General features: G+C 42.6%; 2 protein-coding genes across 2 annotated transcripts; both read left to right on the forward strand.

Annotated features, from left to right (window-relative positions):
- Nucleotides 1–30,330: 30,330 nt before the first annotated feature.
- On the forward strand, nt 30,331–31,239 carry LOC308377696 (coxsackievirus and adenovirus receptor homolog; the record flags this gene model as incomplete). The annotated part of the gene is made up of 1 exon (XM_080854435.1): nt 30,331–31,239. One exon carries the CDS (start codon nt 30,331–30,333, stop codon nt 31,237–31,239), a length of 909 nt encoding a protein of 302 aa, XP_080710561.1.
- Nucleotides 31,240–38,571: 7,332 nt separating this feature from the next.
- On the forward strand, nt 38,572–60,522 carry LOC308377697 (tripartite motif-containing protein 16-like; the record flags this gene model as incomplete). Its single annotated transcript, XM_080854436.1, has 8 exons — nt 38,572–38,892; nt 44,121–44,216; nt 44,335–44,568; nt 44,806–44,971; nt 45,077–45,109; nt 45,595–45,654; nt 57,464–57,520; nt 60,002–60,522. The coding sequence occupies 8 exons, from the start codon at nt 38,572–38,574 to the stop codon at nt 60,520–60,522; spliced, it is 1,488 nt and encodes a 495-aa protein (XP_080710562.1).
- Between the last annotated feature and the right edge of the window lie 2,644 nt (nt 60,523–63,166).

Genomic DNA, 63,166 nt, shown 5'->3' on the forward strand with positions numbered 1-63,166 from the left:
TAACCCTAACCCTAACCCTAACCCTAACCCTAACCCTAACCCTAACCCTAACCCTAACCCTAACCCTAACCCTAACCCTAACCCTAACCCTAACCCTAACCCTAACCCTAACCCTAACCCTAACCCTAACCCTAACCCTAACCCTAACCCTAACCCTAACCCTAACCCTAACCCTAACCCTAACCCTAACCCTAACCCTAACCCTAACCCTAACCCTAACCCTAACCCTAACCCTAACCCTAACCCTAACCCTAACCCTAACCCTAACCCTAACCCTAACCCTAACCCTAACCCTAACCCTAACCCTAACCCTAACCCTAACCCTAACCCTAACCCTAACCCTAACCCTAACCCTAACCCTAACCCTAACCCTAACCCTAACCCTAACCCTAACCCTAACCCTAACCCTAACCCTAACCCTAACCCTAACCCTAACCCTAACCCTAACCCTAACCCTAACCCTAACCCTAACCCTAACCCTAACCCTAACCCTAACCCTAACCCTAACCCTAACCCTAACCCTAACCCTAACCCTAACCCTAACCCTAACCCTAACCCTAACCCTAACCCTAACCCTAACCCTAACCCTAACCCTAACCCTAACCCTAACCCTAACCCTAACCCTAACCCTAACCCTAACCCTAACCCTAACCCTAACCCTAACCCTAACCCTAACCCTAACCCTAACCCTAACCCTAACCCTAACCCTAACCCTAACCCTAACCCTAACCCTAACCCTAACCCTAACCCTAACCCTAACCCTAACCCTAACCCTAACCCTAACCCTAACCCTAACCCTAACCCTAACCCTAACCCTAACCCTAACCCTAACCCTAACCCTAACCCTAACCCTAACCCTAACCCTAACCCTAACCCTAACCCTAACCCTAACCCTAACCCTAACCCTAACCCTAACCCTAACCCTAACCCTAACCCTAACCCTAACCCTAACCCTAACCCTAACCCTAACCCTAACCCTAACCCTAACCCTAACCCTAACCCTAACCCTAACCCTAACCCTAACCCTAACCCTAACCCTAACCCTAACCCTAACCCTAACCCTAACCCTAACCCTAACCCTAACCCTAACCCTAACCCTAACCCTAACCCTAACCCTAACCCTAACCCTAACCCTAACCCTAACCCTAACCCTAACCCTAACCCTAACCCTAACCCTTGCTTGACTTGGGTTGACTTGACTTGGGTTGACTTGACTTGACTTGGGTTGATTTGACTTGAAAAAAAATGTACCAAAAAAGGGTGTCCAATATATTCCCCAGGGTCTGAAACGTGCTTCTGACAACTTTTCCCAGGAAGCATTAAAAAAAACCACTAGGGTTGGACTTAAAGAAAAAAAAAAAAAAATCCTATTGAAGTCAATGGGGGAAACACATTTTGCTCTTTAACTCCGGAAGTGAAAGTCTGAGAGACTCATAACCTTGATCCACAGTGCCAAAGTTGGGGTCGGCGAAGACGACAGTGAGGAATCAACTTGCTCAGACTTCAGGTTTCGGAGATACAGCAAAAAAAAATCTTATTTTTGGAATAACTTTTGAACGGTAAGTCCGATCGACAAAATTTCAACTTAGGCGTGTCTGCCGTCGAAAGGCACATCTGGAGTGTGTCCTCTATTTTTCTCTACGACCCTTCCTTCATGGAGTAAAGTTGAAAAAAGAGCCTGATACGCGTATCAAGGTACGCTTTCATCCTATACTCTAACCCTAACCCTAACCCTAACCCTAACCCTAACCCTAACCCTAACCCTAACCCTTGCTTGACTTGGGTTGACTTGACTTGGGTTGACTTGACTTGACTTGGGTTGATTTGACTTGAAAAAAAATGTACCAAAAAAGGGTGTCCAATATATTCCCCAGGGTCTGAAACGTGCTTCTGACAACTTTTCCCAGGAAGCATTAAAAAAAACCACTAGGGTTGGACTTAAAGAAAAAAAAAAAAAAATCCTATTGAAGTCAATGGGGGAAACACATTTTGCTCTTTAACTCCGGAAGTGAAAGTCTGAGAGACTCATAACCTTGATCCACAGTGCCAAAGTTGGGGTCGGCGAAGACGACAGTGAGGAATCAACTTGCTCAGACTTCAGGTTTCGGAGATACAGCAAAAAAAAATCTTATTTTTGGAATAACTTTTGAACGGTAAGTCCGATCGACAAAATTTCAACTTAGGCGTGTCTGCCGTCGAAAGGCACATCTGGAGTGTGTCCTCTATTTTTCTCTACGACCCTTCCTTCATGGAGTAAAGTTGAAAAAAGAGCCTGATACGCGTATCAAGGTACGCTTTCATCCTATACTCTAACCCTAACCCTAACCCTAACCCTAACCCTAACCCTAACCCTAACCCTAACCCTAACCCTAACCCTAACCCTAACCCTAACCCTAACCCTAACCCTAACCCTAACCCTAACCCTAACCCTAACCCTAACCCTAACCCTAACCCTAACCCTTGCTTGACTTGGGTTGACTTGACTTGGGTTGACTTGACTTGACTTGGGTTGATTTGACTTGAAAAAAAATGTACCAAAAAAGGGTGTCCAATATATTCCCCAGGGTCTGAAACGTGCTTCTGACAACTTTTCCCAGGAAGCATTAAAAAAAACCACTAGGGTTGGACTTAAAGAAAAAAAAAAAAAAATCCTATTGAAGTCAATGGGGGAAACACATTTTGCTCTTTAACTCCGGAAGTGAAAGTCTGAGAGACTCATAACCTTGATCCACAGTGCCAAAGTTGGGGTCGGCGAAGACGACAGTGAGGAATCAACTTGCTCAGACTTCAGGTTTCGGAGATACAGCAAAAAAAAATCTTATTTTTGGAATAACTTTTGAACGGTAAGTCCGATCGACAAAATTTCAACTTAGGCGTGTCTGCCGTCGAAAGGCACATCTGGAGTGTGTCCTCTATTTTTCTCTACGACCCTTCCTTCATGGAGTAAAGTTGAAAAAAGAGCCTGATACGCGTATCAAGGTACGCTTTCATCCTATACTCTAACCCTAACCCTAACCCTAACCCTAACCCTAACCCTAACCCTAACCCTAACCCTTGCTTGACTTGGGTTGACTTGACTTGGGTTGACTTGACTTGACTTGGGTTGATTTGACTTGAAAAAAAATGTACCAAAAAAGGGTGTCCAATATATTCCCCAGGGTCTGAAACGTGCTTCTGACAACTTTTCCCAGGAAGCATTAAAAAAAACCACTAGGGTTGGACTTAAAGAAAAAAAAAAAAAAATCCTATTGAAGTCAATGGGGGAAACACATTTTGCTCTTTAACTCCGGAAGTGAAAGTCTGAGAGACTCATAACCTTGATCCACAGTGCCAAAGTTGGGGTCGGCGAAGACGACAGTGAGGAATCAACTTGCTCAGACTTCAGGTTTCGGAGATACAGCAAAAAAAAATCTTATTTTTGGAATAACTTTTGAACGGTAAGTCCGATCGACAAAATTTCAACTTAGGCGTGTCTGCCGTCGAAAGGCACATCTGGAGTGTGTCCTCTATTTTTCTCTACGACCCTTCCTTCATGGAGTAAAGTTGAAAAAAGAGCCTGATACGCGTATCAAGGTACGCTTTCATCCTATACTCTAACCCTAACCCTAACCCTAACCCTAACCCTAACCCTAACCCTAACCCTAACCCTAACCCTAACCCTAACCCTAACCCTAACCCTAACCCTAACCCTAACCCTAACCCTAACCCTAACCCTAACCCTAACCCTAACCCTAACCCTAACCCTAACCCTAACCCTAACCCTAACCCTAACCCTAACCCTAACCCTAACCCTAACCCTAACCCTAACCCTAACCCTAACCCTAACCCTAACCCTAACCCTAACCCTAACCCTAACCCTAACCCTAACCCTAACCCTAACCCTAACCCTAACCCTAACCCTAACCCTAACCCTAACCCTAACCCTAACCCTAACCCTAACCCTAACCCTAACCCTAACCCTAACCCTAACCCTAACCCTAACCCTAACCCTAACCCTAACCCTAACCCTAACCCTAACCCTAACCCTAACCCTAACCCTAACCCTAACCCTAACCCTAACCCTAACCCTAACCCTAACCCTAACCCTAACCCTAACCCTAACCCTAACCCTAACCCTAACCCTAACCCTAACCCTAACCCTAACCCTAACCCTAACCCTAACCCTAACCCTAACCCTAACCCTAACCCTAACCCTAACCCTAACCCTAACCCTAACCCTAACCCTAACCCTAACCCTAACCCTAACCCTAACCCTAACCCTAACCCTAACCCTAACCCTAACCCTAACCCTAACCCTAACCCTAACCCTAACCCTAACCCTAACCCTAACCCTAACCCTAACCCTAACCCTAACCCTAACCCTAACCCTAACCCTAACCCTAACCCTAACCCTAACCCTAACCCTAACCCTAACCCTAACCCTAACCCTAACCCTAACCCTTGCTTGACTTGGGTTGACTTGACTTGGGTTGACTTGACTACTTGGGTTGACTTGACTTGACTTGGGTTGATTTGACTTGAAAAAAAATGTACCAAAAAAGGGTGTCCAATATATTCCCCAGGGTCTGAAACGTGCTTCTGACAACTTTTCCCAGGAAGCATTAAAAAAAACCACTAGGGTTGGACTTAAAGAAAAAAAAAAAAAAATCCTATTGAAGTCAATGGGGGAAACACATTTTGCTCTTTAACTCCGGAAGTGAAAGTCTGAGAGACTCATAACCTTGATCCACAGTGCCAAAGTTGGGGTCGGCGAAGACGACAGTGAGGAATCAACTTGCTCAGACTTCAGGTTTCGGAGATACAGCAAAAAAAAATCTTATTTTTGGAATAACTTTTGAACGGTAAGTCCGATCGACAAAATTTCAACTTAGGCGTGTCTGCCGTCGAAAGGCACATCTGGAGTGTGTCCTCTATTTTTCTCTACGACCCTTCCTTCATGGAGTAAAGTTGAAAAAAGAGCCTGATACGCGTATCAAGGTACGCTTTCATCCTATACTCTAACCCTAACCCTAACCCTAACCCTAACCCTAACCCTAACCCTAACCCTAACCCTTGCTTGACTTGGGTTGACTTGACTTGGGTTGACTTGACTTGACTTGGGTTGATTTGACTTGAAAAAAAATGTACCAAAAAAGGGTGTCCAATATATTCCCCAGGGTCTGAAACGTGCTTCTGACAACTTTTCCCAGGAAGCATTAAAAAAAACCACTAGGGTTGGACTTAAAGAAAAAAAAAAAAAAATCCTATTGAAGTCAATGGGGGAAACACATTTTGCTCTTTAACTCCGGAAGTGAAAGTCTGAGAGACTCATAACCTTGATCCACAGTGCCAAAGTTGGGGTCGGCGAAGACGACAGTGAGGAATCAACTTGCTCAGACTTCAGGTTTCGGAGATACAGCAAAAAAAAATCTTATTTTTGGAATAACTTTTGAACGGTAAGTCCGATCGACAAAATTTCAACTTAGGCGTGTCTGCCGTCGAAAGGCACATCTGGAGTGTGTCCTCTATTTTTCTCTACGACCCTTCCTTCATGGAGTAAAGTTGAAAAAAGAGCCTGATACGCGTATCAAGGTACGCTTTCATCCTATACTCTAACCCTAACCCTAACCCTAACCCTAACCCTAACCCTAACCCTAACCCTAACCCTAACCCTAACCCTAACCCTAACCCTAACCCTAACCCTAACCCTAACCCTAACCCTAACCCTAACCCTAACCCTAACCCTAACCCTAACCCTAACCCTTGCTTGACTTGGGTTGACTTGACTTGGGTTGACTTGACTTGACTTGGGTTGATTTGACTTGAAAAAAAATGTACCAAAAAAGGGTGTCCAATATATTCCCCAGGGTCTGAAACGTGCTTCTGACAACTTTTCCCAGGAAGCATTAAAAAAAACCACTAGGGTTGGACTTAAAGAAAAAAAAAAAAAAATCCTATTGAAGTCAATGGGGGAAACACATTTTGCTCTTTAACTCCGGAAGTGAAAGTCTGAGAGACTCATAACCTTGATCCACAGTGCCAAAGTTGGGGTCGGCGAAGACGACAGTGAGGAATCAACTTGCTCAGACTTCAGGTTTCGGAGATACAGCAAAAAAAAATCTTATTTTTGGAATAACTTTTGAACGGTAAGTCCGATCGACAAAATTTCAACTTAGGCGTGTCTGCCGTCGAAAGGCACATCTGGAGTGTGTCCTCTATTTTTCTCTACGACCCTTCCTTCATGGAGTAAAGTTGAAAAAAGAGCCTGATACGCGTATCAAGGTACGCTTTCATCCTATACTCTAACCCTAACCCTAACCCTAACCCTAACCCTAACCCTAACCCTAACCCTAACCCTTGCTTGACTTGGGTTGACTTGACTTGGGTTGACTTGACTTGACTTGGGTTGATTTGACTTGAAAAAAAATGTACCAAAAAAGGGTGTCCAATATATTCCCCAGGGTCTGAAACGTGCTTCTGACAACTTTTCCCAGGAAGCATTAAAAAAAACCACTAGGGTTGGACTTAAAGAAAAAAAAAAAAAAATCCTATTGAAGTCAATGGGGGAAACACATTTTGCTCTTTAACTCCGGAAGTGAAAGTCTGAGAGACTCATAACCTTGATCCACAGTGCCAAAGTTGGGGTCGGCGAAGACGACAGTGAGGAATCAACTTGCTCAGACTTCAGGTTTCGGAGATACAGCAAAAAAAAATCTTATTTTTGGAATAACTTTTGAACGGTAAGTCCGATCGACAAAATTTCAACTTAGGCGTGTCTGCCGTCGAAAGGCACATCTGGAGTGTGTCCTCTATTTTTCTCTACGACCCTTCCTTCATGGAGTAAAGTTGAAAAAAGAGCCTGATACGCGTATCAAGGTACGCTTTCATCCTATACTCTAACCCTAACCCTAACCCTAACCCTAACCCTAACCCTAACCCTAACCCTAACCCTAATTAGGATCAGCTAGCACAAATTTATAATCGGCAAGGTAGATATGATGGAAGAATTCCAAGTTTTGGGGGAGCATTTTTGGAATTAATAAAAACTTCAATATATCCAAATATAAAGCAAAATGCCTTGATATTATGGTTTTATATCTTTCTTTTGACATAACAGATAATTTCACAATGAACAAAACTCTGAAGTTATTTATATTTTTTCAGAAAATTGCTTAATTAAACTATCTCAAACTGCAATGATTTATTTCACCACTGGATGGCAGAAGCGCTCCATCTTAAAACTTTGTGTTGTTTTCTACATATTGGGATGAGGATATTCTGGAACTTCCACCTTTTTGACATTGATACTGGCAGGGACCCTCTAATAAATGTCTGCGGGGAAATAAGCACCCAAAGTGGGGTAGGCAGCCAGGTGCTATTCACGAATTGCCACCTTAACTTCCATTTTCTTTTACTTAAATATAGGCAGGAACTCTCTACTGAATGTGTACGGGGAAATGAGTACCTAATGTCGGGTAAGCAGCCAGGTGATATTATGGAAGTTGGCCTTCAACTTCCAACTTTTTGACATCGATCCAGGCAGGGACCTTCTACTGATTGTCTGCGGGGAAATAAGCACCCAAAGTCGGGTAGGCAGCCGGGTGCTAGCCCGGAATTGCTATCTTAACTTCCATTGGCTGTTGTGGGCAACAAACTGGACTGCCTCACAACGGTGTTGGAGAGAAGGACCCTGAATAGGTTGCTGTCTATCTTGGACAATGTCCACCACCCACTACACAGTACCCTCAACAGACAGAACAGCATATTCAGTGGAAGACTCCTCTCACTGTCATGCTCATCGGACAGGCTGAGGAAGTACTTTGTCCCCAGGGCCATTCAGCTACATAATGCCACGCCGAAGGGGAGGGGGAGGGAGATGGACTCTGCATGAGTCTACCTCACTCTGCCCTTCTCTTCTCATCTCTTCTATTAATTACCTCCCAATGACTCAATACAATACACAGGGCAGTGCTAGGAGCTCTGTGTGTGTCTGTGTGACCCTCAGTGACCTTTAATAGACAGCAGGCAAATGAGGCCTAAGTGGGGAGGTGTCTGTAGCTCTGGGCCTCCCAGTGACTCAATACAATACACAGGACAGTGTTTGGTGGTCTCTCTGTGTCTGTATGACCCTCAGTGACCTTTAATAGACTGCAGGCTTTTGGGACATGTGAGTGCATTTGGGCCTCCCAGTGACTTAACAACTTATATCTCTTTGCACCATCAACACACACACACACACACGCAAGCTCGAGAACTTTGCACTATGATACAAGCACGTGTATATGATTTATGTTTGTATGTCTGTGAGGTAGTGTATAAGCCCTATGTGTATGTGATTTATGTATGTTTGCCTGTGAGAAAGTGTATAGGCCCTATGTGTATGTGATTTATGTATGTATGCCTGTGAGGTAGTGTATAAGTCCTATGTGTATGTGCTTTATGAATGTATGTCTGTGAGGAAGTGTATGAGCCCTATGTGTATGTGATTTATGTATGTATGCCTGTGAGTAAGTGTATTAGCTACTATGGATAACCTAAATTTCCCTCAGGATAAATAAAGTATCCATCTATCTATATATCTATCTCTTTCACGTAGATCCAGGCAGGGACCTTCTACTGATTGTCTGCGGGGAAATAAGCACCCAAAGTGGGGTAGGCAGCCAGGTGATACTTGGGAGTTAGACTTCAACTTCTATCTCCTTTACTTATATCCAGGCAGGGACCCTCTACTGATTGTCAGCGGGGAAATAAGCACCCAAAGTGGGGTAGGCAGCCAGGTGCTACTTGGGAGTTAGACTTCAACTTCTATCTCCTTTACTTTTATACAGGCAGGGACCCTTTACTGATTGTCTGCAGGGAAATAAGCACCCAAGGAGGGGTAGAAAGCCAGGTACTATTTTGAAATTGCTACCTTAACTTCCATCTCATTGACTTAGATCCAGGCAGGGACCCTTTACTGATTGTCTGCGGGGAATTAAGCACCCAAAGAGGGGTAGAAAGCCAGGTACTATTCCGGAATTGCTATCTTAACTTCATTCTCATTGACTTAGATCAAGGGAGGGACCCTCTACTGATTATCTGCGGGGAAATAAGCACGCAAAGTGGGGTAGAAAGCCAGGTGCTTTTCTGGAATTGCTACCTTAACTTCCATCTCTTTGACTTAGATCCAGGCAGGGACCTTCTACTGATTGTCTGCGGGGAAATAAGCACCCAAAGTGGGGTAGAAAGCCAGGTGCTTTTCTGGAATTGCTACCTTAACTTCCATCTCTTTGACTTAGATCCAGGCAGGGACCTTCTACTGATTTTCTGCAGGGAAATAAGCACTCAAAGTGGGGTAAAAAGCCAGGTGCTATTCCGGAATCGCTACCTTAACTTCAATCTCATCGACTTAGATCCAGGGAGGGACACTCTACTGATTGTCTGCGGGGAAATAAGCACCCAAAGTGGGGTAGAAAGCCAGGTGCTATTCCGGAATCGCTACCTTAACTTCCATCTCTTTGACTTAGATCCAGGCAGGGACCTTCTACTGATTGTCTGCGGGGAAATAAGCACCCAAAGTGGGGTAGAAAGCCAGGTGCTATTCCGTAATTGCTACCTTAACTTCCATCTCTTTGACTTAGATCCAGGCAGGGACCTTCTACTGATTGTCTGCGGGGAAAGAAGCACCAAAAGTGGGGTAGAAAGCCAGGTACTATTCCGTAATTGCTACCTTAACTTCCATCTCTTTGACTTAGATCCAGGCAGGGACCTTCTACTGATTGCCTGCGGGGAAATAAGCACTCAAAGTGGGGTAGGCAGCCAGGTGCTATTCCGGAATTGCTACCTTAACTTCCATCACATTGACTTAGATCCAGGGAGGGACACTCTACTGATTGTCTGCGGGGAAATAAGCACTCAAAGTGGGGTAGAAAGCCAGGTACTATTCCAGAATTGCTACCTTAACTTCCATCTCATTGACTTAGATCAAGGGAGGGACCTTCTACTGATTGTCTGCGGAGAAATAAGCAGTCAAAGTGGGGTAGAAAGCCAGGTGCTATTCCGGAATCGCTACCTTAACTTCCATCTCAGTGACTTAGATCCAGGGAGGGACACTCTGCTGATTGTCTGCGGGGAAATAAGCAGTCAAAGTGGGGTAGAAAGCCAGGTGCTATTCCGTAATTGCTACCTTAACTTCTGTTTCATTGACTTAGATCCAGGGAGGGACACTCTTTTGATTGTCTGCGGGGAAATAAGCACTCAAAGTGGGGTAGAAAACCAGGTACTATTCCGGAATCGCTACCTTAACTTCCGTCTCATTGACTTAGATCCAGGGAGGGACACTCTGCTGATTGTCTGCGGGGAAATAAGCAGTCAAAGTGGGGTAGAAAGCCAGGTACTATTCCGTAATTGCTACCTTAACTTCCATCTCATTGACTTAGATCTAGGGAGGGACACTCTGCTGATTGTCTGCGGGGAAATAAGCAGTCAAAGTGGGGTAGAAAGCCAGGTACTATTCCGTAATTGCTACCTTAACTTCCATCTCATTGACTTAGATCTAGGGAGGGACGCTGTACTGATTGTCTGGGGGGAAATAAGCACCCAAAGTCGGGTAGACAGTGAGAAGATACTTGGGAGTTAGACTTCAACTTCTATCTCCTGTACTTAGATCCAGGCAGGGACCCTCTACTGATTGTGTGCGGGGAAATAAGCACCCAAAGTCGGGTAGGCAGCCAGGTGCTATTCCGGAATTGCTTACTTAACTTCCAATTATATTACCTTACTTCCACATGTACTACCTCACACACAGGCATGGACCCTTTACTGATTGTCTGCGGGGAAAGAAGCACCCAAAGTGGGGTAGAAAACCAGGTACTATTCCGGAATTGCTACCTTAACTTCCATCACATTGACTTAGATCCAGGCAGGGACCTTCTACTGTTTGTCAGCGGGGAAATAAGGACCCAAAGTCGGGTAGGCAGCCAGGTGCTATTCCGGAATTGCTTACTTAACTTCCATTTATATTACCTTACTTCCACATGTACTACCTCACACACTGGCATGGACCCTTTACTGATTGTCTGCGGGGAAATAAGCACTCAAAGTGGGGTAGAAAGCCAGGTACTATTCCAGAATTGCTGCCTTAACTTCCATCTCTTTGACTTAGATCCAGGGAGGGACACTCTACTGATTGTCTGCGGGGAAATAAGCACCCAAAGTGGGATAGAAAGCCAGGTGCTATTCCGTAATTGCTACCTTAACTTCCATCTCTTTGACTTAGATCCAGGGAGGGACACTCTGCTGATTGTCTGAGGGGAAATAAGCAGTCAAAGTGGGGTAGAAAGCCAGGTGCTATTCCGTAATTGCTACCTTAACTTCCATCTCTTTGACTTAGATCCAGGCAGGGACCTTCTACTGATTGTCTGCGGGGAAATAAGCACCCAAAGTGGGGTAGAAAGCCAGGTACTATTCCAGAATTGCTACCTTAACTTCCATCTCATTGACTTAGATCCAGGGAGGGACCCTCTACTGATTGTCTGCGGGGAAATAAGCACCCAAAGTGGGGTAGGCAGCCAGGTACTAGTCCAGAATTGCTACCTTAACTTCCATCTCATTGACTTAGATCCAGGGAGGGACCTTCTACTGATTGTCTGCGGGGAAATAAGCACCCAAAGTGGGGTAGGCAGCCAGGTGCTTTTCTGGAATTGCTACCTTAACTTTCATCTCTTTGACTTAGATCCAGGCAGGGATATTCTACTGATTAACTGCGGGGAAATAAGCACTCAAAGTGGGGTAGAAAGCCAGGTACTATTCCAGAATTGCTACCTTAACTTCCATCTCATTGACTTAGATCTAGGGAGGGACGCTGTACTGATTGTCTGGGGGGAAATAAGCACCCAAAGTCGGGTAGACAGTGAGAAGATACTTGGGAGTTAGACTTCAACTTCTATCTCCTGTACTTAGATCCAGGCAGGGACCCTCTACTGATTGTCTGCGGGGAAATAAGCACCCAAAGTCGGGTAGGCAGCCAGGTGCTATTCCGGAATTGCTTGCTTAACTTCCAATTATATTACCTTACCTCCACATGTACTACCTCACACACAGGCATGGACCCTTTACTGATTGTCTGCGGGGAAATAAGCACCCAAAGTGGGGTAGAAAACCAGGTACTATTCCGGAATTGCTACCTTAACTTCCATCACATTGACTTAGATCCAGGCAGGGACCTTCTACTGTTTGTCAGCGGGGAAATAAGGACCCAAAGTCGGGTAGGCAGCCAGGTGCTATTCCGGAATTGCTTACTTAACTTCCATTTATATTACCTTACTTCCACATGTACTACCTCACACACAGGCATGGACCCTTTACTGATTGTCTGCGGGGAAATAAGCACTCAAAGTGGGGTAGAAAGCCAGGTACTATTTCAGAATTGCTGCCTTAACTTCCATCTCTTTGACTTAGATCCAGGGAGGGACACTCTACTGATTGTCTGCGGGGAAATAAGCACCCAAAGTGGGATAGAAAGCCAGGTGCTATTCCGTAATTGCTACCTTAACTTCCATCTCTTTGACTTAGATCCAGGGAGGGACACTCTGCTGATTGTCTGCGGGGAAATAAGCAGTCAAAGTGGGGTAGAAAGCCAGGTGCTATTCCGTAATTGCTACCTTAACTTCCATCTCTTTGACTTAGATCCAGGCAGGGACCTTCTACTGTTTGTCAGCGGGGAAATAAGCACCCAAAGTCGGGTAGGCAGCCAGGTGCTATTCCGGAATTGCTTACTTAACTTCCATTTATATTACCTTACTTCCACATGTACTACCTCACACACAAGCATGGACCCTTTACTGATTGTCTGCGGGGAAATAAGCACTCAAAGTGGGGTAGAAAGCCAGGTACTATTCCAGAATTGCTGCCTTAACTTCCATCTCTTTGACTTAGATCCAGGGAGGGACACTCTACTGATTGTCTGCGGGGAAATAAGCACCCAAAGTGGGGTAGAAAGCCAGGTGCTATTCCGTAATTGCTACCTTAACTTCCATCTCTTTGACTTAGATCCAGGCAGGGACCTTCTACTGATTGTCTGCGGGGAAATAAGCACTCAAAGTGGGGAAGGCAGCCAGGTAATATTCCACAATTGCTACCTTAACTTCCATCTCTTTGACTTAGATCCAGGGAGGGACACTCTGCTGATTGTCTGCGGGGAAATAAGCAGTCAAAGTGGGGTAAAAAGCCAGGTACTATTCCGGAATTGCTACCTTAACTTCCATCTCATTGACTTAGATCCAGGGAGGGACACTCTGCCGATTGTCTGCGGGGAAAGAAGCACCCAAAGTCAGTTAGAAAGCCAGGTACTATTCCGGAATTGCTACCTTAACTTCCATCTCATTGACTTAGATCCAGGCAGGGACCTTCTACTGATTGTCTGTGGGGAAATAAGCACCCAAAGTGGGGTAGAAAGCCAGGTACTATTCCAGAATTGCTACCTTAACTTCCATCTCATTGACTTAGATCCAGGGAGGGACCCTCTACTGATTGTCTGCGGGGAAATAAGCACCCAAAGTGGGGTAGGCAGCCAGGTACTAGTCCAGAATTGCTACCTTAACTTCCATCTCATTGACTTAGATCCAGGGAGGGACCTTCTACTGATTGTCTGCGGGGAAATAAGCACCCAAAGTGGGGTAGGCAGCCAGGTGCTTTTCTGGAATTGCTACCTTAACTTTCATCTCTTTGACTTAGATCCAGGCAGGGATATTCTACTGATTAACTGCGGGGAAATAAGCACTCAAAGTGGGGTAGAAAGCCAGGTACTATTCCAGAATTGCTACCTTAACTTCCATCTCATTGACTTAGATCTAGGGAGGGACGCTGTACTGATTGTCTGGGGGGAAATAAGCACCCAAAGTCGGGTAGACAGTGAGAAGATACTTGGGAGTTAGACTTCAACTTCTATCTCCTGTACTTAGATCCAGGCAGGGACCCTCTACTGATTGTCTGCGGGGAAATAAGCACCCAAAGTCGGGTAGGCAGCCAGGTGCTATTCCGGAATTGCTTGCTTAACTTCCAATTATATTACCTTACTTCCACATGTACTACCTCACACACAGGCATGGACCCTTTACTGATTGTCTGCGGGGAAATAAGCACCCAAAGTGGGGTAGAAAACCAGGTACTATTCCGGAATTGCTACCTTAACTTCCATCACATTGACTTAGATCCAGGCAGGGACCTTCTACTGTTTGTCAGCGGGGAAATAAGCACCCAAAGTCGGGTAGGCAGCCAGGTGCTATTCCGGAATTGCTTACTTAACTTCCATTTATATTACCTTACTTCCACATGTACTACCTCACACACAAGCATGGACCCTTTACTGATTGTCTGCGGGGAAATAAGCACTCAAAGTGGGGTAGAAAGCCAGGTACTATTCCAGAATTGCTACCTTAACTTCCATCTCATTGACTTAGATCTAGGGAGGGACGCTGTACTGATTGTCTGGGGGGAAATAAGCACCCAAAGTCGGGTAGACAGTGAGAAGATACTTGGGAGTTAGACTTCAACTTCTATCTCCTGTACTTAGATCCAGGCAGGGACCCTCTACTGATTGTCTGCGGGGAAATAAGCACCCAAAGTCGGGTAGGCAGCCAGGTGCTATTCCGGAATTGCTTGCTTAACTTCCAATTATATTACCTTTCTTCCACATGTACTACCTCACACACAGGCATGGACCCTTTACTGATTGTCTGCGGGGAAATAAGCACCCAAAGTGGGGTAGAAAACCAGGTACTATTCCGGAATTGCTACCTTAACTTCCATCACATTGACTTAGATCCAGGCAGGGACCTTCTACTGTTTGTCAGCGGGGAAATAAGCACCCAAAGTCGGGTAGGCAGCCAGGTGCTATTCCGGAATTGCTTACTTAACTTCCATTTATATTACCTTACTTCCACATGTACTACCTCACACACAGGCATGGACCCTTTACTGATTGTCTGCGGGGAAATAAGCACTCAAAGTGGGGTAGAAAGCCAGGTACTATTCCAGAATTGCTGCCTTAACTTCCATCTCTTTGACTTAGATCCAGGGAGGGACACTCTACTGATTGTCTGCGGGGAAATAAGCACCCAAAGTGGGGTAGAAAGCCAGGTGCTATTCCGTAATTGCTACCTTAACTTCCATCTCTTTGACTTAGATCCAGGGAGGGACACTCTGCTGATTGTCTGCGGGGAAATAAGCAGTCAAAGTGGGGTAGAAAGCCAGGTGCTATTCCGTAATTGCTACCTTAACTTCCATCTCTTTGACTTAGATCCAGGCAGGGACCTTCTACTGTTTGTCAGCGGGGAAATAAGCACCCAAAGTCGGGTAGGCAGCCAGGTGCTATTCCGGAATTGCTTACTTAACTTCCATTTATATTACCTTACTTCCACATGTACTACCTCACACACAAGCATGGACCCTTTACTGATTGTCTGCGGGGAAATAAGCACTCAAAGTGGGGTAAAAAGCCAGGTACTATTCCGGAATTGCTACCTTAACTTCCATCTCATTGACTTAGATCCAGGGAGGGACACTCTGCCGATTGTCTGCGGGGAAAGAAGCACCCAAAGTCAGGTAGAAAGCCAGGTACTATTCCGGAATTGCTACCTTAACTTCCATCTCATTGACTTAGATCCAGGCAGGGACCTTCTACTGATTGTCTGCGGGAAATGGAGCACCCAAAGTCGGGTAGGCAGCCAGGTGCTATTCCAGAATTGCTACCAAAACTTCCATCTCTTTTACTTTGATCCCCGACCCCCCAGAGGTGGCTGACAGGTGCCTGACCAGAGTGCACCTTCGGCGGGGATATCCCTGGGAAGTTAGCCTGGGACCCCCTCCAGGGGACACGCCCCCCTCCAAAAAATCAGACTTAATCACCGGTCCACCCTTAAGACCGTTACCAGCCTTAAACACCTTATACGAGGATTCAGGTGATGTTGCGCGGCCTACGGATCCACGGCCCATGGTTAACCAAAAAGAAAATTCCACCCATGGTTAACCAAAAAGAAATTCCACCCATGGTTAACCAAAAAAAAAAAATCACCCATGGTTAACCAAAAAGGAATTTTGGTTCACCATGGGCTGGCAGTCCCATGGCCGTGTGCCCCAACCATGAAGCCTAGGGGAGAGTGCATAAGTCGGGCAAGACATGGAAGTTGGCAGAGTGCTTAAGGCTGGGTGTCAGGTAGTAAATGTGGAAGTTAGGTCACACATATGGAAGTTCAGGTTGCCCTTCCGGAGTATTAACTGGATGTTTACCCGACTTTGGGTGCTCGTTTCCCCGCAGACAATCAGTAGAGGGTCCCTGCATGGGTGTGAGGTAGTAAATGTGGAAGTTAGGTCATACATATGGAAGTTCAGGTTACCCTTCCGGAGTATTAACTGGATGTTTACCCGACTTTAGGTGGTAATTTCCCCGCAGATATTCAGCATAGAGTCCCTGACTGGATCTAAGTTAAAGAGATGGAAGTTGAAGTCTAAGTTCCCAAACAACACCTGGCTGCGAACCCGACTTTGGGTGCTCATATCCCCGCAGACAATCAGTAGAGGGTCCCTGCATTGGTGTCAGGTAGTAAATGTGGAAGTTAGGTCATACATATGGAAGTTCAGGTTGCCCTTCCGGAGTATTAACTGGATGTTTACCCGACTTTGGGTGCTCGTTTCCCCGCAGACAATCAGTAGAGGGTCCCTGCATGGGTGTGAGGTAGTAAATGTGGAAGTTAGGTCAAACATATGGAAGTTCAGGTTGCCCTTCCGGAGTATTAACTGATTGTTTACCCGACTTTGGGTGCTCGTTTCCCCGCAGACAATCAGTAGAGGGTCCCTGCATGGGTGTCAGGTAGTAAATGTGGAAGTTAGGTCATACATATGGAAGTTCAGGTTGCCCTTCCGGAGTATTAACTGATTGTTTACCCGACTTTGGGTGCTCGTTTCCCCGCAGACAATCAGTAGAGGGTCCCTGCATGGGTGTCAGGTAGTAAATGTGGAAGTTAGGTCATACATATGGAAGTTCAGGTTACCCTTCCGGAGTATTAACTGGATGTTTACCCGACTTTAGGTGGTAATTTCCCCGCAGATATTCAGCAGAGAGTCCCTGACTGGATCTAAGTTAAAGAGATGGAAGTTGAAGTCTAAGTTCCCAAACAACACCTGGCTGCTAACCCGACTTTGGGTGCTCATTTCCCCGCAGACAATCAGTAGAGGGTCCCTGCATGGGTGTCAGGTAGTAAATGTGAAAGTTAGGTCACACATATGGAAGTTCAGGTTGCCCTTCTGGAGTATTAACTGGATGTTTACCCGACTTTGGGTGCTCATTTCCCCGCAGACAATCAGTAGAGGGTCCCTGCATGGGTGTCAGGTAGTAAATCTGGAAGTCTAGGTTGCCCTTCTGGAGTGTCAACTGGATATTTACCCGACTTTAGGTCCTAATTCCCCCGCAGACACTAAGTGGAGGGTCCCTGCCTGGGTGTCAGGTAGTAAATCTGGAAGTTAGGTCAAATATATGGAAGTTCAGGTTGCCCTTCCAGAGTGTCAACTGGATGTTTACCCGACTTTAGGTGGTAATTTCCCCGCAGATATTCAGCATAGAGTCCCTGACTGGATCTAAGTTAAAGAGATGGAAGTTGAAGTCTAAGTTCCCAAACAACACCTGGCTTCAAACCCGACTTTGGTTGCTCATATCCCCGCAGACAATCAGTAGAAGGTCCCTGCATGGGTGTGAAGTAGTAAATGTGGAAGTTAGGTCATACATATGGAAGTTCAGGTTGCCCTTCCGGAGTATTAACTGGATGTTTACCCGACTTTAGGTGCTCATTTCCCCGTAGATATTCAGTAGAGAGTCCCTAACTGAATCTAAGTTCCCAAACAACACCTGGCTGCCAACCCGACTTTTGGTGCTCATATCCCCGCAGACAATCAGTAGAGGGTCCCTGCATGGGTGTCAGGTAGTAAATCTGGAAGTCCAGGTTGCCCTTCTGGAGTATTAACTGGATGTTTACCCGACTTTAGGTCCTAATTCCCCCGCAGACACTAAGTGGAGGGTCCCTACCTGGGTATAAGGTAGTAAATGTGGAAGTTAAGTCATACATATGGAAGTTCAGGTTGCCCTTTCGGAGTATTAACTGGATGTTTACCCGACTTTAGGTGGTAATTTCCCCGCAGACACTAAGTGGAGGATCCCTGCCTGGGTGTGAGGTAGTAAATGTGGAAGTTAGGTCAAATATATGGAAGTTCAGGTTGACCTTCCAGAGTGTGAACTGGATGTTTACCCGACTTTAGGTGGTAATTTCCCCGCAGCTTTTCAGCAGAGAGTCCCTGACTGGATCTAAGTTAAAGAGATGGAAGTTGAAGTCTAAATTCCCAAACAACACCTGGCTGCTAAACCGACTTTGGTTGCTCATAACCCCGCAGACAATCAGTAGAGGGTCCCTGCATGGGTGTGAGGTAGTAAATGTGGAAGTTAGGTCATACATATGGAAGTTCAGGTTGCCTTTCTGGAGTATTAACTGGATGTTTACCCGACTTTGGGTGCTCATTTCCCCGCAGACAATCAGTAGAGGGTCCCTGCATGGGTGTGAGGTAGTAAATGTGGAAGTTAGGTCAAATATATGGAAGTTCAGGTTGACCTTCCAGAGTGTGAACTGGATGTTTACCCGACTTTAGGTGGTAATTTCCCCGCAGCTTTTCAGCAGAGAGTCCCTGACTGGATCTAAGTTAAAGAGATGGAAGTTGAAGTCTAAATTCCCAAACAACACCTGGCTGCTAAACCGACTTTGGTTGCTCATAACCCCGCAGACAATCAGTAGAGGGTCCCTGCATGGGTGTGAGGTAGTAAATGTGGAAGTTAGGTCATACATATGGAAGTTCAGGTTGCCTTTCTGGAGTATTAACTGGATGTTTACCCGACTTTGGGTGCTCATTTCCCCGCAGACAATCAGTAGAGGGTCCCTGCATGGGTGTGAGGTAGTAAATGTGGAAGTTAGGTCATACATATGGAAGTTCAGGTTACCCTTCCGGAGTATTAAGTGGATGTTTACCCGACTTTAGGTGGTAATTTCCCCGCAGATATTCAGCATAGAGTCCTTGACTGGATCTAAGTTAAAGAGATGGAAGTTGAAGTCTAAGTTCCCAAACAACACCTGGTTGCCAACCCGTCTTTTGGTGCTCATATCCCCGCAGACAATCAGTAGAGGGTCCCTGCATGGGTGTCAGGTAGTAAATCTGGAAGTCCAGGTTGCCCTTCTGGAGTGTCAACTGGATATTTACCCGACTTTAGGTCCTAATTCCCCCGCAGACACTAAGTGGAGGGTCCCTGCCTGGGTGTGAGGTAGTAAATGTGGAAGTTAGGTCAAATATATGGAAGTTCAGGTTGCCCTTCCAGAGTGTCAACTGGATGTTTACCCGACTTTAGGTGGTAATTTCCCCGCAGACAATCAGTAGAGGGTCCCTGCATGGGTGTGAGGTAGTAAATGTGGAAGTTAGGTCAAATATATGGAAGTTCAGGTTGACCGCCCAGAGTGTGAACTGGATGTTTACCCGACTTTAGGTGGTAATTTCCCCGCAGCTTTTCAGCAGAGAGTCCCTGACTGGATCTAAGTTAAAGAGATGGAAGTTGAAGTCTAAATTCCCAAACAACACCTGGCTGCTAAACCGACTTTGGTTGCTCATAACCCCGCAGACAATCAGTAGAGGGTCCCTGCATGGGTGTGAGGTAGTAAATGTGGAAGTTAGGTCATACATATGGAAGTTCAGGTTGCCTTTCTGGAGTATTAACTGGATGTTTACCCGACTTTGGGTGCTCATTTCCCCGCAGACAATCAGTAGAGGGTCCCTGCATGGGTGTGAGGTAGTAAATGTGGAAGTTAGGTCATACATATGGAAGTTCAGGTTACCCTTCCGGAGTATTAAGTGGATGTTTACCCGACTTTAGGTGGTAATTTCCCCGCAGATATTCAGCATAGAGTCCCTGACTGGATCTAAGTTAAAGAGATGGAAGTTGAAGTCTAAGTTCCCAAACAACACCTGGTTGCCAACCCGACTTTTGGTGCTCATATCCCCGCAGACAATCAGTAGAGGGTCCCTGCATGGGTGTCAGGTAGTAAATCTGGAAGTCCAGGTTGCCCTTCTGGAGTGTCAACTGGATATTTACCCGACTTTAGGTCCTAATTCCCCCGCAGACACTAAGTGGAGGGTCCCTGCCTGGGTGTGAGGTAGTAAATGTGGAAGTTAGGTCAAATATATGGAAGTTCAGGTTGCCCTTCCAGAGTGTCAACTGGATGTTTACCCGACTTTAGGTGGTAATTTCCCCGCAGACAATCAGTAGAGGGTCCCTGCATGGGTGTGAGGTAGTAAATGTGGAAGTTAGGTCATACATATGGAAGTTCAGGTTGCCCTTCCAGAGTATTAACTGGATGTTTACCCGACTTTAGGTGCTCATTTCCCCGCAGATATTCAGTAGAGAGTCCCTGACTGGATCTAAGTTAAAGAGATGGAAGTTGAAGTCTAAGTTCCCAAACAACACCTGGCTGCTAAACCGACTTTGGTTGCTCATAACCCCGCAGACAATCAGTAGAGGGTCCCTGCATGGGTGTGAGGTAGTAAATGTGGAAGTTAGGTCATACATATGGAAGTTCAGGTTGCCCTTTTGGAGTATTAACTGGATGTTTACCCGACTTTGGGTGCTCGTTTCCCCGCAGACAATCAGTAGAGGGTCCCTGCATGGGTGTCAGGTAGTAAATGTGGAAGTTAGGTCATACATATGGAAGTTCAGGTTACCCTTCCGGAGTATTAACTGGATGTTTACCCGACTTTAGTTGCTCATTTCCCCGCAGACATTCAGTAGAGAGTCCCTGACTGGATCTAAGTTAAAGAGATGGAAGTTGAAGTCTAAGTTCCCAAACAACACCTGGCTGCTAAACCGACTTTGGTTGCTCATAACCCCGCAGACAATCAGTAGAGGGTCCCTGCATGGGTGTGAGGTAGTAAATGTGGAAGTTAGGTCATACATATGGAAGTTCAGGTTGCCCTTTTGGAGTATTAACTGGATGTTTACCCGACTTTAGGTGGTAATTTCCCCGCAGAAAATCAGTAGAAGGTCCCTGCATGGGTGTGAGGTAGTAAATGTGGAAGTTAGGTCATACATATGGAAGTTCAGGTTGCCCTGCCGGAGTATTAACTGGATGTTTACCCGACTTTAGGTGCTCATTTCCCCGCAGATATTCAGTAGAGAGTCCCTGACTGGATCTAAGTTAAAGAGATGGAAGTTGAAGTCTAAGTTCCCAAACAACACCTGGCTGCTAAACCGACTTTGGTTGCTCATAACCCCGCAGACAATCAGTAGAGGGTCCCTGCATGGGTGTGAGGTAGTAAATGTGGAAGTTAGGTCATACATATGGAAGTTCAGGTTGCCCTTTTGGAGTATTAACTGGATGTTTACCCGACTTTAGGTGGTAATTTCCCCGCAGAAAATCAGTAGAAGGTCCCTGCATGGGTGTGAGGTAGTAAATGTGGAAGTTAGGTCATACATATGGAAGTTCAGGTTGCCCTTCCGGAGTATTAACTGATTGTTTACCCGACTTTGGGTGCTCGTTTCCCCGCAGACAATCAGTAGAGGGTCCCTGCATGGGTGTCAGGTAGTAAATGTGGAAGTTAGGTCATACATATGGAAGTTCAGGTTACCCTTCCGGAGTATTAACTGGATGTTTACCCGACTTTAGTTGCTCATTTCCCCGCAGATATTCAGTAGAGAGTCCCTGACTGGATCTAAGTTAAAGAGATGGAAGTTGAAGTCTAAGTTCCCAAACAACACCTGGCTGCTAAACCGACTTTGGTTGCTCATAACCCCGCAGACAATCAGTAGAGGGTCCCTGCATGGGTGTGAGGTAGTAAATGTGGAAGTTAGGTCATACATATGGAAGTTCAGGTTGCCCTTTTGGAGTATTAACTGGATGTTTACCCGACTTTAGGTGGTAATTTCCCCGCAGAAAATCAGTAGAAGGTCCCTGCATGGGTGTGAGGTAGTAAATGTGGAAGTTAGGTCATACATATGGAAGTTCAGGTTGCCCTTCCGGAGTATTAACTGGATGTTTACCCGACTTTAGGTGCTCATTTCCCCGTAGATATTCAGTAGAGAGTCCCTGACTGGATCTAAGTTAAAGAGATGGAAGTTGAAGTCTAAGTTCCCAAACAACACCTGGCTGCTAAACCGACTTTGGTTGCTCATAACCCCGCAGACAATCAGTATAGGGTCCCTGCATGGGTGTGAGGTAGTAAATGTGGAAGTTAAGTCATACATATGGAAGTTCAGGTTGCCCTTTCGGAGTATTAACTGGATGTTTACCCGACTTTAGGTGGTAATTTCCCCGCAGACACTAAGTGGAGGATCCCTGCCTGGGTGTGAGGTAGTAAATGTGGAAGTTAGGTCGAATTTATGGAAGTTCAGGTTGACCTTCCAGAGTGTGAACTGGATGTTTACCCGACTTTAGGTGGTAATTTCCCCGCAGCTTTTCAGCAGAGAGTCCCTGACTGGATCTAAGTTAAAGAGATGGAAGTTGAAGTCTAAGTTCCCAAAAAACACCTCGCTGCTAACCCGACTTTGGGTGCTGATTTCCCCGCACACAGAACTTACACATTTACTACTTGACACCCAGTCTTAAGCATTTCATTACACAACTTGCTTCACCTATTGAAAGAAAAATTACAACTTTTTACTTTTACAACTTTTTAATGTGAACGTGATATGAACTTTGAACTTCTTTTTTGAAAGAAAAAACTAAATAAAAAATATAAATTAAATAGCATTAAAGTCATCGTCCCCTTTTCCCTCCTCCTCAGTGGTCTGTCCCGGACTCAGACCCACTGGAGCCCGAGACAGACTCACTGGAGCTAGAGCTTCCGGACTCTTCCTCTCTGGCTTGGGCTTCCTCCTGGCCCTTCTCCTCACCCTCCTCAGTGGAGGAAAAGGAACTCCCAGAACTTGAACTGCTGGTATCTGACATTCCCTCCTGGCCCTCATCTACCTGATCCTCCTCATCCTCTCTCCTTTCCTGACCTGCCTCCTCATGGTGTTTGGGCTCCTCTGAGACCCCTGGCACATCAAAATGAGGATTAAGCTGTTTTTCTGCACAATTCATTAAACACTTAGAAAACATATCATGACAATCATTACAAAATCAAGAAAACACCAAAAACGACACCCACTTTTAGCCGGCCTGGCCGAGTCCATAAGGGACCTCAAAATACTCAGTCTTATGGACTGGGCTTGTTTGGCTGTGGCCTCCGGGACATAAAACTTTTTCGCCGTCTTGGGATCATGGGCCATTGCCTGACACACCTTCTCTCTCTCTTCAAAAGGTAGCATCACATCTGTCTGTGGGAGAGAAAGTGCTTTATGGATATAGAACATTTTTATATCAGCTTATTGGTCAAATTGATAGGAACATACATGAGTTGAAATTGCCGTCCTAATGTCCGTTAATGTGGGTGACCCCGGCAGTCCACACTCGGCCCAAACTCGACTGACAAACACCCCCATTCTTGTCATTTCTCCTTCTGCACTATTAAAGAACAGCGTCTTTGGTGGGTTATGGTAACCAGGGAGGCTTGGCCTCAATTCACAGAACTCCCTTAGGAGCCTGTAGAGGTCCTTTGTAATACAGATCTTTGCAGCCCCAAAAGTCTTCGCCGTTTTATGCAGAGGTACCTGAGAAAATGGACAGGCATTGGAAAAGACTTTACCAGACAGGTTGGAAGAACTTTGCAGCAGTCATTATATGTAACTAATGACCTGCGAATGTTGGGGTGGATTCAAATCAACAGAACTTTTTGGAACATTCTGAAGAGTAATATAATAAACTCACTGTAATGGTGAAAGAGGCCTTATAGGCCTCTGCGGTCTCAACATCCTCTACAGTCATTCCCAAAAATACACATTTTCGGTGGCCTGTGGACGCTGCCATGCCCCCCACCAACAGCCCTACCACTCGGGCCAGAAGACTTGGGTTGGCTTGATCCAAACGGAGGTCCTGCAGAGCTTGGGGTAACCTTTGGCCGACCTGCTGGATGAAGGCCAGGAGGTGCTCAGCCAGTATGAGTTTCCCTGTAAGAGAGAACAGTATACCATGTCGAGACAAGATAGTTTTATCAGCATACCTCTTTCATCAGCACCTATTTTCTTTCAAACTTACCACATTTAAACCTTCGATATTCTTGCCTTTGAATTACAACTCGGGGCCCTAGGCATCTTTTCCACAGGGAAAGCTTTTCTAATATCCAGCCAATCTTGAGGGGAGTGAGTCTGCAGCCATGCAGTTTTAAATACCTCAAGAAGGCCTCAATATCCAAAATGATATGCACCTGACTGGTTGGCTTCAGTCTGCCATTCAGACTTGTGAGATAGCTTGAGAAAAAGAAATAAAAAGGAATATATGAGCACTTCAAATATGGACTGTATTTTCAAAACTTTAAAGTGTGCTCTTATTTCATACCACGCGAATAGTGAAAACAACACACCTGTTCAGTTTGTGCATATCATTCAGGAAATTGAAGGTCTTATTGATGTCCCCCTTATTTCCTGACATATACAGGAGGAATTCCTTTACATAGCTCTTGCGTTGTTTTAGATTCCTAAGGGCCTGCTGGGACTGATTTGGTCCAATGAGGCTGGCTTCGAATTGGTCCAGCACATTATCTGAAAAATAGGTGGTCCCAGTTCTGTTCTGTTTAGGCTCTGGGCTCTGTTAAGCGCCTAGAGGCAATTGTATTGTTATAGCGCTATGCAAATACAATAAACTGCCAAACAACCATTTTAATCAACTTACCCAGATTAGGCAAGGGTGTCTCTTGCTGTCCCACTGAAGGGCAGGAAGTCTCCCTTGTTGGAGAGTGGAGTGGAGAGAGCAGAGGAGGGAGCGGCGATGTGTGGGAAGTCACAGGTGAGGCAGGCTGCATCATGCTGGTTGTGGGTTGTGGCGATGTATGGGCAGTCACAGGTGAGGCAGGCTGCATCATGCTGGTTGTGGGTTGTGGCGATGTATGGGCAGTCACAGGTGAGGCAGGCTGCATCATGCTGGTTGTGGGTTGTGGCGATGTTTGGGCAGGCACAGGTGTGTGGGAAGTCACAGGTGAGGCAGGCTGCATCATGCTGGTTGTGGGTTGTGGCAATGTATGGGCAGTCACAGGTGAGGCAGGCTGCATCATGCTGGTTGTGGGTTGTGGCGATGTTTGGGCAGGCACAGGTGAGGCAGGCGAGATGGGATGAGATGATTGTGGAGTGTCAGAACCTTGCTCTTTGCAAAGGGCCCTGAGGTAGTTCACCTCCTTCCTTAGCAGTTGGACATCTTTTTTCATGGCTTCAACCTCACTTGCCAGATGTCCAATGGATGGTGGTGTTGCGGTTGGTGGTGGTGGCTGCAAGGAGCAAGGTTCTGACACTCCTGACACTCCTGAGGTGGATGATGGCTGGACCTGTGGTGGATGATGGATAGCCTGTAGCTCCTGTAAAATGGCTTTCTTCTTCGCCATCTTGAGGAGCTTCTTCAGGCATCGACCCTGTTAAAAGATTATATTTCAAATTGTTTTAATCTAGCAAAATACATCTTCGAATAACATTTGATCAATTGTAAAAGTAAAACCTTTTGCTTGTGCTTGGTAATGATGTGCTTATCCAGCCGTGAGTACAGTTTGTCTGTACAGTTTGGTATTGGGCATCCCAGCTTCCCGCTGTACCTTCCAACGGTCAGGCTCCTCTCTCTCTTGTCTCTCATCCCGTGCGTGTGCCGCAGGTGACGCGCCAGGTTGGCAAATTCACCCTGGCACTTCGGACAAGTCTTTTTATCCTGTTATTCCAAAAAAAACTACATTATATTCCATAACAACTACATGAACTTCCAGAAAGCCAAAATAGTGTTCCAAAACAATGACATGAACTTCCAAAAAAACTGCATAATATTCCATAACAACTACATGAACTTCCAGAAAGTCTACACAGTGCTCCAAAACAATGACATGAACTTCCAAAAAAACTACATTATATTCCATAACAACTACATGAACTTCCAGAAAGCCAAAACAGTGTTCCAAAACAATGACATGAACTTCCAAAAAAACCTACATTATATTCCATAACAACTACATGAACTTCCAGAAAGCCTACACAGTGTTCCAAAACAATGACATGAACTTCCAAAAAACCCTACATTATATTCCATCACAACTACATGAACTTCCAGAAAGCCTACACAGTGTTCCAAAACAATGACATGATCATCCAGGAAAGCTACGCTACGTTCCAAGACAACTACATGCGTTTTCGGAAAAGCAGATGTAATGAGATATGTCCATACCTTCATGGTCGCAATTGTGGAAATGAATGACGAAGTGCCAAACCTTGCTATCTATACAGAAGATTTAGCATGCCTCCTAATTTGAATGGGCCCATTATGTTCACTACCACAAAAGCTACGCAGTGTTCCAAAACAACTACATGAACTTCCAGAAAAGCTACACAATAGTCCACAACATTAACATGAACTTCCAAAAAAGCTACGTAATAATTCAAAACAACTACATGAACTTTCAGATAAGCTACACAAAAGTCAACAACAGCTACGTGAACTTCAAAAAAAACCTACATTATATTCCATAACAACTACATGAACTTCCAGAAAGCCTACACAGTGTTCCAAAACAATGACATGAACATCCAGGAAAGCTACACTACGTTCCAAGAGAACTACATGCGTTTTCAGAAAAGCAGATATAATGAGATATGTCCATACCTTCATGGTCGCAATTGTGGAAATGAATGACGAAGTGCCAAACCTTGCTATCTATACAGAAGATTTAGCATGCCTCCTAATTTGAATGGGCCCATTATGTTCACTACCACAAAAGCTACGCAGTGTTCCAAAATAACTACATGAACTTCCAGAAAAGCTACACAATAGTCCACAACATTAACATGAACTTCCAAAAAAGCTACGTAATAATTCAAAACAACTACATGAACTTTCAGATAAGCTACACAAAAGTCAACAACAGCTACGTGAACTTCAAAAAAAACCTACATTATATTCCATAACAACTACATGAACTTCCAGAAAGCCTACTCAGTGTTCCAAAACAATGACATGAACATCCAGGAAAGCTACGCTACGTTCCAAGAGAACTACATGCGTTTTCAGAAAAGCAGATATGATGAGATATGTCCTTACCTTCATGGTCGCAATTGTGGAAATGAATGACGAAGTGCCAATTATTGCTATTTATACAGTTGATTTGGCACGCCTCCTAATTTGAATGGGCCAATTATGTTCACTACCACAAAAGCTACGCAGTGTTCCAAAACAACTACATGAACTTCCAGAAAAGCTACACAATAGTCCACAACATTAACATGAACTTCCAAAAAAGCTACGTAATAATTCAAAACAACTACATGAACTTTCAGATAAGCTACACATTAGTCCACAACAGCTACGTGAACTTCCAAAAAACCCTACATTATATTCCATAACAACTACATGAACTTCCAGATAAGCTACACAATAGTCCAAAACAGCTACATGAACTTCCAAAAAACCTACGTTATATTCCAAATCAACTACATGAACTTCCAGAAAGCCTACTCAGTGTTCCAAAACAATGACATGAACATCCAGGAAAGCTACGCTACGTTCCAAGAGAACTACATGCGTTTTCAGAATAAGCAGATATGATGAGATATGTCCTTACCTTCATGGTCGCAATTGTGGAAATGAATGACGAAGTGCCAATTATTGCTATTTATACAGTTGATTTGGCACGCCTCCTAATTTGAATGGGCCAATTATGTTCACCTCCAGAAAAGCTACGCAGTGTTCATCTAATACAGCTAATAGCTTTGGGCAAATTTATGGATGCAAAGGTGAATTAAAGACATGACTACTTCAGCAATCACCAATCAAACATTTTAATGAAATATGTGTACATCAATCTCGTTCCTTAACCATAATTCGAAGTCTGTTACGAACATTTTCAACAGATACATTCATCTTTTTGCACATTCCAAGAAGTGCTGGGTTGTTTTTAAGGGTGTTTTGAATACTCCGTACCCTGATGATCTTTTTCTGGATGTCAAATTGGAAGGCCAGTCTGAGCATTGCTAGGAATTCTGGTGAATAGCACAACCTTCTCCTTTCACGCTGTAAAGATTAAGAGGTCAATTATTAAGCAGTAACCCAAGTGAATTCAATCAATTAATTATATTATTACCTCCACAGGTCATACCTTACCTTTCTAGACGTTTTGGCAGTAAGCTGTTTGCCAGAGTGGAGCTTCTTTGTCACTGTAACTTTCTTCCCATTATCGCCCTCTTCTCCCTTCTTGCTCTTTCTTTTAACCGCTCTTGTTTTCTGAATCCTGCAAGCCTTTTGAGGGATCTTTTTCTTTTCAGGGATCTTTTTCTTTTGAGGTCTTGTAAGGGGCAGAGGAGGACTTTTCCTTTTTTGCAGCAGCTTGGAGAAATCTGTATTACTCAGAATGTTGTCAAGTTCATCCATCTCTGAGTCGCTGTCAGTAACTGCACTCTCAACCTGTGCAAAATATAAATGATTAGGAACTAAAGCACGCTGTAAAAATAGGGTCAATTCCGACAAAGCAACATCCATAAATTCTACTTACTGTATGGAATACGTTGGACTTGGGCTCCTGGTAAGGTGGAATGATCTGAGAGAACCGGGTCTCCTCATCCAGTTCATCCTCTAAAAAAACTGGTTTGAGTTCAATATACGTCTCTTGGTCCTCTAATTCATCAGGTGTTATGTGTACCTGTCCAGACAGACACGTAATAAGGAACTGCAACACGTTGTGATGTACAGTTAATGTGAAACAATCAACTTCCAAGAATTCTACTTACCTCTTCCATGTTCTGGGAGTTATCTAGCTGGTTATTTGGATTAACCAGAGACAACCCAAGATTTTCCTCCAGCTTCTCTTCGGTCTGGTTCACATGGCAAGAATAGGCAGACACGTGATAAGGAACTGCAACACGTTGTGATGTATAGTTAATGTGGAACAATCAACTTCCAAGAATTCTACTTACCTCTTCCATGTTCTGGGAGTTATCTAGCTGGTTATTCAGATTAACCGGTGACAACCCAAGATTTTCCTCCAGCTTCCTCCAGCTTCTCTTCACATGGCAATAATAGGCTGTCCCGGTCTCTGCTTTCTCAATCCGATGACGCATGACAATTCTTGCAGTGTGTATGGATTTGAATGGAGAGATGGCGGCATTTATAGCCTTAGCTTGCCTACGTCATCTTGCTATTCAAACAGATAATAGACTATGCCTCCTAATTTGAATAGGCCAATCACATCCACTAACAGAAAATATACGCAATGTTCCAAAACTGCTACATGAACTTCCAGAAAAGCTACGCAATATTCCAAAACAACTACATGAACTTCCAGAAAAGCTACACAGTGTTCCAAAACAACTACATGAACTTCCAGAAAAGCTACACAGTGTTCCAAAACAATTACATGAACATCCAGGAAAGCTACACTATGTTCATCTAATACAGTTAATAGCCTTGGCCAGCTTTATGGATGCAAAGGTGAATTAAAGACATGACAACTTCAGCAATCTTTTTTATTTTTTATTGTGGTATACTATGACCAATATTATATAATAAATTATTAGCAGCAGGCCGAACAGGACTGCCGCCAAAGACAGTGTGAATAGGTCACACGGATTGCCACAGGTGCATCTGCAAGAAAAATGAATAATTTTAGTGAAAATAGTGGCAAATTAAATTGATTAGTAATATGCACAATATCAGTATAGAAAAGAGGAACTAAACTTGCCTGCAGGACCCTCCAATTTCTTCCACATCTGGGCGGCCAATCGGTATATTTGGGGGAACTGCTACATGAACAGGCACTATTACTGTGGTGAAGCCAGACAGTAGTATAGAATTTCATTAATATTTTTTACAGTAAAACTTTTGGACATAATGACTTAAACACAGAGTGAAAAGTTCCACATACCTGACATTTCTTCACCAAGATTTCCTTTCCAGCTTCACGCTTTTCCTCCAGCTTCTCTTTGGTCTGGTTCAAGATTTGGCTTGTCCTAGTCGGTGCTTTGTCAATCCGCTACATAACGATTCTTGCAGTGTGTATGGATTTGAATGGAGAGATGGCAGTATTTATAGCCTTAGCTCACCTACGTCATCTTGCTATTTTTACATCCTGCAAATCTATTGGTTATTGGTATAAATACTGGAGCAAATGAATTGGTTCAAATTATTGTCTGCAAGCCTGTGGAAACATATAAAAGGGGGATGAATCCAAAGGCACCCAACAATGGACTGGCAAATATTCCAAATATTACTATTGCTGACCGTCAAATGTAGCAGCGTCCTGATCAACTCGACCAACAAGAAACTTGTGGAGAAGGCGGTTGGAGGAGGCGCAGCACTGGACTGCCAATTCACCCTCGCCCCAGATGACCTTGGACCTCTGGAAATTGAGTGGACTCGGCTGTCTAACCCTGGACTAACAGAGGACCCAGTAATCATTGTGTATTCCGCCGGGCAGATCTATGACAACTACTACGTGCCACTCAAAGGCAGGGTCCACTTCATTTCAATGGATCCAAGGAAAGGAGATGCCTCCATTAACCTGCTACTACTGACACCCTCAGATTCTGGGACTTACAGGTGCCAAGTGAAGAAGGTCCCTGGTATCCAAAGAATTTCGGTTATCCTCCGGGTGATACATGCTCCCTCCAAGCCAAGTTGTCACACAAAGGGCACTGAAGAGGTGGGCAGAAATGTGGTGTTGCACTGCAATGCCCTGGAAGGTGCAATCCCCATCGACTACAACTGGCAGAGAACCACCGGACCCTACACGCTACCATCCTCTGCCCGCTTGGATGCTGTTGCAGGCACGCTCCACATCCCAGTAGCAGAAGAGAGGGATTCAGGGACCTATAGCTGCATTGCCAGGAACCGGGTTGGAATGGAGGGCTGCTTTTTGGAACTAAAGATTATTCCTCCTTCCATGGTTGGCATGGTAGCAGGAACAGTAGTGAGCAGCCTCCTGGTCCTTGCTGTGATCACCTTCAGTGTCTACCACCGCTACAAGTGCAAGGAGGAAATGGTGGAAGAAGACACCGCAAATGACATTAGAGAGGATGCAAGTCCCCCGAAACACAGAAGATTAGCCATCACAGACAATGTGAATGTCACAAGCAGCACCACTGACCTCTAAAATGAGAAATTACTTTGACTTGAATGAGAAAATAAAAAAAAAAGAACAAAAACTTACTTTGTTTGTCTTTCAAATATCTTTGAAAATGAAATTAATTGTATTAAAACACAAAATATAATATCAAAGAGTTTCACTCCATGAGGTGCTCATGATGTGGACTTCAGGTTCACCCAAAGTCGGGTAAACATCCAGTTAATACTCCAGAAGGGCAACCTGAACTTCCATATATATTACCTATCTTCCACATTTACTACCTCACACCCAGGCAGGGACCCTTTAGTGAAAGTGTGCGGGGAAATGAGCACCTAAAGTCGGGTAAATATCCAGTTAATACTCCGGAAGGGCAACCTGACCTTCCACATATATTACCTTACTTCCAGATGTACTACCTCTGACCCAAGCAGGGACCCTGTAGTGAATGACTGCGGGGAAAGAAGCACCTAAAGTCGGGTAAACATCCAGTTAATACTCCGGAAGGGAAACCTGACCTTCCACATAGATTACCTTAATTCCAGATGTACTACATCTGACCCAGGCAGGGACCCTGTAGTGAATGTCTGCGGGGAAATAAGCACATAAAGTCGGGTAAACATCCAGTTAATACTCTGGAAGGGAAACCTGAACTTCCATCTATAATACCTTACTTCCACATGTACTACCTCACACCCTGGCAGGGACCCTTTAGTGAATGTCTGCGGGGAAATGATCACCTTAAGTCGGGTAAACATTCGGTTAATAGTCCGGAAGGGAAACCTGAACTTCCATATATATTACCTTACTTCCAGATGTACTACCTCTGACCCAAGCAGGGACCCTGTAGTGAATGTCTGCGGGGAAAGAAGCACCTAAAGTCGGGTAAACATCCAGTTAATACTCCGGAAGGGAAACCTGACCTTCCACATATATTACCTTAATTCCAGATGTACTACATCTGACCCAGGCAGGGACCCTGTAGTGAATGTCTGCGGGGAAATAAGCACATAAAGTCGGGTAAACATCCAGTTAATACTCTGGAAGGGAAACCTGAACTTCCATTTATAATACCTTACTTCCACATGTACCTCCTCACACCCTGGCAGGGACCCTTTAGTGAAAGTGTGCGGGGAAATGATCACCTTAAGTCGGGTAAACATCCGGTTAATAGTCCGGAAGGGAAACCTGAACTTCCATATATATTACCTTACTTCCACATGTACTACCTCACACCCAGGCAGGGACCCTTTAGTGAATGTCTGCGGGGAAAAGAGCACCTAAAGTCGGGTAAACATCCAGTTAATACTCCGGAAGGGTACCCTGAACTTCCATATATATTACATTACTTCCACATGTACTACCTCACACCCAGGCAGGGAGCCTTTACTGAATATGTGCGGGGAAATGATCACCTTAAGTCGGGTAAACATCCGGTTAATACTCCAGAAGGGCAACCTGAACTGCCATATATATTACATTACTTCCACATGTACTACCTCACATCCAGGCAGGGAGCCTTTACTGAATGTTTGCGGGGAAATGAGCACCTAGAGTCGGGAAAACATACAGTTAATACTGCGGAAGGGCAGCCTGGTGCTATTCGGGAACTTCTGATGGGGAATTTATGCCCCCTTGTGGCCATTTGGTGGTATCACACTAGCAACTTTCAAAGACTGAAAAAAAATAGTTAAATGTCTTAATTTTTGAAACAAGTTACAAATATAAACAACAAAAATCTAAAAGTAGCTCCTAATTTTTTTTTGTTAATTTCTGTGAACACTTAGTCCTTAACTGGAATTCCAGAGTTTCTACTTGGAAGTGCGCGGGATTTGGAGGCATCCATTGACATTACATCTGATGCGCTAACTGCATTCGCTAACCTTGGAAGTGAAGTAGCTTTTGTGGAAAAATTCCAAAGAGACTACCGATATCTCCAAGTGGGCTACATGAAATTCCAGAAGTGCTACACCGAGTGCCAACGTGGTTATAACCCTAACCCTAACCCTAACCCATAGTGCCATTTCATTTCAATAACTTTCTTTTCATAACCCTAAACCAGATCTTTACCCTAAACCTAACCTCAGTATTGGACATATTGGACCCCCATCAGAACATCTACCCCATTATAATGCATAACCCCAGATTCCCTCACTCTAATAACCGGCTTAACTCAGTGTGTTTTCTTTTCAAGTGTTTATTTCTTTTTCTCTTGAGAAGGGAATGTCTAAAATGGTAGCTAGGGTTTGAAGGGTCATACCACCAACTCTTTGCCATCCAACATTTGTGAACATGTCAGCATGCTTCATCAAACTATAAGATTAGCCTGTGCCCGTGCGCAAAAGTATCCTTCATGTGGCTCGCGAGGGCTCCATGGAGGTATTTTTATTCCCCTAACTCATAAACCTAACCCCTAACCCTAACCCCTAACCCCTAACCCTAACCCCTAACCCTATCAAGGTACGCTTTCATCCTATACTCTAACCCTAACCCTAACCATCAGTGGGTTACATATTGGACCCCCAGTATAATAGCTACCCCATTAGAATATCGGCCCCATTATAATACATAACCCCAGATCCCCTCGCTAGAATGACCAGCTTAATACAGTGTGTTTTCTTTAAGTGTTTATTCTTTTTCTTTTCTTTCTGATAAGGGAATGTCTAAAATGGTGGCTAGAGTTGAAGGGTTATACCACCAACTCTATACCATCCAACACGTGTGAACATGTCAGCATACTTCACCTAAGTAGAAGATTAGCCTGTGCCCGTGCGCAAAAGTATCCTACATGGGGCTCGTGAGGGCTCCATGGAGGTATTTTTATTCCCCTAACACATAAACCTAACCCTGAAACACTACATTACCCAGAAAACCTGAATTACCCATTGGGCCTACGCATTCATCCTATACTCCTAGACCGGTCATGGCCGGTTGGTAGTATTTATCCCTATACCCCTCTTTTCAAGCTCTACGACCTTTCCTTCCGGGGTTTAAGGACTCAAATGTGTTTAAAATAGCCAAAAATGATCGTAGGGGGTAAAAGAGGTCGTTTTTTTAATCCGTATACCCCTATACTTACACCTAACCATGTTATGAACACATTAGGAAAAAATATACATCATTACTTGCTGGATTGAAAACGGAACCATTTTCACCTTCTGTGTTAGGCAATGATACAAAATAAATGTCTTAGATGTTGCCACTAGGGGTCACTGTCGCTCATCACTTGATGCTGTTCACTCCCATTCATACTGCACTCTCCCAAAGGAATGAATTAGTGACTTCTGTTTGAGTATATTACTCTATGTTTCCCCTCTTCTGCCTTCTGCCTGTAGACTTCTCAGTCTATGTGTGACCCATCAAGATAAATCAGCACTATGTCAGTTCAGTGACACACTGCTTCACCTGATAAAAGGCAGAGAGACTGGGAAACTTCTGGAAGCATGCAAAACATTTAACTGTTTTATTTATGAGCTAAATGTCTGGAATATGTTTCCTCTGCTTTGATTTCAAGCATGTATGTTTGCAATGCAAATCACCTTTGCCCACTTGGTTCATATGAGTAGAAAGATCTTGTTTATGATCTGGGTTTATTGCTGTTATTGGAATTGTCATTATTAGTTGCTGTAATATTTTGGAGAGTTTGCTCTCATTCTAGTTTCTATTTCTCCACATTGATTAAAGTTCAGAGTGTTCTGCCTCCTGAACCTGAGACCAGAGATAAGTTCTTACAATGTAAGCTAAACACCTGATAGCCTGCTGTAACTATTATTACCTTGGACTCAAAAACTTTAGTAAACTGTTATGAAGAACATATATGGTAGGTAAACTTAAGGTTTGTGTGTGTGTATTTGCTAATATGCAGGTTTCTGCTGTAGATGTGGTGTGTGTGTGTGTGTGTTTGGTGCAAAATGTATTTTTAATCATTCATTGTTTACTTCATTGGTAATTAATCAGAGCTGAGGTATAATGGTATAATCAGTGATCTGTTGTTCGGCGTAGGACTGAAGCTAGGTTAATCAATTGTCTTTTTAGCACATTAAGTTTAGCGAGCTGATTGAGAACAGGAAATATTAGCTTGTCAAAGGCTGTTCTTTATCCAAATCATGTGGTTTATGTCAACCAGGCTCAACTTGGGCACAGATTTCAAAGGCATGGCTGAGGAAGAAGAGTGTTTGGGTGTTGGACTAGTCTGTAACCTTGCACATATAATTATAATAATCATTATGTCAACTTGCCATAAACACAAAAATAGATATTAGCATATTTTGCTAATGTTAAGTTGTCATGACAAAGAAATTTTCTGGTCATGTCACTTTGATTAATGTCAAGTTGTCATAATAAGGACATCCCAAACAAATGTATTGTCAAGTTGTCATGACAAAGACAACTTCTGGTCATGTCACTTTGATTAATGTCAAGTTGTCATAATCAAGACAACCTAAACAATGTCAACTTGTCATGACAAAACCCGAATGACACTTAACGGCAGCAGTCATTAACGTTAATGACATTGACATAATGTTTATGACACGTTCATGACTGTGTCATATCACAGTTATGACAGTGTCATGTCGCTACTATGACGCTTACCTTCAAATAAAGTGTTACCCAAAAATGTACCAATCGCAAAAAACAGTCAATATTCGACTGTGGTGTTTGCAATAGATGATTCGAGAAGGTCTTGTCAATTAATTATTCCTTGTCAGCTGAATCGGTAACGCTCATACAAGAACTCATCATGATGGAATAATGGATCTTGGTGATCGCAAAGAACTCTCTTCCTACGCTAATCAAACTATCTAATATGACTCCTTGGTCAATGGGATCCCTCCTTTTGCTGGGTTTGTGTCAAGCTTATCCAGCTACACTTAGGTTAGCCTGCGCTGGAGCAGGTTAGTGCTAATTGATTCTGGTTTCTATGGTGATTTATCGAAAGTTACTTCGTCTAAACAAAAAGAGAGGCGTTTTTTATTTTAGCCTGGAAATTAGCTTGCTTAACCGCTTAGCGAGCAACGCCGAATAGGGCCCTGATCTGTTTAACTCTGCCAGCCTGAGATCGAGCTATGACTCAAGTCAACAAAAACATAAACACACACACACACACATTTTAATTATTTATTTGAATCCACCAATCATATTCTTTACAGAAAGGATTAAAACATTTCTCAGAGGTTAAATACAGCTTAGTGACTCATGGGTACAAGAAACATCTCCTACGCCAAACAGCAAGACTACCTATAACAGCTGATACAGAGCAGAACTTGACTAGTTGTTTGGATTGCCTCTTACTAAGTCCTGCCAGTCATAGACCACTGACCGAAAGCTTATGGACATGCCCCAGACTTCCAAATATCAAAACTACCAGCTTGCATGTATAGCCTAGGTCTCTTATTTTAGCAACAATGGGCTGGTATTTGGTCAGTTTGTCAAGGAAGGCTATGTCCATGTAGAGGTCATAGATACAGGCTACCTCCAGGATTATTACCTCTCTTTAACCTTGTCCAAGAAAAAGACATCAGGGGTGTTGAGGTCGACAATGCGGTCGTGGCGTGCAGTACAAAGTCCTTTGTATTTATTACATCCATTGACAATATGAGCAATGGATTCTAAATGTTGGGTGGGATTGGAGTGCATTATGCAGTGTGGATGATGGTTGTTCGGGTACCACAATGCCAGGTTGTACTTAGTTGGCAGCACCTGTAGTCTGGCTTTCACAGTAAAGCAGAGGATGTCCTCTCCTACAGCAGCATTCCTGTAAACTGTATGTGAGACGGAGTGGTCAGCAAAGTCAAGGCATGCCAACTTACCCTGCAGTCTCAGTCCAGTCCAATGTTGTTTTGCCTCTGCCTGTTTAATGTTCAGGAGGGACTTTCTTGCAGTTTTGTTGTTGAGTGTTTGTTGTGTCCCATTGTGGTAGACAGTAGCCTCCACATTAACAGCCGGGTCTGTGACAACTGCATGAGATGCGTCAGGTGCAGGGTGTACATTTTCTTTCTCCCATCTCAGTTGAACTGCCGCTCTGTTGCACAGGTCATTGAGGTCCGGCCAGTCTGACCGAACACCATAGCCTGCAGCTTGGGTGTCCAGCTTGCCATTACCTCACACACACACACACACACACACACACACACACACACACACACACACACACACACACACACACACACACACACACACACACACACACACACACACACACACACACACACACACACACACACACATAGAGTTGATCAGCCTGCCTTTACATCCTGCATCTCTGCTGTTTTGTTTCTCTTCTGTTGTGATTCAGGAAGAGCAGGTTTAAAGGAATTAGGCCTGGAGGATTAACCATGAGTAAATGCTTTCAATGAGGAAACATCAGCTTGTTATTATTTCAGGGGTGTGAGACACACACACACACACACATTCAAACATATGGACACAAACACACACACACACATATTCAATTCAATTCAATTTCTTTATTTCGCCATGCACACAGGTACTAGGAATTTTTATTGGTGTTCTCAATGCCGGCTGGAGCATTACAAATAGAACAGAACAAAGGGACAAGACAGAACAACAATACAAGAAAGTACCAGTATGACCATGGAGGAAGTGCAATAATAGAAATGTTAAATAAGTTTAATAAATAAAGTGCTGAGAGGAGCCATTAAGCTCATGTGCAAGGGCTGTTTATGAGGGTTATTGCTTGGGGGAAAAAACTATTGAGGTGACGTGAGGTTTTTCTCATGATGGCCCTATATCGCCGTCCAGAGGGGAGATGGTTAAAGAGGCAGTTGGCAGGATGTGAGGGGTCTACTGTGATCTTCACAGCTTTCCTGCAGGATCTGGAGCTGTGAAGGTCCTTGATGGAAGGCCGATGATGCACTCTGCAGCCCGTACGACTGTTTGGAGCCTGGCCTTAGAGCGGGCAGAGGCAGAGTCAAACCAGACCGAGTGTGAGGATGTGAGCACACTCTCAATGATGGCCCTGTAGAACTGCATCATGATGGGGGGGGGGGGGCTGACATGAAGTCCTCTCAGCTGCCGAAGGAAGAACAGGCGCTGCTGGCCTTTCTTCACAAGTTGAGTGATGTTATTGTCCCATTTTATTGTGTTGGTGATGGTTGTGCCAAGGAATTTGAAATGTTCGACTACAGTGACAGATGAGTTGTTGATGACAAGTGGGGGGTATGTCTGAACCTTTTTTCGGAAGGTTATATTTCCCCGCCTCCATCTGAATTTGAAAGACAGTCGCACAATTACTAGGGAGCCACTCCTCAGCACACTATGTTCTGGTGAAAACAAAACTTAAGTAGCACTTGGCAGATCTTTCTCTCATTGTGCTTGTGGTTGTGAGAGAAAGAAAACACAATGGCAGAGGCTATTTCAAAAAAAGATGTGAATTGTGACATCTGCACTGGGAGAAAACTCAAAGCGGTGAAGTCCTGTCTGGATTGTCTGTTGTCTTACTGTGAATCTCACTTCAAAGCTCATAATTATGAAAACCCCGGAGGAAAACACTCAGTGATTGATGCCACAAGCCAGCTTCAGGACAGGATCTGCTTTCATCATAAGAAGTATTTAGAAATATTTTGTCGAACCGATCAGAGTTGTATCTGCTATCTGTGCACGCTGGACGAACATAAAGGCCATGACACAGTCACTTCTTCAGCAGGACGGACAGACAAACTGGTCAGTACTGAGGCTACATGTTTGTCCAACGTACTATCCCTGAATTAGGAGTGGGCGATATACCGGTTTGATAGTAAAAACTGCGATTTTGCCACGCCATGATATGGATTTTGCAATATCGTGGATATTGCGATTTATTCATAATTCATAAATTCGAATTTGGCATTAATATGTTTTTATTCAAAATGTTAACTGAGTGATAGTAATAAGTAGCTACATATTTTGTATTCTAATCTATCCTTTCTTGGTTCTTACGAATTAAAGAATGTAAGTTTAATATGTAGACCTATTTTTTTGAAAGCACGTCGTATGCACTTGTTGCGTGCATGTAGTGGTAGCAACAAAGAAGCGTGCAGTCTGCTGCAGTTAGGAGGCAGGTTTACTATTGAGGAAAATATTAACAATCCAGGATGAGCGAAAAACCCAGAAATTGGTGTTGCTCAAGAGCAGGAGGATGAATTGGTTAAGAAGAAAGGGGGCACCTCTGTTGTTTGGAACTGCTTTTGCTTTAAAAATCCCAGACCAAAAAAGAATAATAGACAGTTGGGTCGCTGTGTTGTTTTAGCCATCAACCTGTTAAATCACCATTCAATTGGCAGCTTGCAAATTGTCTACTGGTTGTTTATCATATTTCATATCATCATTATTAACACACATAGGTAAGGTACATACAGTTGGCAGCTGCTAGCTTGTGCTGAACTCGTGTTAATATGTGTGAATATGAAGTCTTTCATACGAAGTTGCACAGGCACCCTGAGGGTTTCTACCTTTTCCCATTATAATTTTATTAGTTAAATCGAGAAAATTATATCATCAACTAGATAACTAGCTATAATTTCATGCAAATGTAACTCCATTTAACTTCCATTTAAATCATTTATGCTAAGGTTATTAAACGCTTTCTTAGCTAGCACAGCAATTCGATAACCAGTAACAACCAGGAAACACAACCTTAGCTGCAAAGATTAACCCTTTGTTGCCAGCACCTAAAATGACCGATTTAGGGTGCTTTCAATTAAAGCAGTGGTGTAAGAACAGTTTGTAACATATATTAATGTGTGATACATCATTTTAAAGCTAAAAGTATGGAGTACAACACAGCACACAGTTTTCATTTTTAAAATATATTTATTTATTAAAAATAGCATTTATGCAAATTTGTATTAATTATGCGCATAAATTATGTACAACTTCTCGTCTGAAGAGCAAAGTATACATTTGTATTAAAAAATTTCAACGTCAAATCAAAGCATAATCAATCAGCCATATCACTCTAAAATTTCAGCTTGATCTGAGCAAAACCTCAAATGTTACAGCCCAATATCTGGCGTCCTCCACATTATGTACATTTCAAAATTCCAGTATAATTCTGTGTGATCAAATATGGGAGATTGCGTTACCCCACACATAGATTTGAACCTGGGTCTACAGGGTGCCAACATGCACTCTGACTGCCATACCAATGAGCCAGGCTCCATAGTGTGGCAGTCAGAGCACTATACTCATCTGTAGTGCAGCACTCCGTCACACTGCCCTCCACTTCAGGAAGTGCACCCTTGCGCTTCATGCACATAGGCATTCCTCGCGCATCCACCAAGAGTACTTCTCCCATCAAGAGTGCCCCCCCACCCCCATACACACACAGACATGTGCTTTACCCATCTACGGGGCCCCCTAACACAGGTGTCAACCTACCTGGGGGTCCCTCATACAGTTTTACGGCCACGCCTCAGATGACCTCACGGGAAGCCATCCCACATCTGACATAATTTGTAGCAAACAGAGAGCATAGTCAACTCCCCTGGCCTGGCTACAGGGTGCCAAACATTCACCCTCAAAGCCCTTATGGCCATGTTACATGTAGTAGACCCCAGTACTTAGGATGGAAATGATAAGCTCAGAGAAGTCAGAACTTTCCTTGACCATTTCAAAGAGCGCTGCAAAGCTCTGCATCAGCCCTTTCAAAATGTGTCCATTGAAAGAGAAAGCCCAGATCTGGAATTTGTCAATATATTAAAAGGTCCAACTATCCTGGCTTGTAGGCCTCTTGACCCTTTCCCTCTTGGTCTCACACCTCTCCCTCTCGCTGGTCTTGGGTTGGCTTGCGGATTTTCAGGAGCACCATCATCGCTGCTCTCCTCGTGGCTAATATTCCATTACCTAAGCTGAAAATCAATTCAGATCAGAAAAAGGAACAGTTCATTTTTCTATTCTTCATTTACACACACACACACACATAAACATATGCAAGTTATTATTAATTATTGTACAGGGCTGAAATAACAAGCACACAAAACCTTGGTCTCAAATCAACAACGAAATATTGACAGAACTACACTAAAACCATAAGTAAGTCACATTTTTTTCATGAATGAGGTAAGAAAAACATCTTGAAAGGAAAAGAAATACTCCTTTATCTTTTCTTCTAAATGCCTTGTTAGTCCCTGCTTGCTTATGCCTTTCAAATGCTAAAATGTAAACCCAGTAACATGTTGTTCGCTATTAGTACAATGTGAGTTTGCGTCAGCGGTACTTTGCGGTAAACGAAACATGTGAATGTTCGCCCTCACATATGTCTTATAAATCTAGCCAAATTGATAGCCGAACACAATACTAAATACAAAGGTTTGATAAAGTTCATTATTTACTCCGAGAAACAAATGAGGAAAGCTAGCATGCATTTCAGTGACTACTTGTTTGGTGTGTGTATGATGAAACGTACCTTGTGATAGAAACGCAGTCGGAGTACTTTTCTCCGGCGGTTTCTCCTTCCAATCCTCGGTAAAAATTCAAACTTTTTCTCCACTAGAAATCCATCCAGGACCACTGTGTACATTAGTTTCTTGGCCACTCATCATTCATTAGAAATGCTGTCTCTTCTTGTGCTGAAAATCGCTGTTTCTCTCTGAGGTGTCGCATACTCGCGGACGCCATGTTTGTTTTTTCTAACCTCAGTCACGTCACTCGCGTAGCTTGATTTGACGAGCTCTGTGGGACTAGCCAATCAATAAAATGGATTTTAAATGCATGCAATATGATTGGATGGGTCTTGAGGTTTTGTAAAAAAATTTTTTTTTGCAAAAATATGTTATTTTCCGTTGTCATGGCACCAAAACGTCATCGTTCGAATAAGAACGATATTAACACGGAGCGGCACCAAGGGGTTAAATTCTAAAAATCAGCTCACCATCACCGTCTTGGGTTCAAAGTGATTACTACCACTTGTGTGATGTTAAATGGCTCCACATACAGTAAATATAAAATTTCCTAAGATAAATAATGGGAAATTGACAGAGCAAGGGCTCACTCTGATATCAATGTAATGTTAAGTGAATATTGCTCATGCTTATATTTAGTCTCCGCTTTTTGTCCAAAGCCAAATCTATTCATGAGGTTCCGACATTTTTCAAAAGTAATTTGGCGTTATCGCGTTATTTTCTGACCCGTTGTTTGAAGCGTACCTTTTAGCTCTGGCATTGCCATTATTTAACATTTTACGTTTCGATTCAAAATCCAGTTTCAGGCTCAGGCATGGTCCCTTCATTGAGAGAGGTAATGTTTGCCTCCCTTCAGCGCTTTTTCACTGTGGGGTTATGTCAGATCAGCAAGACTAAATAGGTTCTACACATACGTGAAATACATTACCTATTCTATGGATAGAGAGGACATATAATACAAGTGACCACAAATACTACAGTGGTGACAAATTATGAGAAAGAAAAGGCGTGCGCTCAACTCAGTAAGTGAGGGAAAAATGCTTAAAATTATTGGAATCATACAGAAATTATAGTTGTAGCACATATCAGTAGAAAAATATTTGTTTTATTTTATCATTATTAGATTTGTACTTTTCCTGATGACATATTTTGCTTTAACTAATATCATTAAGCTAATAATGGCTGTTAAAATGTGATTCAGATTTTTTTACCCTCATATATCGTGATATCATATCGATATCATCTGAGCAGTGGAAAATATAGGGTTAGGAATTTTAGCTCATATTGCCCACCCCTACTGTGAATGTTATACCATTGTTACGCCCCCTGGTGGCTCGGAGTAGGACGCAACATAAGGGCAACAGGTTTGGGCAAGTGAGGGTGCAGTCACACAAAATCCATGACAAAAGGTGAATTCAATATAAAGGGTTTATTTACAAAAAGGCAACACAGGATCAACAAGGACTGTCAGTGGCACCAAAGAAAAGAACATAACAAAACCCACCCCCCCATTGACAGGTGCTTTGCACCCAAAAAGTACAGTGGGTGGTGCTCACTCTTACCTAGGGTATTAACAACAGGTAAACCTACGTGTATGAAATATGTAAACCCCAGGGTATCTTACCTATCCTTATTGACCCTGTGCGCACAACAAAAGAATAAACAAAGACAAAGACAAAACTAAAGTAATAAGGTTTAACAAATGTGTAATAACTAAAGACAATACACTAAACCAACAAAGAAACCAAGCACTCAGAAGCACTCACAAACACTAGCAAATACAGTCCAAAACAAGCCAACAGAGCTCCACCAAAGCTCTGCCACAGCTCAAGCCAAAGCACTCAACACTGACACACAAACACAGGACTATTTAAAGGGGAATGGTTGATGGGAGATCTGGAACAGGTGTGGTGATTTGGTGATTGGGACCAGGTGTGCATATCTGAGAATTTGGAGAATGAAAACAGGAGGAGGAGACAGAACAACAACACAAACATACTACACAAAACAGAACACTATACATGTAGGCCTATAACATGTATAACATAAATGACATACAGAACACTGTACGTAACACCATAACTACAATAATACTATCTCACCAGTCTTTAAGTCTGGCTGTTTCCACAATGACTTTGCCCATTAGAGAAAGGAAGAATCAGGAAATGTTTATCAGGTGCAAGGTCCAGTGTTGAGTATAAACAGTAAAATATTAACCTGTCAGTTTCAAAGTGAATATGTTCTTACCTCGTAATATAAAGTTCTGTTCTGTTCTTAAGGTTGTGAGTCAGCTTTGCCACAAGTGTTTCTGCTGTTAAATACCAGAGCTCCTCTTGAACTTAGCACATGACTTTATCCTGATTTTCACTTGAAGATGATAGTGACTGCTTCAGTGTGTAATTTAATCTCTTAAAAAGACTAAAATGTACCTACAGGTTTTTGCCTCAAAATGTTCAGTTGTCATGTGTGATGAACAATCCACTGATGAAAAGAAGCTGTTTTTTTAAACAGGTGCAGTTGGGGCAGACCCAGAGGAGATTCCAGCAGAGAATCCAGGAGAGAGAGAAGGAGATGCAGGAGCTGAGGAAGGCTGTGGAGACTCTCAAGGTGAGAGCTGACCACATAAGACAACAGTTGTCTCACCACCACTTGCTATTGTGAGTTTGCTCCTTCACTTACCTCTGTGTGTCTCCTGTCCCCCTCCTCTTTGTGTGTCTCCTAACAGAGCTCTGTACAGACAGCAGTGGAGGACAGTGAGAGGATCTTTACTGAGATGATCCGCTCCATTGAAAGAACGTGCTCTGAGGTGAAGGAGCTGATCAGAGCTCAGGAGAAGGCTGCGGTGAGTCGGGCTGAAGATCTCCTGAAGCGAATGGAGCAGGAGATTGCTGAGCTGAAGAGGAGAGATGCTGAGCTGGAGCAGCTTTCACACACAGAGGATCACATCCATTTCATCAAGGTAACATACTTTGAAAAAAAAGCATCCATGTGGGTTTAAGAGAGGAAAAATGCATACATTCTAGATCTTTTCATGTAATGTCTTAATATGTCTAACATATTCAAACACCTAAACACATGAGTGCATACACACTAAACCAACTGAATTCACCCATCATGTCTGCAGCCTTTGGGGAAACACAGACCTGGCTGAATATTCAGGTGGTCTGCCTCACCTTTTATGTATTTCTCTCGGTAGAATGTCCTGTCAATCAGAGACACTCCTCGCTACTTGCCCAGCATGACCTTCACCCAAAGCTTCTCTTTTGAGGCCGTGAAGGAATCTGTCTCTGGACTGAAGGTGCAGCTGGAGAAGAAACTGGATGATATCTTCAGGCAGGAAGTAGTTAGGATATCTGCAGCAGGTGGTTTAACATGTAGAACTGAATCACTGATGAATTACTCATTTCACAGTTTGAGAAGACAAGGATCCTTCTTCATCTTATGTATTTTTCTGTACCTCTCAACAGTTCCGAATATCCAGATCATCGAGTCTTTAATATGTGAGTTTCTCACTCACTTTCTCTCTCTATCACACACACACACACACACACACACACACACACACACACACACACAAACAGTATAAATAGTTTGTATTAGCATTTACATTATGAGTTTAAACTGCATTTTACATTTGATCTCAGTTTGGGTAGAAGCATTAGACACATCAGTAAAATGTTGTGAACTGGGTTTAGTTTACATTCCTGGACACCAGTAATGGTTTTATGTTATATCTAAGCACTTTAAAGCTAAATAACCCTTGATAAAGGAAAAGGCAGTTGCCTAAGAAAGAACATTTGCTTTCACAGCTGAAGTGAAACGTATTTTTGCCGGTCTGTCACAGTTGATAAATATTTTTTTTTAAATACACCCGAAGATGAATTTGTCTTAAGCTATGTGGGCTTAGTCAGTGTTTGTAAATAAGTGTGTGAGTCTTGTCTTCAGATCCTGGGTGAATGAGTGTCTCTCTGTGTTGTGATCCCAGATGCTGATCCTGAGCTCCCAGTCTCAAGAACAAACAGTAAGGAGAAGCTGCCACCATTGAGTAAGTAATTACTGACTGATTCTAACAGCCTCTAAGCCTGTACATCAGGGGTCTAGCACAGAGTCATTACTGACTGATTCTAACAGCCTCTAAGCCTGTACATCAGGGGTCTAGCACAGAAATAATAGTTTCACTGTATCTTATCACTGATACAATGTGATCTCAATAAAACCCTCTTTCAGCCGTGAGACGTAGGTGGTATGGATACACATATGGTTGGGCTATAGAGTTTGAAATAAAGGCCTTGATATTCACTATTCATATTGAACAAGAGTGAAAGAAGAAAGGAAGGAAGAGTGAACAAGAGTGGCTATGGATTAAGACATTAAAGAGGGAGTGAAGAGGGAATATATTGAAAGAAGGACAGAAAAATCGACTGAAGCAGAGAAATGGAGTGTGAGAAAGAGGAGTTGTAGAGGGATATGAAAAGCAAGTGGATGGAGGTTTTACAGAGGGGGATAAAGAGTGAAAGTAGGAAAGAGAATGGACATAGGGGAGGGAGGAGATGTTAGAAGGATCGATGGATAAAGTGGAAGATATAGACATGGGACGGAGGAAGTAAAGGAAATGGAAGGGAGGATAGAGGACTGGAAAGTTAAAAAAGGCTGACAAAGGAATTAATGGAAAGAGTAATTGAAAGTAGAAAGGAAAGAAGAGTAAGCAAAAGTGGCTATTGATAAAGACAGTAAAGAGAGAGTGAATAGGGAAATACTGAAAGGAGGGAAAAAGGAGTGAAGAAGAGAGATTAGACTGAATGAGAGAATGAGAGTATGTGAGAAAGGAGACTGAGAGGGATAATATTGAAAGAAGGTGAGAAAACTTTAGTGAAGCAGAGAGATGGAGTGTGAGGAAAAGTAGACTGAGGGATAGAGAGAAATATGGAGATGGAGAGAAAGATGGAGAGAAAAAAGGAGAGTATTGAAGGTGTCTCTTAATTTAGGCTCTGGGCTCTGTTAAGCGCTTAGAGGCAATTGTATTGTTATGGCGCTATACAAATAAAATTGAATTTAATTTAATTAATGTTCCTAGTTAAAATGTTGAGTGGAGAGAGACAGAGAGAAGAGGTGCCTTGGAATTGGCGCAGGTGTCAATGAAGCACAGGTGCAAGCCAGTTCAATGACCCTATTATGATATCACAACAGCCCAATGTAAGTCAATGGGAGAAATTTGAATTTGTTTTTCTTTAATATCTTAAAAAGTATTACGTTTAGAAAAACAAAGTTTGAGCGAAATTTGTACATTAAGCGGTTCGAGCTGAAATGGAAAGAATAAGAAGCCAAGGAATTTTTCATGCACTGTAATAATAAGCATAAGAAGCCAGCGGATAACAATGCAGGGCACTGTAATTAAAGAAGAGTGAACAGGAGTGAGAGAATGAATCTGCCTATGAGAGAAATAATCATACTCTCACAGCCTGCTTGCTCTGTGTGATACTGATACTTAAACTATAGCTTTCTCTGACAAATATTCACACCTGTCCTAATATGTAATGTAGTTAACATTACTGTGGAAATTAGTTGCTTATCGTTATATTTGCAAAGTGTGTTGGTTTAAAAAAAATATGTATTTCATTGTGGTATTGCGTTATATGTGTTAAATTCTGTAGACCTGTGGAAACACCTATAGGTCCATTCCTTGTGTATGCATCCTTCAGGTATGGTAGTGTATTATAAAAGTGAAACGGTGCAGGGATTATTCCAACGAAAAACCATTGTGCGAATAATTGGCAAATAAGTGAATGGAAGACAATGGACACTGCAATCATAAAAAGAGCGGAGACTAAAGACAAAAGTAACGGATAGCTTGTGCTATCTTTTGGACACTGCAAGTTAAGTTCTTTTCTGCTACACAGTCTGTCTGTTCTTTTTCTCAACAACTGTTTTGAGGGCGAAAATACTCGGGGCGAATATTGAAATATTCAAAGTATTGGCCCAAATAATTGGACCTGTGTATTATTGTTAGGCATTGTTGAACTGGAGCCAGGAACATTGTGTTCCACAGAGCTAGTTAGAAGGGTGTGACATTTGCTGGAAGCGAGTAGGTTGGCTGGAAGGTTAGAACTTGTCTTACCAGTCCGACTACAGGGTTTTGCCAATGGCTTTTTCCATGGGAGCTGGTTTCACTGTCAGGAATGTTGGTTGGTTGGTTTGCTGTTGATTCAACAGTTTTGTTTGTGTCTGTGTGTGTATCTACAGATACTCTGTCCCTTCTACCTTTCAGGCTATTTGTGTTACTTCCACTGTGACTCATCCTTACTTGATTTATCTTTGTTATCAATCGTTCGTTACATTTATCTACCTCATATGTCAGTTAATGCAGTGTAACTAACAAGTTTTTACGTAAATCGTGAATATGATGCTTGCCAATTAATTAGTTCTTAATGTCTAAATACTTAAATTGATTTGCAATCAACACTCTTCTGCTCTTTTTTGTAATCTAGTGTATTAGAAATTATGTGAATAGGAAATGTTCTTTGTGCAAAACATGTCTTGAAGTACTGAGAAGTAGTGAGAGCATAGTGTGCTGGAACAGAAAGGGCGTAATCAAATTCTTGCAGAAGTGCTCTCGGTCACGTTATACCATCCCGTCCGTAGGCGTTATAATGCTTCATGTTCTCTTTATACAGAGTTACTGAGATAAACAGACACGGCCTATGAGAGCATTCATCTGACTCTCACAGACTGGTTACCACTGTGTGTGATTCTGATCCTTTTGCAGAACCTTTTTTCTTAATCTACCTTTCTTCTTGTGCTCATATGTTACTAAGCTGATATTACTGTGAAAACATCTGAATTGGTTAAAACATGTTTATTTTATATTTTTATGTGTCTTGGTTTAAAAAACAAATTGGTTGACTCCTAAACACTGTTCTCAAAAAAACTCTTAGTATTGTGTGATTGCAGGAAGACAGATGCCAGTCATTAGGTGGGTCATCTCCGTATGCTGAAGTCCTTCATTTTGGCATTCTGTTAAAGTCTGAAGAACTGTGGTAAAAGACCAAACAAACTGCAAAGCCTTTTGTTTTAGAAGTTTTTGTTTTGAAGACCATGATAAGGGTGTTAGTATGATAAAACAAGACATAACACAAGCTTAATAAAAAAGCTAAACAAAACCATAGTCCTTTTTTTTTGGCAAAGTTTGCATACTTGTATTAGACAAATCACTGCCAAACACATACAAACGTCCTAAACAAGCAAATAGGGCAGTCTAGTGTTAGGGTGAACTGGTAATTATTGATCACTTTGGAGCCCATACAAGACACCATCTCCACACAAGCTTTAGCAATTGGTTTCCCCCCCTAAGGGCCGGCTCGAAGCACAGTTATTTTTATGTTATTTCTACATGCATAAAATAGCTGGCATTTTGTGAGTTGTTCATTACCGAGAAAACTGTGAGGAAGCATTACACAAAATGGTGGCTAGAACATTTAACCTACAGCACCTGTTTTGAAACTATAGCCCAAAATAAAAGTGGCAAGTTGCCAAGGGGACACTGTTCCTCAATAATAGGCCATGCTCAATGTGACATCAGATAATGGGAGGTAAACTGTTGGGAGAGCTAAGACTACTATAACTCTGGTAATTCCTTGTAACATCAGACTTTCCATGGACAGCCTCCCTTTGTTGATCTTAAATAAAAGCATTACTACTCAAAGAATCCCCGAACACAGAATGTTCTGGAAAAGACTTAATCTTATAACTGCATGAAATGCAAATGTTAAAAAGTAAAAAGAGTGAAAGATGAAAGGAAAGAAGAGTGAAGAGTGGCCATGGTTGAAGACAGTAAAGAAAGAGTGAAGATGGAAAATACTGAAAGAAGGACAGAAAATGGAGTGAAGCAGAGAGATGGAGTGTGAGGGAGGATAGAGGACTCTAAAGTCTAAGAAAGCTGACAAAAAGGTTGAAGAAAGAGTAGGAATTGAAAGAAGAAAGGAAAGAAGAGTGAACAGGAGTGGCTATGGTTAATGAGATAAAGAGAGATTGAAGAGTGAAAATATTGAAAGAAGGAGAGAAAAATGGAGTGAAGCAGAAAGATGAAGAAAAAAAAAAGTAGAGTATGGAAGGTGTCTCTTTATCAGTGGCAGCTCCTGAAAAAATTCTCAGGCGCGCAATTTGTTTTTGATAATGATAGGTACACTAAGCAAGACAATTGTATCAAGTTGTTGTTAGCTGATTAACACATACAGCAATCCCTTTTTGTCCACTAGATGGCAGCACACAACAGAAAGATTCCCCCTCCTTATTTACCTACAAAGCTAGATCAGCTAGTTACAGGTGGGAAGCTATGAAAGAAAGTTGCATCCAGGAGCCTTCATAAGCAAACATGATGTGGCTCATGTTCTTGAGAGAATGACAGGTTAGCAATATGGGTAGTAGGCTTTTTTAACAACAGGCAAAGGTCTTAAACCCATGGCAGAGTCCATTTCAAAGATGTCCTTTGACTCTTTGGGCCCCATCTTGCACCCAGCGCAATTGACATTGTCACCGACGCATGTATCATTCCTATCTTGCACCCGGCCCACAGCGCGATTTGCCCTCCAGAGGCGCGCTTCGAAATGAACTTGCGTCGACATGGGCGGGGGCGGAACAGAGAAGGCGTTCCTCTGGCGCAAGTGGTATTTTGCAGTTTCAAAACAACGCCGTGCGCCATTGACCACAAAAAAGCTGGTCTAATGTCAGAGGCGCAATGTCTAAAGTCTGTAACGCGTATTCAGAACGCTATTTTAAGGGCGCATGTGCTTGCCCGCACAGTATAGGACCTATAGGCTACACTTTACTTCTGTCATCTACACGAGAGATTTATACCAATTTTTTGGCAAGCCATTTATAATTACAAGGAAAATAAAGTATTTACCACATGAGGAAATCATTGTGATATCCATATCCAAGATATTTTAATAGGCATACATCTAGCGTACACATTGAGCGTACACATTGACCCAAATGATTCAGGTTAATTGTAATGAGTGTTGTACCCGATTCAGCACCCTCCGTGGCAGATGCACCCCCTCGATATTTGTCTTGTGAAACGCTGTGTCAAATATATTCAACTTGCTCAAGTTAATTCATTTTGTAGTCATGGCTGGGGTAGGCTATATATTTCCACAGAACAAAAAGGTGTTCTTTTGCGTTCGCTATTATCCGGCGAACTGCTTTCCTTTCCGATCAAGCGAGGGTGCTGAATCGGGTACAGAAGTATGGGTTCCCTGGCGTCCTTGGCGCTATAGACTGCACCCATATTCACATATGTGCCCCCCCAGTGTTTTACACAACATTGCCATGAATCATGGATGTGTCAATGACATAAATGAGGATAGATTAGAGGACTTTAGAAGACGTGAGGTTGAACTGCATGTGCCGATGGGTGCAATATTATTACCATGCATACATAACCTAGTGATTCAGTGAGGGTGAACCCAAAACATCGGAAAGTATGTTTTTGGTCTTCCTCCCGGTAATTCCGCCATCACGATAACAAACCGCTTTGCAATATGCGCTACTCGCTCTTAAAGGGAATGTGATATGACGCTCTGATTGGTTTATTGCATATTACGCCCAAACCACACCTATGGCTAAGTAACCTCCTTTGGACCAACCCTTTTGACACTTGCGCTGGACGCAAGTGTGTTTTTTCCGCCGTTAAAATAGCAACTGCGCCATAGAGCCGCCCACACAGCTACTGCGTTTGGCGCCCTACTACTTGCGTTTCTGATCGGCAAGATAGGGCCCTTTGGGTTTAAATGATTTGATGATTTTCTCTACTTGTTCTTCAGATACCCTTTCAAGGTTAAATATGGGCACAGTTGGATTATGAGAAATACCACCATACTGCTGGTGTGAGGGGAAACTGTTTGCAACAGTAGCCACAGAATCCACAAAATACTCATTGAGCATTTCAGCCACCATGGGCAGATCATGTGAAAGACTGTCATTGATCTATCGGTTTTCTAGCATTGTTAAGTCCAATTCATTTCTTTATTTGTTGCCATATTTGTTTAGAGTCTCCTTTAGAATTTACAATTATTTCAAGGAAGTAATTTCCCTTGGCTTTCCTAAGTTCTCTAGTCACCTTGTTTCTTAATGCTGTCAAAATGTGCCGAGTTATCAGTTATCCGATTTGGACTTCAGGGATGTTTTAAGGGCTCAATCCCTTTCTCCTCATTTCAATAAAACTTTCATTTATCCATGGCAGAGAACTCCTTTGAAAAAATATTTGATTGTCTTATGTTATATTTCAGTAAAGCGATGGCTAGTAAAGCTCTTATCATTTGAATCAAGCATCTCATCCCAACTAATCTTCTGGATAGCTGTCTTGAAATATTCCTTTTTTTGGAAGTTTGTGTCGGATCATTACTGGAATGTTTTACACCATTCAATTTTCTCTACATTAATATCAAATTAATCATTGTGATCAGACAGTCCAGTGATGAAAGCATAGAGAGACGAGCCCTTCCGGAAGCCATAGAAAATGCAATGAGAGCCCTGTTTTGTGAAAAATGGATTTAACATGAGAGTCAATGAGGGAGATCTAGGGTTATTTCCATTTCATGTAATTACTAGATCTTGAATTTACATTGTGATCAGGGAAAACACAGACAAAGACATTGAGTTAAATTTCAGGTTCAGAAACAAATTGCAAATAAACATTTGTTCTCATAAAAAAACAGCTTAAATCGTCTGGGCAGTTTCCTGACCCTGTTCACACATGAGCTCACCTGGGCGCTGTCCTGGCACTGTGAGACTGAATGGCTGCCTCCAGGCAAACTCCTTCATATCTGAAAAAATGGAGGATACAGCAACACATAACATTTGCATTTTGCAATGCTCCAAATTGTTTGTTATTGTTAATAACTGTAAAGGAATAATGTCTTCAGCAACAACTAAATCGCACATATTCATTTCAATACAAATGCTGCTCTGTACCACTTTTGTATAATTTGTAACAAGGCTGCAAACAAACAAAACAAAGTATAAAACCAATTTCTGCAAACAATTACAATAATCTGTCTTTCTTCAAGTGAATTCATTTGTCTGACGAATACATCATCTTTCCATCAACAGTGAATAGAATGTTGTCCAGTTCTCAAGTGAACTGTATAGAGTCTAAATGTCTGCAAAATTGCTGTAGTTACACAGGGTGTTATTGCTGTAGTTACACAGGGTGTTATTGCTGTAGTTACACAGGGTGTTATTGCTGTACACTGTAAAAAAAAAATCTGTAAAAAAACAGTACATTACTGGCAGCTATGGCTGCCAAACAAAAACCGCAAAATTAAAGTAAAACATCCTAATTCAAATAAAGTGCAAAAACCCTATATTTACAGATATTTCCATTTAAGGATTTGCAGAGAAAAACTGTTTTTTTTATAGATTTTTCCTCAATTAATACAATCAAACACCATTAATAAAGTTACATCCCTAACAGTTTAGCAGAGAAAAACTGTTATTGTACAGATTCTTCCTAATTTATTACGAGCAAACACCTTTTATTAAGTTAGGGTACTAAAAGTATAGCAGAGAAACACTGTTATTTTACAATGTTTTCCTCGATATTTAAGATTAAAAACCTTCAATAAAGTGGCAGCCCTAACAGTTCAGCAGAGAAAAACTGTTATTTTACAGATTTTTGTATCTATTATTAATATCGAACACTTTCAATAAGGTGACAGTACTACAAGTTTAGCAAAAAATGCTGTTATTTTACAGATTCTTCCTAATTTATTACGAACAAACACCATTCATTAAGTCAGGCTTCTTTAATTAAGATTAAAAATCTTCAATAAAGTGGCAGCCCTAACAGTTCAGCAGAGAAAAACTGTTATTTTACAGATTTTTTTATTATTAATATCGAACACTTTCAATAAAGTGACAGTACTACAAGTTCAGCAAAAAATACTGTTATTTTACAGATTCTTCCTAATTTATAACGAGCAAACACCATTCATTAAGTCAGGCTTCTTTAATTAAGATTAAACACCTTCAATAAAGTGGCAGCCCTAACAGTTTTGCAGAGAAACACTGGTATTTTACAGATTTTCCCTCATTTATTACAATGAAACACCTTCAATTAAGTGACGGCAATTCACATTTAGCAGAGAAACTGTCATTTTCCAGATTGCTCCTACATTTTTATGATCAAACACATTCAATAAAGTGCTGACACATGCTCAAGATTGTAAAATGATGGTTTTATTTTGGAAGACAATTATTTCAAACATTGACTTGCAGGGTTTGTGATTGAAGAGTTTCAGGTGATGCAGAGTTTATTGATGGAGTACAGACGGGGAACAGGACACAAACAGAGTATACAAATCAACGAAAGGGTTAACAGACAGAGTTCTAACACAAAGATCTAGGAACATGAACTAAAGATCGCACAGAGTCTCACTCTGGCTACTGTGCGCAAGGGCAAAGAACAGAGGTACATGGCTACAGGCCGGACAAGACAGTCACATTACTCCCGGTGCCGTATGCACGGCACTCTGGATAATGCAGTCCTAAAAGTCTGCCGGCACCGAAATGGCTGACTCGGAAGCCAGCAGACAGGGAGCTTGCGGGGCTGGACGCCCACGGACAGAGAGCTTGCTGGGCTGGAAGCCAGCTGACAATGGGGTTGTAGTTGCCGGTGGCCGGAAGGCGGAATCCCAGGGACGTAGAGTGGGCCACAGATTTAGAAGACTTGGGCAAAGGTTTCACCCTTGTAGCGACGAGACCAAACACGGAGTGAGGGGAGTGCAGGTTATATATAGGAGTGAATCAGGTGTGTGTGATCATGTGATTTGGGACCTGAATGCAGTGCAGCTGGGATGGTGAATGATACTGATGACATGCAGCTGAGAGCATGAGTGAGAGTGAAACAGGTGTATGTGCTTGTGTGATTGAAGGGGGCGTGGCCGGAGCGGAGCTCAGCAGGAACATCACAATAGCCTCTACCCACAAAAGTTAAAACATTTGACTTCAGACTCATATTAAACTACATGGAGTGAGTCAGTCCATTGCAAAGTAATTTCCCCCTTGTCTCGTCTTTATTGTTCTGCATTGCTCTGGGCCAGCCAGATCCAAGGTTAGGTCAGGTCAAAAGTATTGGGACACCTGATCATCACACATATATGAGTTTCACGCACATCTCATTCCAAAACTACTCTATAACAGTTGCCTCTCTTACAGGAAGTCTTTCCACAAGATTTTGGAGTGGGTCTGTTGGATTTAGTGCCCATTCAGCATTAGGGAATTTGGACAATGCTCTTGTGTGACTAGACCAGGCTTGCCGATGCCGTTAGAATGGGTCCCAAATATGTATAGTGGTGTTTAGTTCAGGGGTGGCTTGATTTTAACCGAATGAACAAAGTGAGTCTGTGACGGGGCACCTGTGTGACCCACCACTGCAGCCTGTAGGCTGCTGCTTTTGTGGACTGGGTGAAGGTGTTTTGGTGTGTGTGTGTGTTACATGTTTGATGTTCATGTCTTTGTTCAGTTAAAATCAGCACACATTCAATGTCTTGTCTCTGAAATTTTCTGTTTATTTAGTTTAACAATAATCATATTGTCATATTTCATACCGTTTGTCAACCGGTGTTTAGTGTCTAAGTTTGTGTTGTGAAGATGGCGCGATATATGGAGTTTATGTTTAATGAGATTTGGCTGCTTTATTATGTGTCGGCTATGCCGGCACCAAGCCTAATTGCTACCATGTGTAGTCTGTGTTTCCTAGTTGATTGGGAGTTTGATTGTTTAGGTATGGCTGCTGTGAGCCACAGGTGTTGGTGCCTTGCTGATTGACACACCTGAAATCAATGATTGGTATGAGCCAATTCAAGGTGCTTGTCAAGGCTACTTAAACTTACCTTTGTTCTTTGTTCAGGAAAGTTGCCAGTTTAATAGGACGTAAGTCCTTGGAGCTCTCACGATGGGCTAGTTACCTTGGTCCTTTTATTTGCTTTTGTTTTGTTTCGTAGTAAGAGTGATCGTGTTTAATAAGGACTCTCACTGACCAGTTAATGGTCCTTTTTATACATGTGGTCTTATGTGAATTGCTTATTTGTTGGTGGCTTCATGCATTTGTCCTTAGTGAAAACTGTATTTTTTATATTGATTTAGTATTGTCAGTGTTTTAACTGCCTTTGTGCCTTATTTAGGTTAATAAAAATACCCATCTTTCTAACATCTTCAACCTCCTGAGTCCTCTTATGAGTAACATCTTGCTCTAAGCGTGAAGGCTATCCCGACCTTTTACAGAGTCTTATCTTATCAGGATAACCCAATCAGCCAGCAAGATACGGGAACCTGTAACTAATATCATAGGTTGACTGACCTGTCAGTCTGACACAATGCGCGCACCCAAGACTATTTTGTTGCTATCATATGTCCATGGTTGCTATGGTAAACTCTGCTAAGTCTGTGCGTGAAAAACATAAACTAATACTTTCCTTGACTGGTCCACACATATGTCAATCATGACTGTAGACCAATGAGATGCAAAGATATCCGAGTGCACAACAGAGAAGGTGGGATGTAATCAGTAATTCACGTGCATTTGTTTTGCCGTTTAGCCACGCAAGTTTTGACAGTTCTATAACGTAATGCAGGTGCACAACAAAACACATTTATTCTACATCATCATGGCTTCTAAAAATAAAACAGAGAGCCAGCCCCCAAAAAGATTGTTTTTATGGGGTAACAGTAGTATTGGAAGAGCTTCAACGGTTGGATGACGAGAAGATTGAAATAGAGTCTGGTATAATCAAAAAGCAGCAAAAGTCACGGAAGTGTATGGAGGGCTCACCGATTATTTATATTCTAACTTTTGATTGGGATGAGATATCAGTTCCAAATTTGTTCAATTATATGACAAAACTGGGCATTTCTATTCATTTTCCTACTTACATCCACCGTAATCTAGATGTAAATGAAAAAAAATAGGGAGCGCCTACATTTTGGGAAGGTTATCGACATCTTTCTAAAATTTCAGATATCAAATATGGTACTCATAGCTTGACGGGTACTCTGTAACATCAAATTGAAATTTTCCACCATACTGTGCCTAAAACTCAAAAGTAAGCCTTTACATTTGGGCATGGAATTTTTAGGTAATTTAGGAAAAAACATCAAGGTTCTAACAGGTTAAATGAAAATGGGTTTGCAAAAATGTTTATGCTGAATTAGTGAAGAATTCACTGTAAATTTACATAGAATCATGCTAAATTGTTAGTATGTACATAAACCATAATATAATGAGCTACATATTAAATTACAGATTATCAGTGTAATTTTATTTACATTTGCATGTATTTCAGAAAAATGGAAAATGTATGTTTAAATAATACAGTTATTTTCTGTAAAAAAAAATTAAATCCATGTAATTTGTCATTATTGGCATTATCCTTAAAATAGGAGTCGTGTTTTTCATTTATAGTTAACCTCCATTATTATATGTAGTTTTGTATACAATTTCAAAAAACAGAAAACCACTGTAAAAATGTAGAGTTATTAACTGTAAAATTAGGTTGTTTTTTTACAGTGTAGTTACACAGGGTGTTATTGGTGGTAAACATTCACTGAGACAGGTATCCATGAATTTCAAAAGAAGTGGTCATTGAATACATTTTCTATCATAGCAATGAAGAAGTATCCAAAGTTTAGCTCACTTGTGAATGTGTTAAGTGTTTTGAAAAATTGTACATGGTATTGAGACAAGTGTGAAAATGATTGTAGAAATCTTGGTCTAATTGAGATAATACATTTATGAATCTATTTATGAATGCCCTTCTCTCTCAGTTTAATGGGCTGTAATGTGATGTTTTCTCTCTCAGTGTCTGAAGTCCAAGCTGTTTTACCTGAACCAGTGACCAGAGAGGAGTTCTCACAGTGTAAGTTGGACATAAAGACATGCAAGATATCACACACACACACACACACACACACACACACACACACACACACACACACACACACACACACACACACACACACACACACACTCCTGCACACACACACACACACACACACACACACACACACACACACACACACACACACACACACACACACACACACACACACACACACACACACACACACACACACACACACACACACACACACACACACACACACACACACACACACACACACTCCTGCACACACAGGGATACACTCACATGCATAGAATCATGACCAAATTAGCAAACCCACATACATATTCAAACATGCATAACATCACACACAGCGACACACAACCACACACACACACACACACAAACACACACACACACAATTAAATTCAATTAAATTCAATTCAATTTTATTTGCATAGCGCCATAACAATACAATTGCCTCTAGGCGCTTAACAGACCCCAGAGCCTAAACCCCCCTAGTGCAAGCACAATGGCAACAGGGGCAAGGAAAAACACCCTGTTAGGCAGGAAGCAACCTTAGGCAGAACCACGGCACATAAGGGGGGGACCCATCTGCTTGAGGTCGGCCGGGTGGAGACGGGAAGGTGGGAAGGGGGCAAGGGGGGAAGGGGGGAAGGGGGAGGGTTGTGTGGCAGATGGGGAAAGGAAGCAACAGGGGTTACAGGGGCAAGGACTAAAAACTCTCTATTAATCAGGAAGGAACCTTAAGCAGAACCAGAGCACATAAGGGGGGCCCATCTGCTAGGAGCCGGCCAGGTGGAGATAGAAGGGGAGGGGCATGTGGCGGAAGGGGAGGGATAACAAGGGGAGGGGCTTGTGGCAGAAGGGGAGGAGAGGAGGGAAGGGAGACAATCAGAGTCATGGAAACCATTTACATTTACATTTACATTTAGTCATTTGGCAGACGCTTTTGTCCAAAGCGACGTACAAGGGAGAGAACAATCAAGCTAAGAGCATTAAAAACTTGGTTTAACAATAAATACTGCTTATAAAACGACATAGAAAGAATAAAAAAAGAAGTGCGGGCCTGTTGCTGCTTAAGTGCAGGTTGAGCCAAGGTGCCAGTTTAGGAAGAGAGGTGCTCTTTGAAGAGTTGGGTCTTCAAGAGCTTCTTAAAGGTAGGGAGAAACCCTATCGTACACTTATCAGGATGAGCATGCTAGCATACTCGTGATAAATGGACACAATATATACAACCATAACATGGTACATGATGCATACAAATGTGATAGTGGATAAGGTGGGGAGAGAGGATTCAAGTATTGTAGACCCGCATAGTGGGTATACTGTGTGCTCGTAAGGCTACTATTACAAGGTTAAGTAGAGTTATGGAACAGAAAACTACGTAGATGGTGGCAATTATTTACATTGCAGGTAAGGTCTAGCACAGAGTTTGTAGAATAAGTGCATGACTGTGTGGTGGGGGTGGGTAGATGTAGGATGAGGGTTTCTACAAGTAGATCAGGTGGAGAGACTACAGCAGCATCCCACAGTGAAGATAGTCTAGTTCATAGAGTTTGGCTGCCAATATGCGTATATGTACTTAATGGATATAGTGACGAGGAATAATTTTTCCATAGCCATCAGTATTTACGAGCAAAGGTCACACTATAAGAGAGAGAATTTGGTTAGTGAAGACAAATTTGATGCACAGATAGAGAGATACATTTAGGGACACAACAAATGTTGTTAATGAGTGAATATATGTCCACTTTATCAGCATCAGTATTAGCATAGTATGATATAGAAGGAGAGGGAGAGGCTGCCCTCACACACACACACACACACACACACACTCATAGTATTTTATAGAAGGAAAGGGAGAGGAAGAGGCGGCCCAACAAGGTGTTTGAAAACACATTTAAACATTCATGCTTTTGGACGTTTGAATAGAGACCCACCTGAACACACACACACACACACACAGTGTCTCTCATATCTTCAAAGGAATCTCTTCAGACACTCTGTATTTCTCTCTCTCTGTCTCTTTCTCTCACACACACACACCCATACAACGAATCACACCTACGGTCTTTCACACACAAAGACACAAACACTTTCACACTATAAACGAAGGACTCATCTCACACGAAGGACTCCTCTCCAACGTAACAAACCCAAATACTTACACACTCTTAACATCAATCATTCCCCTCAGACAAACGCACACACTTACAAACACCCACACACTCTTTTGAATAGACATTCACACATGTACACCACAGGTACAGAATCACCTTAACAAATCTCACTTAAATTTGAAACATTCCCTCAGAGAATAAACCACAGTAAATCTCATCACCCATATGCAAAGATTCATATAAAATAACAACAACCAACCCCCCCCCCACACACACACACACACAAACACACCTAACAGACACATCTAACACATATAAATACCTAAGTTTGTCCTGTCTTCTCCTCCATCAGACTCCTGTCACTTCACACAGGATTCAAACACAGCACACAGAAACCTCCATCTGTCTGAGGGGAACAGGAGGGTGGAGTGGAGAGCTGAGCTCCAGTCATATCCTGATCATCCAGAGAGATTTGATAGTCGGCCTCAGGTGCTGTGTAGAGAGGGTGTGTCTGGACGCTGCTACTGGGAGGTTGAGTGGAGTGGGGAGTGTGTTTATATATCAGTCTCATATAAAGGCATCAGCAGGAAAGGAGTGGGTAATGAGTCTGGGTTTGGATTTAATAATCAGTCCTGGTGTCTGGCCCTCCGCAGCATCAGCTCCTCTTTCAGACACAATACTATAAACACTAAACTCCCTCTAGTGGCCAGCTCCAGAATTGGAGTGTATGTGGATCACAGGGCAGGAACCTTGGCCTTCTACAGCATCTCTGACACAATGACCCTCCTGCACAGAGTCCAGACCACATTCACTCACACACTCTACCCTGGGTTTAGGTTTGCGGCTTCTGGATCATCAGCCAAGATGCTGTGACTGACATATCTAGATGCTGTTAGCACATACGTACATCTCACACATCACATCATTTAACACATCACTCACACGTAAGGATCTAGCAGCTGGGCCTGAGAATCTTTGATCTTGGGGACAACAACAGACTGAAGCCATTCCCCCATCTCTGGACCCCAGTTATTACAATATCTGAACCTCTAGACCTCTGCTGTAACACATGCAGTATCACCACAGCAGACATTAGACATTGTGTGAAAGGTTTTGATGAGCTCTGTGTTGCATAACTTCACTCTCCCAAGTGTTTAGTCCCTCTGTTATTGCATACATGTTCTGATACCTGGTTTATATGACAACCACAATATTATGTACCATGGCAGTAAATCTTAATGAGACTGATGGAGATAATTTCCAAACACTGTTAATGACTTAAGAATATTATAATCAAGTGCCTTGTATTATTAATTACCTTATATTATATATGAATCATGTGCTAATGTAGGCAGGAGCATGACTTATCTGTGTTTCTGTGTGTGTAACTTAGATTATTAGGCGCCACTTTGTCTACATATGTGCAACAACATGTTTGGGTGTGCTCATTGGTGACAGGGTCTAAATGCGCTCTTGACTAAGAGAAGAACAGACATCCTTGCAAGACAAGAAGCTCAGTCGAGGACTTGACTGAGATGTTAAATATTTATGCCGTCAGCATGAGATAAATATTAACTATATAAACCCTGTGTGATGTTAGTGAAATTGCTTCACTTTGTGAGCCCGATTGCAATTGTTGTTTGTCTAATAAATGTACTTACATGCAGCTCCGGAGTCCTGAGGTAACTAGGGTGAAAGCTCCGGAGTCCTGAGGTAACTAGGGTGAAAGCTCCGGAGTCCTGAGGTAACAAGGGTGAATTTTCCCCTCACAGAGACTGTATTCATCCAACAATTGACCCCCAATGAAATGTGTTCCTCTTTTTCTTTATTAATATCGTTATAATGAGACCAGTTTGCTTTAAGTGCTGCCATTCAATGTGCCCTAAGGCTCTGTCTTTTTGGGTATGTGTGTGTATTTGTGTGTGTGTGGTAGTGCGGGGGGGGGGGGGGGGGGGTCTGTGACACAGTCAGTATGTAAAATGATGATGAAATTTAATGATGGGACACGGCTTAGACAGTCAGCCCTTATGACCCAGAGCATGGGTGAACACACACACACACACACACACACACACACACACACACACACACACACACACACACACACACACACACACACACAGTCAGCCCAGATCATAGGTGACAATAGATGGAGCCAGTAAGGTTTACTTATTTTCTCTTTTTTAATTCTTGTATTGGTACACTTGATGTTTTTTTTTCTGTATAAATAAACTTCGGATTAAAGCATACCTGTTCTCACCATTGTCTTGAAATGTTTTTCAACAACAAGTGAGTGGAACATTCTGATTGGCTGAGTTTTGATAAAATGTATGGGTTTGAGAGAATATTCTGATTGGTTCAATTAGGATAAGTTTTGGGTTTTCGATTGGTTCAATTCCCAAACGTTTTAGGGTTTTAACTGGACAAACATAGTGATCTAAAATAAAATTAAAAAAGTTAGTGCACTTGTTTTTTGACCACTACTCAGATTTAATGAAAGTCTGCAAGATTTAATAAAATTTAGTTCAACGCATTCGTTCTTCTGACTCTCATTGAAGTATAAACTTGAATCGCTACAACAGACACATGGAAGAGTGGCACATTTACATAAAATACACAGAGACAGAGACCTCTGCACACCATATATTCCCCAAAGCATCCCTCAAGACACATGTGGATAACCGTTTGTTTCATTGTTTAAGTTTGTTTATTCTTTAGCCCTATAGTAGTTACAGAATTCTGTTAGCCTTCAGGCTGTGCGTTGGAGAATTTATCATACTTTGGAGACATTGTTGTGTACTAAGCTCTTCACTTCATCCAGTCTGTGTTTACTCCATTTACGTCCAATTAACTCAGCTAACACACACACTCATACAAACATAGATAAGGGCACATCTGCTCATTGTAAGTCGTCCATGTCTTGAAAGGTGCTTCGGCAATTAATGAGCAGAATGTAAAGAGTGTCGTTATGCATTCAGATTGTCTTTCATAATAAACATAGTCTCACGCTCATAAGTGTCACAACCGTTTCTGTATTCTTAAACCATGTGGAAAAGGTTAAGTCCTTAATAGTCCAACGGTGGAGGAAACCCACGCTCCCGGTCTGTGTGCTTGACTATATTCGTCTCTATCTCCCGGTCACCATACTTCCGGGAACTTTATTCTCTTTCCGAGTTCCCCGGTTGACCTCTTCATGAAAAACTACACGTCTTTAATCACCCAATGTTCTAAATAATCCCCCATTGATGACATGATGAAATAACATATATAATCATGTGAAAATAAGTAAACAAAGAAGTAGAAATAAAATATACACGCTCATTCATCACAGTGTGTAGATCAGTGTGTGTCAGCCAGAGGAAGAGAAACATCAGTAGAGTAAAGAGTGTGTAAATCAGTGTGTATCTGCAGTAGTCCACTCACCTGATGTCATCCTGTAAATGACTGCAACTATAATCACAGCCACAAACAGACTGACAGTGGTAGCAACCCGACCAGCCACATGGACCACTGAAAG

Source organism: Sprattus sprattus (assembly GCF_963457725.1).
Source record: "Sprattus sprattus genome assembly, chromosome: 16".
In the NCBI taxonomy this organism is placed as follows: Eukaryota; Metazoa; Chordata; class Actinopteri; order Clupeiformes; family Clupeidae; genus Sprattus; species Sprattus sprattus.